Consider the following 72,089-nt stretch of genomic DNA (forward strand, 5'->3'; position numbering starts at 1 on the left):
CATTTATTTTATTGAAATACTTTACAACCATTCAGATAAGCTGGACAGTATTCAACTTGTGGATATGACATATTTTTAAAATTTTCTTTTATTTTTATTTATAATAGAGCACAAATTTCATGTATTTCATGTATTTCAAACAGTTTCAAGACCACCATGAGGCTTCCCCGTGCTGCTCCCTGCCCCCTCACTCCCCACTCCTTCCTTTCTTATTGTCAGTTTGTAATCTCAAGCTTGATCCTCCACTAAATACAGAATTCAACAAGCGTTATAAGCAACAATTAACTCCCACAATGTCAATTTTGCTCACAGACATTACACTTTTTGAGGGAATCTGTATTAATTATTATAAATCAGTGAAAATATGTAATGTTTGTGTTTTGGGAACTGAATTTTTTTCCTAAGCATAGTCTTCTCCAATTGTGTCCATGTTGTTGTTAAAGACAGTATTTCATTATTTTTATCGTGAGTAGTATTGCATCACTGTATATATATATATATATATATATATATATATATATATATGTACATATATGTATTTTTAAAGATTTTTTATTGGAAAGTCAGATATACACAGTGTAGGAGAGACAGAGAGGAAAATCTTCCATTCAATGATTAACTCCGAGACAAGTGACCACAACAGCCAGAGCTGTGTCTCCATGCAAGGCCATGAGCCAAGAGCCTCTTCTGGGTCTCCTACACGGGTGCAGGGTTCCAAGGGTTTGGGCCATCCTCGACTGCTTTCCCAAGCCACAAGCAAGGAGCTGGATGGGAAGCAGGACCACCGGCATTAGAACCTGTGCCCATATGGGATCCCTGCACAGGCAAGATGAAGAGTTTAGAGGCTAGGCTACAGCTCTGTGCCCTGTATTTTATATACATATTTCTTCACTCATTTGTTAGTTAATTGATGTCTGGGTCGATAATTTATCTCAGCAATTGTGAATTGAGCTAGTATCAATATTGGGGCATAAATAACAGTTCCATGCTGGTTTCATCTCCCTTTGGTAAATTCCCAGGAGTGGAGTCACTTGGAGTCACTTTCAGATTTCTGAGGCATCCCCACCTGGTCTTCTCTGACGGCTGCACTAGTTGATATTCCCACCCACAGTGGATTAGGGTACCTTTCCTTCCGCATCCTCACCAGCTTTTGTTATTTTTGGATCTGAGAATAATAATCATTCTAGCTGGGGTGAAGTGAAACCTCATTTTGTTTTTGATTTGTTTTTCCCTTCAACTCTCCCTGATTTGAACTCCCTGATATCTACCAATCACATGACTCTTCTCGGGCAGTGGTGATTTTTTTTTTTCTTTTTCCTTTCTGTTTCTTCTCAGACGATTTTCTTGAGCATCAAAGTATAAATATATTTAAGACTCTAAATGCTCTAACAAAATTGCTTCCTGGAAGGTGGCGTTGACTACTTTGCATCACTGATGTACAAGAATGTTTGTTTCTTTGAACCCCGCCATTCTACTCATTAATTTCATAGGCTTAAAATAGTTGCTCATTGTTTAAATTTCTACCTTATTGCTGGTGAATGAATGCGATCTTTCATTCCCCCATCACTTAGTGGTTACCCAGTTGTATTTAATCTCATGTATAAGGTTCTGCCTACCTAATCTTTCCTATTTGAGGTAATCCATATTCAAATCCTAGCTTTTACACTTACTATCAACTTGATATTAGAAGTCATTTAAGCCCTCTGATTTCCATTTTTCTCATCTGTTAAATGGAGAAACATGCTTTAAATGGGAAGTCTGGTTCTTACTTTTGTTGGGTAGTCTCATTATCCAGAGTGTGGCAGTTCCCATTTGGTCCAGCTGGAGTAGCCCTTATTTGAAATGCTTGCAGAAAGACGTGTTTCAGATTTTGGAGTTTTTTCCTTTTGAAGGGTGGGGGATTATTATGCATATACATAATAAGATATTGTGGGGATGAAATTAAGTCCGAGCCTGAGATCCAGGGGTGCACCTTACATCATGTGCACGCAGCATGAGGGTCATTCTGAGCAGTGTTTCTAGGGCCTTTGGGTTATGACTGCGACATGTCTCATGAGCTCAGGACTTACGGGGTTTGGTCAATTCCCAGAAAGTTTCAGATCTGGAGTAATTCTGATTTTGAATTCTGAGTTGGGGGATGCTCAGCCTGTGTGAGATAGAACATCCTTGCTAAGCCAGTTACCTTGCATCCCCAGAGTCTCTGGAAGCTGCCGTCCTGCTCCACTGGTGGTCTACGCCCAGGCCTCAGGCCTCAGAAGAGGTGGGGTTGCCATCTCATCCCCCACAGTCCTCACACGTGATGTTCCCTACATCTCAGAAACGTCCTTCTGTGCTCTCCATTCCCTGCTTGTCTTCTTTTCTTAAAATTAGAGTGAGGACCCCAGTCCTCTTCTTTGACACTCTAGCATCTTCTGTTCTAGATGGGTGCCTGTCTGCTGTCTTTCAAACAGCACTTTCCAAAACCACATGTCCCTAGACTCGGGCGACGCTGCACCTGCCACCATGAGGGGCCTTGGGGGAGGGAGGGGACTGCCTGTGTCTCTCAGTCTTGTGTCTCTCAAAGGGATACTCCACATACTTTGTAGTAAATAAACAGATTAGTGGGTCTCTTGTGAACCTATTCAGAGAAGATTATGAAGTACAAGAGGAAATCCAGGTTTGGAATCCCTGATAAGCTGGAGATTACCACATCGCGGAACAGTTTTGCCCCTGAAGGATCAAACCCATCTGCCACCCATGGGTCCTCTCCCCTCCCCAGCCTGGCAAACTCGTGTGAGCCAGGCCTCCTGGAGCGCCCTGCTCATCAAGGCAAGCTGAAGGCTGCCAGGAGGAGGCCAGCACAGAAGCTGGGACACAGGTCCTGGCAGCAGAACTGATTGTGCAGCCACATTCTTTGGCAACTCCACAAAGGCCGACAGAGTCGGCAAAGGGATGGACAGAGAGACTCTACCTACGTGCTCTCTGGGAGTGGATGTGCATCCCCTGGGGATGCCAGCAGGCATGGAGCTGGCAGGAGGCACCTGCGCCTTGTTTTACCCGGTGCACTCCTCAATTGTGTCTGTGCACAAAGACTTCCCCAGGCACTGCTCCTCGGCTGCAAAGGAAAGTTTGAGGAACCACCCAAGAGCTGTTCCTTAGGGGCACATTCCTTGCATCAGCTTGAGCTTGGACCTTGCAGCATGAGAAATGTGCTCTGTTGGGAAGAGCAAAGCCTTTCAGACTCTGCTTCCAAGCTCTTGGGGTTTCCAACCTGGAAAAGAGCCTGCAGGTGGGATTTAGGAGGGGGGACTCTCAAGAAGATTCACTGGAGAGACCCAGGGTGGGGATCTGTGGTTCCCACCTGGAGAGACCCAGAGTGGGGATCTGTGGTTCTTGCCTGGAGAGACCCAGAGTGGGGATCTGTGGGGATCTGTGGTTCCCGCCTGGAGAGACCCTGGGGTGGAGATCTGTGATTTCACCCTCCCTCCCCCCATCTCCCCAATCCACCCAGGATCCACCCTGGGTGTTAATCCCAAGCAGTCTGGAAATGAGAACTCCAGGGCTTTTTCCTGTACCTATTCCACATAAAACTAAGCTTTTCCCTGCCACACTGTGTGCCTGTAGCAGCCCGTCTGCTGGCACCTTCCAGGTCATTATTGAAACAGGTACCACATGGCTGCAGCTGTGGCAGAGTGAGTTCAGCTATGGCTGGTGTTGGCGTATTAGAGTGCCCGGGCTGAGGCACGCAGGTCAATCCCAGCTGCTTCATAAGCTCCCCCTGCAGCCTGTGATGGCTCCAGCCTACTGTCACCCACATAGCAGAGCTGGGTGGAGTGCCTGGATCCTGGCTTTGTCCTGGCTCAGTCATGGCTGATATGGCCATTTAGGGGATGAACAAGTGCATGTTAAATTAAATATAAGTATTTATTTTTATTGGAAAGTCAGATATATAGAGAGGAGAAGAGACAGAGAGGAAGATCTTCTGCCTTGATTCACTCCTCATGCAGCCACAACGGTCGGAGCTACGCCAATCGATCCAAAACCAGGAGCCAGGAACTCTTCCAGGTCTCCCACGCAGGTACAGGGTCCCAAGGCTTTTGAGCCATCCTCCACTGCTTTCTCAGGCCACAGGCAGGGAGCTGGATGGAAAGTGGAGCTGCCAGGATTAGAACTGCACCCATATGGGATCCTGGCATGTGCAAGGTGAAAATTTTAGCCACTCAGTTGCCATGCCTGGTCCCTGACTCTTTTAAGTAAATAAACCTTTTATAAAAGGTGTATTCTGAGATTGAATAAAGGATAGCCATTTATATTCCTAATAAATGTTTGATTTCATTCAGATCCTGAATGCAGGGAGGTGGGTGTGGAGAGTGCAGGGGTTGATCCTGGGTCCACAGATGCCCAAGTTCCTTCCTTGTAATGGTGTGTCTGCTTGGAGCCCCACTACATCTCCACACATACCTTAACTCATCTCCACATGACTTATCATCTCTAACACCACATAGATGCTACTGAGAGCTGTTATCCTCTATCATCTAGGGAATGACGAGAGGGAAGATGAAATCTGTAGTGTGTTCAGAGCAGATGCAGCGACTTACAAATATGTTGCACCCATAGTTGGTTGGATCCGCAGCCAAGAGGGTCAACAGTGGGTTCCTTGGAGCTCATTCCCTCCAGCTGGTCGGGCTCCTCCTGGAGAAGCTCGGCCATCTCACTGCCCCTGCTGAGCCCAGCCTGATCAGGCAAACTCATGCCAATCTGCAGATCTGTGAGAACAAGTTCTTAGTGTTCGCGCCAAGAGACTGATACTAAGAATGATAATACGAATTCAATGCATGAACTTTGTTTTACTCCGAATTCAAACAAGCCCACTGTACCAAGTGTATTTTTGAGACGGTGGAGAAAATGGAACGTGGATTAGACACTGCAATACTTAACTGGTCAATGGTATTGTGCACTCGTTAATTGTATTCAAGGTGATACGAGCGTGTGGTGTCCTTACTTGATGAGAACACACATACTGCTATGAGATGACATGGTTTCTTACAGTTGCCAGAGAATTCTCCAACCGTTCTGCCTGCACAGTAGGGCCAGTGCCTGGGGGTGGCGGTGCTGTTGAACAACTGCCGTGCTGGTCTGCTGTGTGACCATAGCACTGGGCGAGACTGTGTCCAGAGCTTAGATTTCACCTTCCCTTTCACTTTCCTTCACTTTTCCTTCCTTCACTTTCAAGGGCACAGGCTTTTTGAGAGCTATTGAATCCTTTGTCCCTTTCTCAGAACAGAAACACGGAGAGGTGCCCTCTTGTGCTGCTTGGTGGGGAGGCAGCAGGGACCTCACATCAGTTCTCCTTTCTGGGAGAAATGCATCCTGTGCCCACTTGGAAGGTGTTGGCACTTTTTGTTTAAAGACAAGGAAAACTTGGTACTACATTATATCCATTAAATGAAGCTGAAAGTCCATCTGCTTCCCAAGAAATCCCAAGAGTTCCAAGCAGGAACTATCACATGCAATTAAGGAGATAGAATCAAACAAGATATTTACTACTGATTTTTTCCTTGCACACACAGGCATAATGAATTAAAAACTCTGAACAATAGGAACGCCAGAGGAGTTATCTGCAGATCTGTCTAGAGAACTCAAAGTACAAGCAACGCAATTTAATACTAAGTGCTTTTTTATTAATGAAATGAAGCACACTGAAAATATTCATGTACATTAGATTCTTCATAATTAAAAGACTGACATATGTTTAAAATAACAATATTCAAAAGAAGTGAGTAGAATCTTCATGCCAGTGCAAAATGATTATGCTCTCATCCCTGGCTTACACTAGACAGACAATCTGAGTGCAAATTGCAATTTTTAAAATATATATGTATAAAGGCTTTGCAAGTTGGTTTAATTCTATTGAACCAATATGTTCAGTGCCTTGTTTGTGCCAAGCCATACCAGGGTTAAGAAATCACTTCACTGGCATTGAAAACTCAAGTCAGTGATGTCTTTCAATGAAATAAACTCTCCTAATGGTTAACTCCAAGAATCCACATAAATGTAGCACGGTCGACAGCACAATTGAGTAAAGTGGTAGAAAGCATGGCTTGTGCCTGATCTTACAAGATGAGCAAGGGTTTACCAATGGAAGGCTAGCCTTGACAGGAAAGCCTAATGTCAGTTTCATAAATTACAGGAGTTGGAATAAACGACATAGGTTTACATCCCAAGGGAGAGAGTCTGGCATCAGAACTAGAAGCTCCCTGATTCTAACATCTGTGACCTTCCTGCTGTAGCTAGCTACTGCCTTTCTTCCAGGCAGTGGGTGGGATGTTTTGAGAACTTCCTATGTGTACACATGCAAGGCAGCTTCTCGGTCAACAGTGACATGTAGTTTACCATCCAACCTTGGGTCTCAAACTTACCCGGTGTCTTGAGGGTCCACACCCTTGCATGCAAATGTTTTAAGTCTGGATGAATTTTCTCTCATCCATGGGACTGCCACCTTTGGCTCTGAACTATCCCAGCAGAACTACATTGGGACTCAGATGTGACAGTAACTGTTGGCCAGTGGGTTCTTAATTTGTCACTTGCAGTGAGTCTTTGGCTTCTTCTGACACAGTGATTTCTATCATGTCAGAGCCTGGGCATATTCTCTGTTTGGGCTCAGTATGCAGTCCTGCCCTCTTCCCAGCACTGTCTTTGGATGGCTGCCTGGGGTCACCCCGTGAAGCTCTTGCTGGTACCTGTCTCCATACTTCGCATGAGCCCTGCCACTCTCCATCCCCACCCCACAAACAGCATGTCCTCCCAGCTGTGATTGGAAGCTGATTTCCAGGCTGGTTGACTTTCTTTGCAGGCTTGTGAATGTGTTTGCAAGCTAACTTCTGTGTGTGGAACTTGCCTTGCTTTTACTGTTTCTCTGAAGTCTGGGACTAATGTGGACACATTGAGTCTTTGATAAATATTAATCCAATCAAACAAAAAGAGGATGAGGTGAGGCATACACACACCTTGGGGTTGGGCCTGAACACTTGCTCTACTCTTCCTAAATGATAATCCCCTTGAGGAGGATGCAAAGTTTTCCTATCACCAACTCTAGAGCATCAAAATGTAGTCCAGTCAGTTTTGCACTCAAAGACATAATTATGCCTTAAATGGTGCATTTCCCTTCAAAATGCTCTTTATTTGGAAGCTAGAGATGAATTCTATACTTGCCAATAGAATAATCACTATTGTCCCAATGATTCTTTGAATAAATGAGTGTTTCATGTGCCCCTGACCTTGTCCTTGGAGAGCTGATAAGATTTTATACTAGCATTTGCTTTATAGAGCACTTCGAGTGTCGTCTCTGACTTCCACCCCGTTTTCAACCCTTGGTGCTGAACGCACTACCGGCAACCCCCACGCCAGGTAAGAAGCAGTCTTTTCCAGTTCACTTCATTCCCGAGGAGCACCAGCCTGTGTTTCCAGGTCTTCCTGCTTATTTTTCACAGCCAGAATCTTGTACAGCACAGAAAGCAACAGGAAGTGGCACCATCATCGCCCCCTAGGAATGCATAGCCAGATCCTAACTTGAGTGTCCTTTGGGACACACTCAATTTATATTTAATCAAAACCAAAGAGGAAGTGGTAAGATAACAGAACACTGAATTGTCACTGGCTATGGCTCTGTGAGTTTCCAAAATCACAAAGTGAGGAGAAAGAACAGTAAGTGATTGAAGGACTTCAGGAAGAGCACAAGCAATATGGCGATCTGGAGATCATGTGACTGGAATCCAACCAGGACTCACTCATTACAGGGAGATCATGTGCCTGTGGGCATTACAGCCTCAAAAGCACACATAGAATATTCTGAACATTTTTGCTCTGTGCTGTTACAAACGCCTTGGGCAATTCATTTGGCCAGAGTGGAATGGTAGGAGAGCATCATCTTTCTTTGTGTGTGTGTGTGTGTGTGTGTGTGTGTGTGTGTGTGTGTGTGTGCAGGAGGTCACTGCAGAGTTCCTGTCCCTCTGTGCTCCTTCGGAGGAAACACCTGACTGCCTTGCATCAGATTAATAGTGAAGATGTAGAATAAGATAAAGATAGGGGGGCAAGGCAAGGCAAGGCATAAGAACATGAGGAGAAAATGATGGGTGTGGCATGTACAAGATGCTAACAGGAAAATGGGCACGGTAACATTCAGCCATTCCCCTTCCCACCCCATGGAATTAATCAGTGAGTGTTCTGGGAATGCACTGTGAGCATCTGGAACACGAACCAGTTACCATAACGGCTTGGCAAAAAAAAAAAAAAGGAAGAAACCAACAAGAGAGACACAACTCATTGTGCTTTGTGAAGTCTGTATGGACGAGGGCAAGAAGCTTTGGGGCAGTTGGTGCTTAGTGCATGTTCTTTCTAGATTTACAGAACCCGGAGATGGATGTACATCTCTGTCCTGTGACATCATGCATCACCATGTAGAAACTTCATCAAGCAGACCAATACAAAGGACATAAACTTACAAGATCTGTGGGAAGGAGGACAACCTGCTTCTTGGAGGTCAGTTGATTCATCACGTACCTCAAGTGCCAAACACACACTCCATCTGATCTCATTCACAAGTTGCAAAACATCATATAAAAATTCTTTTAATGCATATTACTGAAAATCTCTATTATAGTCTTCCAACTTAGTAAATTTGATTAAATTTCCATAATAGAAAATAAGACATAGGCACTCAGATTGTGAGGGCCTTATTGTAAGATAGGCTCGTGGGCTGTATTATGTTAAAGATGAATAGCCCCTGGAAAATGATTTAGTGAGAAATGAACTTAGAAGAACTAAAAACGTTTAGCACTAGGCAAATTACCAAGTGAAATTGCTTTGCTACCAAACTTGAGGCTCTTTGTCACAGGTATTTAGTCTGCTCTGAATGTTTGCTTGAGGAAATTGCCCAAGTCTCCACTGTGGAGGCTGGCAAGGAACAGGGTACAAGGCATTGTCCCACAGCAGGACTGTCCTAGGGCTCTCAGCACCACGTTTTGGTGTCAGGTGAGTCTAGTGACATCTCCACACATGCTGCCCACTTGCCCCAGAGAGGAACGTATACCTTAAAGCAAGCTGACCCATGCAAGGACGTGCAGGATGAACAGGGCTTCTGCCTGCTGGCTTCTAGCATCATGCCCTGTATGAGCCTTAAGAAACCAGAGACTCCAGGAATAGCCATAAACCTGATCCATGTGGCATAAAAAAAAGCATGTACTCTTGACTGGCCACAGATGATCAAAGAATTTCATGTCTCCTATCCTGGGGAACGGTGATTTCTTCAAGGAACAAAAGCCATGGGTTCTCAGACTACCTTAGGAAGCACCAGTGACTTGAGGAGTCCCTGATGGCCTCGGCCAAGGCTCAGTGTTCAGACAGGAGAGGCTTGGAGAAGCGAGACAGCACACAAGTTGTGACCATAGCCTTACTCTGTGTTGCATTATTTTGACCACAACAGAGGGGCTTGCACACTCAGGACTCCACAACATTTCCCTGTTTCCACTCCCACAAGGCAGACAGAGAAGGAATTCCCAACTCCTGCTTATAGATAGGGAGGTGGAGACTGCCCAAGGCAACAGACAGCAAGAAACATCTTTTGGCTCTTTTACTGTGGGGCTAATTCTATGTGAACTCTCTGCATATAAACACTTGCAGCCGTACAGGTGAGTCTAGTTAACCTGAATGTGCCCATCCTGTGGCAGCTTTTGCACCTAAAATGGCTAAAGCTACCTCTACACTGGGTTTTCCACTGGATTTTATTGGGCCTTGTAGTATGTAATAACATTGGAAAAGTGAAACTAATACCAGGAGCCTTAACAAGCTGCTCAAGTGTAGGTGCACTTCTGCAGTCCTGGAGGTTTGCTTGAAGGTTTCCAAGCATCCTCGTGGCTTACACTGACCTGAGCTTGAGTCAGAATCTTGTGGAATTGTAAACAACCTGGATGAGAGGAACATGTTCAACTGGGACTCTCCTGAAAGTCAAGACGCGGTGGAATTTCAGTGGTCTTGAACCATGGGGTGGCAATGGGGCAGCTTACACCCTATCCACCAGATGTGACCAGCAGAATCTGTCTTTAGGGGGAAAGAGTGGATGTTATGGCACAGTGGATTAAGCTGTCATGGAAAGACCTGTATGCCATTTCAGATCGCTAGGGTTTGAATTGTGGCCCCTCACTTCTAATCCAGCTCCCTGTTAATGCATGCTGGGTCGCAGCAGCTGATGGTTTGTCTGTTCCAATGGAGTCCTCAGCTCTTAACTGTGACCTGATTCTATTCCTTGTTGCTGCAAGCATTTGAAAAGCAAACCAGTAGATGTAAGACCTCTCTCCCTCTTGCTGAAATCTTCAGTAAAATGAAAGTAAACATACACGGATTTTTAAAAAATAAGTAAATAAAACCTGAAAGGCATTTGTCTGGGAAACTCCTTGTAAAGGCTTTTCCCCCATGCCCCAGGGCTGAAGTTGGTGCTGTCACCCTGGGGACTGTCACATTACCTCGATGCGTGGCTGTGTTTTTCATCTCTCGGTGGACGGTGGACGCTGAGCAGCTCTGGGCGGAGACAGTGTCAGCTTCACGGGTCTCTCCACCTCTTTGATGGAGACTCAGGCCTCTGCACGTGTTTGTGAAGGGCAGGAATGGAAACAGGGTGCACTACCATTTTGTCTCAGTAAATATTGACGGACTTGAGCTTTCTACTTGCAGTCTGTGTCACTGTGTCTGCTGTTGCTGTGCAAATGTGTGTGAGGCTGGCAGAAGTTCATTTGCTGCTATTGTGTGTATGTTTAGCTGTAGAGAACCAAGTGTCTCCATAAATCTCCATACTGCTCATGTACCAAAAAATCTGAGCTCCTGTCCACATTCTGTAGGGCGTGTGTGCAATGAATCATGGTGTGGAAGGAATGTGAGAAACAATCCAGGCCATCCCTGCCTTCTACAGATGAAGACGAGAAAACCCAGAAAAGTACAGGGTCTCACTGGAAATCTGCTGGCTAACTAGAAGCAGAGTTGTGACCCTAACCCCAACATCCTTGATCCCTTGTCTATCATTCACCACTAGGAGCTCTCAGACTAATAGATTTGTCACTGAGATGTCAAACTTCACATGGAACCAGCAACTGAGATGGGCTCTGTCCACAACAAGGAAGAATAATTAGCAATTCACATGTGGTGACTTTTTAATACCTTGAACTTCAAGGCTAGTTACGGTATGGAGTAAAAGCATAAGGCAGAAGAAAGAGTTGGGAAACTTCTCCAGGATGGGACAAGATCGAATCTCTAATTTTTCTTGGAGATCTTCTGGTTAGATTATGCTGGAGGAGATGCCTTGGCTTCCACAACCCTTGACCTGCTCCATTTTCATTGCCTTGTCCTTTCTTTATATGAATTCACTAGTCAATATGGCACAAAATGTGTCTCCCATGCCTTCTTTGGTTATTAACCATCGCATCCTATTTTCTGCACTGGAATGTTGATGTATTGGCATATGCCAAATCACATTCTGCTTAGGAAGTATCTGCAAGTCCCAAAACACATCTGCTCATGAGCGAGACCTGACAGGGACACACCACGAGCTCTCCTTTGGCTGTGTGACCATCACCCCTTTATAATCCAGCACTCGATGTATCAGCCCATTTTATTTTATTTAAATAGACACTGTGGAGAAACGTACAATGCTGTCAGATGGGTTATTGTAAAGGCAAAACTTATCAGCAAAATTATGGCTTTGGTAACAGATGCAAGGATAAAGATCTTATTGCCCTTTTCCACCAAGGAAACACTGCTATAGTTGTATGTTGCAATGATGCTACTGCTCTGGGTTTATGCACATGTGTTTTTTTAGTGTTTCTTCGTAGTGGCAAGATGGCTGCACAAGAACATGCCTCAGACTCTTACACACTATATTCAAAGTCAGGAATAATCATTGATATGAAGCTTCTCCTTTCGCACCTCTTCATGATGAGGTAAGAAGCACATTTTCTCCAGCTGTCCAGTCATCTCTCTACATGTCATTGATGGGAACTCAGTGCCGTGGTCCCCTCTAGCTTGGAGAGAATGCCTGAGTTTCTAAGTCTGTACATTGAGTTAGACAAGGGAACAGGCAGCCAGCCAGCTCCTGGCCTCACCACCAATGAGGAGTGATCACGAGGGCTACTCTTCTGACACCAGTGTAACCACGATGGCATAATGGAAGAGCAGGAGGAGCAAAGGGGAATTTCCAGCTGCCTTTTTGTTCAGTTACCCATTGATCTGCAGCCAAAAGACGCTGGACTAAGTTGAAGGATGAGCCCTGCTGCTAGCTGTGTCAAGTCGGGTCAGCTACTGCCTCACCTGGGCTGAGTCCGTGATCCTTGCAACGGGAGTTCAAAACCAGATTTACTGCTGCTTCCTTCTCCGCTTTCACGTCTGTGAGTCATCGTTTTGTTCACTTAGCAAAACTCACTGTTTTTCCTTGAACAGATGTCTTTGGAGCGTTTGTCCAGGGTCAGATTCTATGCCGGGAACATCCAGTTGCCTGCGTCTGTGTGGTGAATAGGACTTTTAATTCTTCAGTGTGCAGATGTATGAATCAAGGCTAAATTATCAGCCAGAGCGTGCTCAATAGCGGAAAGATGACTGAATAGAACTGTGTGGACAATGAGCGCTGCTTTTGCCTTGAAACTGATTAGATCACCCTTCAACTTGATGTACCTTGAAGGACCTAAATGGAGAGACTCCGTGTTCTTGAACTCCGATGCAAGAAAAGACATGCTTCCCCTGATCGCAGAGTGTTTGTTGTTTTTTGTGAATCAAAGTATGAATTGTTCAGCGGATTTGGCATTTCAGTTTTAGTATCTTTTAAAAATAGAGATACATTCAGAAAGAAAAAGAATCAGCGCCTCGATGGGTGCGGTTGGCTGTACGTTGACCTAAGTAATGAACATAGCCTGGTCAGGTCTGATTTCTGCTCCAGACCAGAGGAAGAAGTTCTTCTCCACAGATCTTTGTCCCTTCTTGCAGTTCCAGGTAGAGGTGTCTTGTGCAAGAGGGAAGGTCGGCTTGGTGTGGGATTTGGGTTCCGAGCTTTATGCCGATTCTCCGCATTCCAGAAGAATGAAATAAGTATATGGGTGGAGGCAGTGCTGTCACAAACCATTTCGAATGCATTCTGCATTAGGAAGCAGAGGTTTCCTAATGGCATCAGATCAGTGTGCCAGAGGCTCTTTCCAAGAGCACACTGCTGGGCAGTGGAAGTGGAGACACTGATGGCGACAGCCATAAGCGCCACAGGAGCCTGGGCTTTCTTGTTGGGCACTCGTAGGCAATTGTGTAGGTCTGAAGAGAGACAGCAGGGAAATCCTAAGGTTTCTGTTAATCCAAGGATTGTCCTTTATTTCATTTCCCTTTCACCTTCTTTCATCAGGGTTTTGCATGCTTGCACTTGACTGGGGATTAATTAGACTGTTCGTGTGAGCCAAGCTGGGTAGGCAGAGGAAGAGCCATAGCTTGCTGGCACCTCTGAAACCAGGGAGTTCTCTTGGGTCAGGATTTGAGAAGAAGCAATACCCCCCAGGACAGGCCATTGATTCATTTGTTTTCCAAATCCTGAGTCCTAAGCTCCCCCTCTCCCCTCTCTGCCCCACCAACACGCTGGTGTTCCTCAGCTGTCGCCCACAGGGATTTGGCCTCCAGTCTTTGGGCACACTGCTTTGCCGATCATAATTTTGGATTAGAGTGCTAAGTCAATTTTAGAACTGACTGCGTTTCAGTTTGAATTAACTAATGGGCATCTTTAAACATTTTTAAACGTTTTTCTGTCCTTTGTTTTCCATTTGCTAACAGATCTGATTGCCTCATCATATTGCTGTGTATGACCAAAATGATGGTTGTGACTAGGGTTGTATTAAAAAAAAAGTGGTTGAAGATTTTGTGAGGTTTCTGAATCGTGCCATTATGGCATGGACAGCCGCTTTTTTTCCTGTTAATACTGTTACTGTTAGTCTCATTGTTACCACTGTTACAAACTGCCAGTACCACGTTACTCTCGCTACTGTGGAAGCCTCACTGTTACTATCCCTTCTACTAAGTATCACCATGGCTATCCCTCCTACTAGTGTCATGCCACTATTTCTACCACTCCTGCTAATGCTCGGTGATAAATGAGGTAATCCCTCTCCGACTTACCCTAGTGATTCGTTGTCTGGATACAGTTTAGAGACTAAAACAGCTTAACACTTCAGCCAGTGAACGTTGATCCAGTTACTTCTAATACCATCGGCTATGCTTTTTAATGATGCTCCTGTATTATTTTTCATGATGTCACTCCACTGCGGTTTAGAGGGAGTAGAACAGAACAGCTGGGTCCTGCTCAAGCCTATAAACCAACCCATAAACTCAGTGATTACTTTCCTCACTCTTATGTTAATTAGTGGATAGCTATTCATGAAGTGGCATCCTGTGCCAGGCTCTGGGCTGCAGCTACAAGATGATGAGACATGGCCTGCCAGCCTGATGTGCTAGAGCCAAAGGGGCAGAAAGATGTACTGCCACGGTCCTCGCTGGGGTATCCTCTCTATATTCTTGCATGCATACTCTGACTCGCAAAATAATTGGCAGGTGTTTGCTTGCATTTAGATGAGATCATGAGGGTAGAGGCCTTGGGCTCCAATTTTGACCCTTCTCCCTGTCTTAGGAGGAGGCAGGAGACAGATATCACTCTCTCTGCCACCTGAGAGTACAGGAAGAAGTCAGGAAGAGGGCGCTCCACAGAAACCTTACCATCTAGTGCCTATGTCCTGGACTTGCCAGCCCTTGGAACTGCGAGTAATGAGTCTCTGTTTTATAAGCCACATGATCCAGGGTATCTTGCCATGGCAGACAACCCAGGCTGCTCGAGACTCATGATAACAGCCCAAGGTTGGGACAGGTGCTGTTCTAGAGTTGGCTCATGTGAGGTGGGGGAACAGACAGAGCTCCAGTGCTCCCAGTTGGCTATGGGAAGACAGGCCATGTGCAAGACACATCACAGGAGACAGGTGACAAAACAGGTCCAGGACACGTGGCTGAGGCTTATGTTAATGTTAGGAGTTCCTGCAAGGGCATCAGAGAGCTCAGAGGAAGAGGGTAGAGGCGAGTAGAGCTCTAGAAGCTTTTTGAAGGTCAGAGCAATGGATATTCCCGGCTCCAGGCTTTTGGAGAGTGAAGTTGGACAGCCCAGGCATAAGACCCTGTTCTCGACTGCTCTTCTCTTCCAAGCTCAGAAGACCACTGAGCAGCTCCGCGGGCACTGGGCTCATGCTCAGGGTCTTCCACCCCACTTCTGATGTGGGTCTCTCTAACTCTCTTGTTTCTCCTGTGGCAGCTGGATCTTCTGTGCATCAGCAAGCCAGGAACACACATCAAATCTTGATCCATGTCTCATTCCATCCCTGAAGCTAGCACACTGTATGGGCTTGAGCTGTGACTGGGCTGTAGATGTTATAGGGACATTAAGGAGACCTGTAGTAGGTTTGATCCCATTCTTCATTCTCACTTAGTGTTTGAAGGTGCACAGTGGGGTTGCTGGTGATTTTCTCTGACTGCACCAAAAGCAGCATGCAAGAAAAGTGGCTGGAAATTCTGTAGTGTAATTATTATTGCTGCTGATTTCCCCAACCGTGGCACTCCACATGTCTATTTGTAAGCAGGAAGTCAGTGTCTGAACACGTGACCCCTCCTCCACTGGGTCTTCCAGCAGGTGTAACGCTCCATATGTAGTGGCACAGGTTATGCTTTCCCAGAGTAGGTGGAACTGTGCCTTCTCTGAGTTCAGAGTCTTCCGTTGCAGCAAGAGCGGGTGGCACTCCACTGCGGTGGGCAATCTACCTTGTGCCTCCAAAGAGCTGAGTCTTCCCTCTGCCATCAGAAATGTCATTTCTGCCTTGAAGCTCAGCACTGGTGCTCTTCAGCATGGCTGGATCCAGTGTGGGGTTGCTCCAGGGGAGTAGGTGTGCACTGGGAGCAGTGTTGGAAGGAGGGAATTCACACTGCTGGTTTTTGTTGCCTGGTACTCAGAGCCCCCTCTCGCCAACCTCTCCTGCTGCCACTTTCTTTTTAAGCTATGTATAGTATTACCCCTTCTCCTGTTTGCTTTTATCACAGTGGTGGCTACAAAGCCTGGAGACAGATTAACAAAAGCAAAGAGACAGTGGGTAACATGGTGATAAATTTTATGCATTTCTTCCCCACTTTGTTGTTTCTTTTTTGGGGTGAAGGAAAGAAGGGGTGGGTGTTTGCTCCCACTTGCTGGTGTGAGGTTTCAAAGATACAGTGGCAGGTCTAAAGATGAAGTCACTCCTCACAACAAATAGTAGTGTGTTCGTGTTTTCAGAAAGTTTGCAAGGTTTTTCATGCGTGTTTAGCTAGTGTTGATTGTGTGCTTACTCTGCTAGTGCTCCTGGAGCAATCACCAGGCAGTCTACAGACCTGTCAGTGCCATTCCAACCCACACAGAGCAAAGTCCAGGCACAGTAGGCAGTGCACCACAGTGCACTCCAAAATGACAACAGCTCAGGGAATCTCAGTGCCTGAGGGCCCTGGGATGTATGACCTGTACCTGCATGGATATAATCAAGCCTACTGACACAAATATGCCTGTCTGACCACAAGGCCACGGAGGGCAGAGGCATTTGATGTGGGACACAGGTGTCGTAGCGGTTAGGGCCACCACCTGTCCTTGGAGGGGTCTTTTGAATCAGGCCGTCCACAGAGCAACACTTCCTTCACTCCCCTGCCCTGCCCTTAGGTCTTATGTGAGTCGCCAGTCTAGTAGCATGGAAGTTTCTGGCATATTCTTGACTGTTCCTTGCTCCCCCAAAACTGGTGTGTGACACAATGGCTAGAATGTGATAGATCCTTGATAAATATATGCTGAGAAAACAGTTACTTTTTTTTCCTCCAAGGAAGTGCTCACCAGTAGTTTGGCATAACAGTATCAAGTAGTATGGAACTCAGTAAGAATTGCATTTGTACCTTTGAGACCTATTTCTTAAAGAAATATTTGGGGTAGGGGGAGAAGGGGGAGATAAATAGTGATTTTGTTAAATTTTTTTTCTTTTAAATTTCATGGGTGTTGAGCAATTCTAATTAGTCACCTCATATTAATCACTCTTACGAAGCACTTACTTTTAATTAGGGGCTCAATTTTTAGAAGAGTCTGCTCAGTACATGGCTAATGCATTGCTCTCTGCTGTGGCTCCTTTTAGTCTGGCCAGGTGAGTTAGCACTGCACCATGCTTGTTCCCATGGCCCATTCTTGTAATTTTTTCTGTTGATCAGCCTTTCTTAGACTCTGTCCTATGTGTTATAGACACTTGAGGAATTCTTGTACTGGGTAAGACCTGTGAGCTGTTGGTGAATTTTCAGTAGGGGGATTATTTGCCCTTAGTTTCCTAAATTGACATTAGGAAATTGACACACTTTCTAATTTTTTTCAAACATTTATGTACTTTTTCGAAAGGGAAGATGAAAGAGAAGAAGAGACTTTCCATCTGGTGGTTCACTCCCCACGTGAGCACAATGGCCAAGGATGAGCCAAGTTCATACCAGAACATTCAACCAGGTCTCCCACATAGGTCGCACTTCAGCCATCTTGTGCTACGTTCCCCAGGCCAATAGTAAGGAGTTGGATCAGAAATGGAGCAACCAGGCTTCCAATTGGCACCTGTATGGGATGATAATATCACAGGTGGTGGCTTGACCCACTGTATCACAGTGCTGGTCCCTGTCAAAGCCTTGCTGGTCCCCCCGTGTCGGACAGGAGATATCTCAGGCTCTGTCAGATGCACTGATTCAGAATGCTCTGACCAGCGACATCACTGAGTGATCCAAACGTACATTAAAGTCCTAGCAGCACTGCCTTAAACAGGGAGATGCTAGCCTGCTTGGTTTTTCCAAGAACACTTTGGGTAATTGCCCTATGGAAAGGGTTGGTGAGCTGCTGATGTCTAATGAGGGATGGACATCTGAGAAGAAGAGCATGCGTCCCCATCTCCATGGAACACTGCACAGTAACATCTGATTGGAACAAAGCAGCAACACACCGTCCAGGTCTCAACTTCCAAAATGAAATTTTCAACCCGAACCAGAACTGTGGCAAAGGATGAGACACAAGGGCTGGGAGATGTGAGCTGTCTTGAGAAGAAAGAAGACTGGGGTTATAGTTGTATTTCCCCAGCACAGTGTCTGCTGGGTCATCTCTGCTGCTCCCACACATCTTGTTCTCCAACACATGGAGGTCCAGGGTGGTTCCTGCTCCCTGGTCCTTCTAGACCAGCTTCGGCAACACCCTTTGAGGAGTTGGAATTATCTGCCTATGCTCGCCCATGTCATGTATGGTAAGCAGTATCCTTGTGTTTTGAGCTTTGCACTAGTGCATGAGCCATTTCTTTGTCTGCTCACAACCCTGCTTCCTCTTCTTTCCAGGACTGGACTTCACAACAGATGGCTTTCAGATGTGTATGTTCTAAACCATCACACTCCCTTGGATGTTGTGGAGCTTTTCTTTCCAAGTGCTCAGGATGTTGTGTGGCCTTCTTGCTAAATTTTTGGTCTGATATTTCTCTTTATGATTTTGGTTTGTTCAATTATTTTCTTTTTCTTCTAAGATCATTGCTTTATTCTGGTGTGCAATTTGTTTTTGAAAGACCTTTTTGATTCCTTTGTCACAACAGATCTACGTCAAAAAATTGATGGAAAAATGGAATTGAAAGATAAATATATTTAGTGCAGTGTTCTTATGAAATGTATGCATAGATTTCTCATAATAGTCTTTTTTCATGAAATCCTTAAAACCCTTCATATGCATGAGTTTTGAAAACTTTTTTGCACAAAACTATACTTGTCTATAATTCCCTTTCCATGAACCTTTCCAAGCTCATTTCTTAATTTAAAAAAATTCTGTGTATTTTTTAGAGGATTGAATTTTTTTTCCTTCAGAAATGCTTTATTTTCTTCTGTAAGAAGAGTGTTAGCTATATTACATTCTTTCTTCATCGGGGCAGGCATTTCCCTGATGGCACACATGAAGTGCTCATTGCTCCCCTGTATGTATTAATCGGACACTCAGCGCTCTCTATTGAAGCCATCTTGTTCCTCCTTGATTTACACAACCCAGAACAGGCCAGTCTGTTGTCCAGCATGGCCCTCCTCTATGGAGGTCACCGACATCTGGATCTTTGCTCTTGGTCTTCCTCTGTCTTGGAGAACTTCAAAATGCAGCACAAAGAAAAAGTTGTCAACCTGGACATTTTAGGGACCAGAGCTAGAAATGTCAGAAATGCCAACGTGACTCCCTGCTCTACTCTGGCCACTCACTTCCTGGCACAGGAAGCGTGGCAATGTGGCCTCCACACCAGGCCATGAGAACACCCGCAGGATCTGGCCACTGTCTGGCAGTGTCTTTGCCACATAGGCCGAGTTCCCCCATGTTCAAAAGCCTATGATCTGGTAATTGCCACGCTCTGCCATTCTGACTTCTGTAGCACAGTGTACAACTTGATATCTGGCAGAGAAAAATCACCCATTTTAAGTATTTTTGCGTGTTTGTTCACTCCTGTAAAATCTTAGAATAATTAGTCATAGAGTCCAAAGAATGCTACTGCGATTTCGATTGTATTACATTAAATTGTTAATTCAGAGATTAAATGGCAATGATTAGTGTTTCCTAAAGACTGAATCTCTTCAGTTTACCGTCCTCATCTTGGCGGGGCTCTGTCACTGTGCATGTTCCTACTTCCCCATGTCGACTATACTAACTACACTGTGACTACTATGCTGTGCTAACTGCACTTCAGTAACTGTATTATCCTACTCATCTTAGCTACCCTCCACTAACTATACTATTTGTACTAACTATGCTACATTAGCTGTTCCATATTATCCTATTATTCTAGCTATCCAATACTAACTATGCCATCCTATACTTACACTGTTAGCCTATTGTAATGCTATTAAATATGCTATCTATTCTGTGTAAAATATGCTATCTATAATAAGTCATACTACTATATTATAGTAACTGTATTATGCTATACTAACCTTATTATATTAACTATACTATACTAAATGCAGTATATTGTACTAACTTCTTTATGCTAACTATGCTATGCTTAATGTAGTATACTATGCTAGCTCTACTATGTTATACTAAATGTGCTGTACTTACTGTACTATATATTTACTATACTAAAAGCATGTTTTACTAACTACTATACCAATTACATTGTACTATGCTGCCTGCACGGCACTAACATTAGTACATTAAATTAATTATATTAGACTGTATTAACTGTACCATGCTAACTATACTGCATTATACTAGGTATATTCACTATTCTGTACTATCCTAACTATGCAATACTCTACTCTGCTGCATGTTTGGCCATGTTATGCTATACTCACCTCTACCACACTATGCTGTGCCAGCTACCATCTACTGTACTCTCAATTGATACATTTAATGATGCTCACCGCAAAAGCTAGGAGAGTGAACACTGAGTTCATTTATTTTCAGTGCTTTTTTTTTTCTCTAATGAGAGCTTTACAACCATGGAATTTCTTCTGAATATCACTTTAGATGAATCACTCAAGATTTTTTATTAATTAAAACATTCAAATAGACCAAAAGCAGGTGATATTACGAGAACTTCTATGTCCACATCATCTAGATTCAGCAATTTCATAATTTTACTCGTTTGATCTCATCTATTGCTTTTGTTTATCTTAATCAAAATAAGGTAAATCAAATCTCAGATAATCATTTTACTGCTGCATAATTAAGTGGATATTTCTCAAAAGCATGGGTAGTTTGTTATATAGCCACAAGACCATTATAATGCACCACTGTGAATACAGTGGGATTAAACTAAAATTGAATCTTACTGTATCTTTTTAAATAAGAAGGGTAGTAGGTATTCAGTAGGCATCTGTAAAGATATCTGCAATTGATAGTGGAGTGCTGAGTCCCGGCTCACGTGGCTGAGTCCTAGTGGAGTGCCGAGTCCTGGCTCACAGTGGAGTTGGTGCGAGTGCTTGGGTTCTGACTGTCTGTGTGGGAGACATGAATTGGGTTACTGGCTTATGACTTTGGTCTCTCTTATTTGCAGCACCGAAGGTTTAGGGAGTGAACCAGTCAACAGGAGCTCTCTCTGAATCTCTGTGTTTTGGATAAATAAAAGAAGTATCTTAAAAAAAAATGAGTTTAACCTGTCCTCGTCTACTATACTTAATATATATGTGTGTGTGTGTGTGTGTGTGTGTGTGCGTGTGTGTACAAATCATACTGTTGGTTTTGTTGTGTTATGATCTAGATATAAGGTTTTTGCTTTGTGTGGTGAAGGTGTGTAGAAGCGCTGGTGCCTTCCTTGTGGGCTTACACAAGACTGCGCGTCCAGCTTCTGTGTTCTTTCCTAGTCTTCTGTCTTCCATTTCTCATGCTCTCTTCCTGAAGTTCAGAGCCAGATCGTTATCAGACACAGGAAGGAGTAATGATAGTGAACGGTTGCCATGCCGTTGCTACCCCAGGATGGCAATGCTGCTCGTGGACCGACCTCGGGCTGCTTTCTAGATCACTCCATGGTCCCTCCCTCTCGGTGAACCCACGGCTCAAGCACTGCAGCGTGTGCACCAGTCCACGCACTCCCTCCGAGTGCACTGAATGGGCAGCAAGTGTTGGCTCTGTTGTCCTCAGATCTGCTTATATGAGGTGGGAATTATGCACTTTAATTACATTTCACACAAACCAGTGGGACATATGCAAAGGGAAAGAGAGCTGTTTCCATGAAAACCAAATTGAATGACTTAGGAAAGGTGAACTACATAAAAATACTGTCTAATTAAATATAGGGAAGACAAACATGAAGAATGAAAACATTTGTAAAATATTAGGAAGCTCCCACACTCAGATAATCTTGTGAAATGAGTTTCTGACTCTAACTAAAATCAATTAACGGAAAAAAAAAAAAAAACAACCAACCAACCAAACACGGGCACAAGGTAGGTATGACGCAGAGAAAGCAAAGAACTCCATGCATTTCCCCAATTAGCGAACCTGAGTCCTGCCTCAAACATGTTGATGAATGACTCATTTTAAGCTAAAAATCTTAAGGAAACAGAAATTCCTTATATGAAAGTGAAAATCTCCTGATACGGATTCATTATTGTTCCCCCCTTTTCCGACCAGTTTTAAATTTATAGAAGTGAGAGTTTACACTGTACTAATGATTTCTTATTATGCATTATTATTAGCTATGAGTTCCCTTTTTCCCAATATTTTTTTTTCACTACATGCCATTTTTTTAAACTGTCATACTATACTCATTTCTCTTCTTCTTGATTGGTATTGCCAAGATTTTTTGAAAAAAAAAAACCCACATATTTTGTTTTTATGTATTTGAAAGGCAGAGAGACAAAGGAAAACATAGAGAAAGAGAAATCTTCCATACGCTAGTTCACTCTCCAAATGTGCACGATAGCCTGGGCTGTGCTTGGTTGATGCCAGCAGCACAGAGGTACCAGCAGGTGGCAGGGGCCCTAAGTGCGTGAGCTGTCACAGTGTGCCTCCTGCATGTACATCGGCAGGAAGCCAGATAGGATGTAGAGCAGAGACTTGAACCCAAGCCTTCTGACATGGCATGCAGGTTTCCTGAGAGCTGCTTCCCAAAATGGTTGCTTTAGAGTGAAAGTCCAGAGGTCACAAAGTTTCATGCAGCCCCTCCCTAAGGCTGCATAAGTCAGTGTTCTCTTAATTTCCAGCACTCAGTACTGTAACCTGGTCTTAACTAGACCTTTGTGGCTTGCCAAGTGGTTGGACCTTCCTAACTTGTCGTCTTTACAAGTTGTTCTTCCTTGGTGGTGTGAGGCTTCTCCACACGTGACTGTCTTAAATTCCTCCTGTCTCCTTACCTGTTGCTGCTTATCTAGTTAGCTTTCTACTTTGAGGTCATCTTATTTATCATCCATCAGAATGTAACTCTCCACTGTTCTCTGCACATTCTGTTCAGAGTTTCTTTTGGAGGATATTTACAATGCCTGGATCTATATTTTTGAGAATATTTGAGTAGTGGTTTAGAAAGTGACTTCCACCAATTTCCTCTGCAGCTTCCTGCAACAGCCATGGCTGGGCCGGGGCAAAGCCAAGAGCCAGGAACACAGCCCAGGCTGTTCATGGGTTTCACAGATTTAAATGCTTGAGACGTTACTGTAGCTTCCCAGAGTACATCTTGGAAGGAAGCTTGAATCAGAAGCAAAACTTGAATTTGAACCCAGACCCTCCAGTATGGCATATGGTTATCTGAGGAAGAATCTGTACCACTGGTTTACAACACCCATCCTAAAGACTGGGTAGGTTGCAAGGAAAAGAGGTTAACTGTGGCTTGCAGTTCTGGTACAAGATCAAAGACTTTAGGTGTCTGTTGCTTTCATGCCATGGAGTTTCAGGGTAGTGCTGAATCCCATTTGACAGAAGATTGCAAAAGTGTGTGCCCTCTGGTCTCCCTCTGTCACACTTGTGAGATCCAACCATATGGTCTCCACTTTGATGGCCTTCCCTGATTATCACCCCCCAAGGCCTGGCCCTGACTGCTGCAGCCAGTCAAGGCTTCACTTCTTTCTACGATATGAAAAGATCTGGAGGGGAGAAAACCCAAGCAATGGGCAATCCAATGACAATCCTACATGGCATGAAGTCTTACCTTCCCATCATGCTCTATCCTACCTGGGCGAAGACTTCTTCTAAAATGGTCAGATCTGGAATTTATGATTTAGTTCCAAGAACGTTGCTGAATTGGATTTCATCCTGCTGTGGGTAAGCTGGAGCAGACACATACAATGGGTTTGCCATTCACATTTAGTGAAAAATTATAGCAATAGAGCCATCTATCTTCTCACTTCCTCTGTATTTGAGTGTGTTTGTGTGTGTGACTATGTGTGTACAGCCTGCTGGAGAGAAACACATTTGTTTAAATAATCGTAGTAACTTTAAAAAAATGAAAAAAAATTTTAAAAGATTTATTTATTTTGTTGGAAAGTCAGATTTACAGAGAAGGAGAGACAGAGATTTATATTGTTGCCAAATGGGTATAATACCGTATAGTGCTTGAAATGAATATTGTTAAAATGAGATAACACAGTTTAATTTTAATATGTGCTTAAAACTGCACTTTAGAATGTTCCTGAAAATTATGTATCATGACACTGTATGCAGGGATTTCAAAATATTTGCACCTAATAGCATGCCTTAAAAAAAGATTTATTTATTTATTTTTATTGGAAAGGCAGATTTACAGAGAGAAGGAGAGAGAGAGAGGAAGATCTTCCATCCACTGTTTTTTTCCCAAGTGGCCACAACAGCCAGAGCTGAGTTAATCAGAAGCCAGGAGCCAGGAACTTCCTCCATGTCTCCCACGCAGGTGCAGACTCCCAACGCTTTGGGTCATCCTCTATTGCTTTCCCAAGCCACAAGCAGGGAGCTAGAAGGGAAGTGATATGAACCTTTGTCCATATAGGGTCCTGGGTCATGCAAGGCGAGGACCTTAGCCACTAGGTTACCAGGCTGGGCCCAATAGCATGCCTTTTGATGCTACTGCCATGAACTTTCTGAAGTACCCTTATATTTGCCTAAAATGTTAACTGACTTAAAGTAGTCTGGGTTATTACTCTGCTGCATTCCTTTCAAACACCCTAAAACACTTCTCTGAATCACAGGAAAGAAAAGTGTTGTATTTTCTTTTGCTAAATTGCTTTAGAAGAGGAAAAGCATTTCACATGAAACAACCACAAGGACTTATCAAAATACTGCAAGAAGGTAATTGTTTTCAGACGTAAAGACCATGTACACATGTACACAGACGCATGAAAGCAAACCACAAATATCAAAAAGATCCTAATTATTCAATGAATGTGGGGATTTTTTCCAAAGGAAAGCAGTCCTTTAAAACGACATAAAAGTTAACTTCAAAAATACAAGAGATGCGTAAGGAAAAGAAATAAGAAGATAAAATCCATAATTGTATTTTGATCTTCAATGTAAGTAGAAGGTGGGCTATTCCTGGAGCGTCCACAATATCTATATCTTTGAAAAAAACACATTTGTTTCGTCAGGCTTGTCATGTAGCTATGGGTGTCTGCTTTCCGGAGCCTTGATATCAAAGGAAGGAAGACAGGAAAGGATACAGACAATTTAGGGACAAAAGGAACAAGAAGAAATCTGAAATACTGACTAGATGAGGTAGGGATAAGGCCAGTGCATAGTTCACTGCTGAAAAGGCCATCGCAACTGCACATCTGCCCTGTTGAATACAAGAAACTGCCTCTCTGAGCGCTGCAAGCTGTGCCTTCACAGAGTCTCCTGTTGACCACTTGCTGCTGCAGAGGCCAAACAAAGGCCCCATGCTTGGCCTTGTCCCAATTCCCTTTGCTGATGTGATAAGTCTTATCTGCTCTTCCTTTTCCTCTCCCTTAAGTGCCCCAGGAAACCTTCCCAGGACCAAGGTCAAGGTTATTCCTCTCTGCTCCTTAGACCTCTACACCTCGCTGCAGAACTTGCTTCTCTTCTTCATTACACTCTGCTGTTTCAAAGTGGGGGTTCCCCAGCCCAACAGCAGTCCCACCAGGTGGTTCTCTTCAAAGTGGGGTCCCCCATCCCAACAGCCGTCCCACCAGGTGGTTCTCTTCAAAGTGGGATCCCCCATCCCAACAGCAGTCCCACCAGGTGGTTCTCTTCAAAGTGGGGTCCCCCATCCCAACAGCCGTCCCACCAGGTGGTTCTCTTCAAAGTGGGGTCCCCCATCCCAACAGCAGTCCCACCAGGTGGTTCTCTTCAAAGTGGGGTCCCCCATCCCAACAGCCGTCCCACCAGGTGGTTCTCAGCAGTGTTCTCTATGAAGATTTCACCTTCAGAAGGAGATTGGTGGTGATCTCCAGTGGCCCCCATTGTAACCCTCTTTGGGATCCTGATGTCCCTTGACTTCGAGAGCCACTGGACTGGAGGAAGGATACTGTTTGTTTGTTTATCTGGGATAGCCCAGCCCTAGTCTATGACTATTGAGTGTTTGTGGTCTACTTGCGATAGTATTGAAATTTTGCATGAAACCCATCAATTCTGGCAAGCAATGTTGTAGGAAGTCTTATTATACTGGTACATGAATGACAGTCAGGCTCAGACAGATTTGCCTGATGCTCCACCTTTATTGTAAACAGCAATGATACTGGCCACTTTTTATGAGTAGGTGAAGCCAAACCCAGATCTGGTGGCTCTCCTCAGGCCTGCTCCTCACCGTATCACTCTACCTCCAGTCTCATTTGGTGACTTTCAGAACTACCCGGAGAACTTAAACTCAGTGCCTGGAATAATTAAACTGGGCTGAGCCTGCGACTTGCATGTTATCCAACAGTGTCTTCCACTTGGCAGCTAAGGTGCAAAGCCACTGCCAGATGGGGCCTTCCTGCCATTGCCCAGTCCAGGCAGCTGAAAGAGAATCATGGTGTCTGTGCAGTGGTATAGTCACGTCCACAGTGAGTTCTGATCACCACCTGGCTTCTTGTCACGCAGCTTCCTGTTATTCTACTTTAGGTTGGCATCTGGCCCCATTTCCCTGGATTATGTCATTCAGTCTGTTCTCCTGGTGGACAACGAATCTGGTTCTCCTCTTTTGTCAAAACTTTGGGATTCCTTTGTGAAGCCTGCAACTTGTTGTTCATGTGCACACAGTGTGACTGCAGGGAAAAGATTTTATCTTCATTACCAGATTAGCCTGGAGCGAGGGAGAGCTGGCAGATATGAGCTCTGAAGTGCCTCCCAGAAGTTCTCCACTTCGCTCTTGAGCCTGCACCGGTCACAAGTGTCCACCGAGAGCTCATGGTCGTCAGGTTTGAAATGCAAGCTCAATCTCGCATGTAACAGAGACTAGATTTCGACGCATTTGTGGTGGTCAAAGTTGAATCCTCACATTCCATTAATGTCTCTTACAAATTACTTTTCTAATTAAGTGCTTGCTTATTAAAGATGCAATCTGTCACTGCACGGGTGATGCCCAACTTCATTTCTGTCTCTCTTTTGCTTCTTCCAGCTGTTGTTTACCAAGATGTGCTTCCTGAAAATTCAACTCTGCCATCCTATCCCTGAAGTCCTCCAGCCATGAGCAGCCCAGCCAGCTGATGGCCACTCAGTAAATGACTGAGTGCAGAGGAATCTTTGGGGAGCTGGTGTTGGAATGGAATTGTTTGTTTTTCCAGGTTGAATGAGCCAATTGCTATTAATCCGTAGCCCTGGAAGGATTTCTCTTTCCATCAGTTGTGCTGTATTTGGACAAAAGACAAATGAGAAATTGCTGGCCTTTGAGGTACGGAGTCTTCCATCCCTGGGCACAAAAGCCAGGATATACAATAATTGTTACCAGAAGTGTTCGAGCCATGAAGATGATGGGTAATAACTATAGTCTTTATTTGGAACGGGCCCACATGGTTCATGCATGGAGTCTTATTATGCCCAAGAAGTCTAAAAACCCTAAGAAATTAAAAAGGAGCTCCATTCTTGACTCAGTTTTCTTGTACTCTCTGAAAGGGCTTGAGATTAGAGTCCACAAAAGAATGTTTTCCCGCAAGCCCTGGTCTCCTATTTCCCCATCCCGTTTGTCTTGCCTGTCGTTCAGTGCTAGGCTCATCTCCGTGTAATCAGCTAGCACAAACATCTTGTCTCCTGTCCACTGTCCATGTGGTGCTTTTTTGTCTTGTCCCCAGTGGCAGCTATCTTGGACCTTAAAACATAGACTTCTCCCTCCTTTCTTTGTAGCTGGAGAGCGGAGACAAGAATAGGCATGGGTACTAATGGAATTCCTTATGTATAATCAGAAACAAGTGAAATACATGCAGAAATTTTAAATAATATGTACCCTATAAAATATAGTTGATATCACTTAATTGAATTTTCATAATAGCAAGCGCTTAAAAAAAAGTATTTCCAGTAAATATCTCTCTATATCCAGTGCTTGGGAAGGCCACAAAAGAAGGTCAAAATGCACGGTTCCCTGTCCCCCATGTGGGACATCTGGATGGAGATCCTGGGCCTGGGCTTTGTCCTGGTTCAGTCCTGGTTCTTGAGGCCTTTTACGAAGTAAATCAATGAATGGCAAATCTTGTTCTCTCTCTGTGTTTCTGCTTGTTTCTCTGTCACTCTGCCTTTCAAAGAACAGGCAACAACAAAATTCTAAACGTATCTTAAAAGGAGAAAGAACTGCAAAAAGGAGGGCTGGAGGAGGAAGAAATTCAGGAGAGTAGCCGCCATGCAGAAGGTGGGGCTGCAGTTAGGACAGAAGTTGGCTGCCAGGAATCTCAGAGTGGCAAGTGGCAGCAGCCCCTGCAGCAGCAGCCCCTGCAGCAGCCAACGACACAGGCTGTTGGCTCTCCCCACCCCTGCCTTGTACCAGGTGCATTCTTCTCTCTGCTCTCCCCTGGGCTGCTGGGCCTTCGCTATGGCGGTCTCCTCTGCACCGGAGGCCCAGTGATACTGACGGGTCATGCCCAAGTCCTGCCCATGGCAATGGATTCGGCTTCCTTCTAGACTGTGCTCAGGCAGGGAGCCAAGGCAGGGAGCCAAGGCAGGGGCCTGGGGGAAGCTTTCCAAACCATGGCCTCCCATCGCCTATGCCTCTGACCCTGCCTGGAAGGACTGATGAAGGCTTGATTGCCTTTTGTTCTTGCTTCATTTTCATCTTTACCACCCTCAAGGCCAAGAGGCAGACAGCAGTGGCAGATGGAGACATGTGAAAATGTGATTTCTTGGGGCTCTGAGTGCAGCACACCTCTGGAATCACAGCTTCTACGGGGGAGGTCTTGTGACCCTTGCAGCCAAGAAACTACAGCTAGTATTCAGTGCTTACAGCTGGACGGTCCCAAGGTTCAAGAGATGGGTGGTTCCACCTGTATTCAGAACAACCTGCCAAACTGTCTTCATCTTATTATCCTGAAAAAAAAAAATCTATAGCTCAAATTTTCATTTGTGTTCCCTGAAAATGTTTCACTGCAGTTGTTGAGGGTGGTACTGCTCCTCTCAACCCTGCCCCTGCCCGTCAGAGGGAAAAACACAACCGTGAAGTCAGCACTTGAAATAAGTGGATATGGTCAGACATGAGCAAATACACACCCTGCTCCAGGATAACACATGGAGATGCACTTCCTCTTGAAAAGGAGTTGTAGCAAACAGAGGAGGAGAATGCAAGAGCAGGTCCCAGACTCCTCCTGGACACCGGTGTGCACAAAGGGCTCATCTGGGGAGCCTTTGCTCTCAGCAGAGAGCATTGCATCTCTGCTGAGTCGCTGAGCAGGGGCTGAAGCTTTCCAGGCTCAAGACAATGAAAGCACCCAAGGAGGCAGCCCAGGGTGGGCAGGTTGGGACATGTAAAACAAGAGGGTGAGCTTGACCTTGGGTTGGGCCTAAGTGTGGGATCACCTGCTCCCTTCTCTGTTAGAGACCCAGACACACACCTTTTCCTTAACCGAAGCATCCTAAATAAGAGTGACAGAAGCTAGCCATGGGTGTCCTGAGGACCAGGGGCCAAATCCAACAAACCTGAGAACTGCTTGGAGCCTGGTTCTAGCCTCAACTTCTAAAAGTAAAGCCTGTCACTCCATTGTGTTTTCCTCTCAGCTTGTTGCATTCTTGCATTTTAATATCTTAAATGTTACCTCTTTATTGACTGGAGAGAGACAGACAGGAAGAGACTGAGAAGGAGATCTTTGATAGCCTGGTTCACTCTCCGAATGCCTTCAATAGCTATGGCTGGGCCAGGTTGAAAGCAAGGCCTGGAACACCATCCAGGAGTCCCACTTGCCTGGCAAGGACCTAGGCACTTAAGCTGCACTACTCCCTGGATGCATTAGCAGGAAGTTGGATCAGAAATGGAGTATCTATGGTTCAAATTAGGTCTCCGATGTGGGTATCCTGAAAGGTGGGCTAGCCCACTGCCCCACAGTGCTCATCACTGTTTATATATTTGAATCAAACATCCTAAACTCCAGAGTCTTGATGTAAGAGATGAAAAATTTGGATTTTTGTAAGGCAAAACTACCTCTGATATTTTAAAAAGAAAAATGTCTCCTACTCAATAACTTCACTCAAGGTAAACTTCCAATTTGGCATGGTTTCTTTCTTTTTTCAAGTCAATTAAAACTCCAGTTCCTTTTTCTTGTCCCTCATCCTTGCAACAGGATTGTCGCTGAGCGTCCTTCTTCTCACTAGATTCCTGCAGAAGCAGAGACACCAAGCGTGGTCCAACCCGTGACTGAGCAGCAAGGTGAGGAATAGGTGAGGGGTCTGTTGCTCTCCTTCGTCCTGAGTGGTGACCACGGTCCTGCTGAGGTTTTCAAACAGCTGGCCCCTAAAACGACTAAGCAGAAGCCCACCAGCATCTCCATCGCAGGCTCCCCTACCTGCCTCTCTGGCCCCGAAAGGACCACCAACTCCTGTCCAGTGTGATTTGTGGGCTCAGAACCCTCATCCATCTCTGTCACCACCAAGGGCAGAGGCTGTCGGAAGGCTGGCTAGCTGGTGACCACAGAAATCGAACACGTCCAGACATGGGCTGATGCCGAGTTCCTGAAGGATGAGTCATCCAGGAAAAATTCATAATGAAAATGGCTAATTTATAATGGGGTACACACAAGAGAAGGGGGTGTGTGTGTGTGTGTGTGAGCAACGATTGGCTCTCACTCATGGTTCTCATTAACGTGCAGCCCACGCTCAGTGATTCATTACAGCAAAGGAGCTGTCTGGGGGATTTGCAAGCTACGGTCGTAGACAGTGGAGCCGGATCTGCGGCCACCTTTACCTGGGTCCCAGCCCAGGTTGTTCTCCGTACTCCCCTCTGCCTGCAGGTCAGAAAGGCCCAGGGTCCACACACTCTCCAGCGTGGCTCCTGAGCACCTGGGCCTGGAGCAAGTGTTGCCTTCCGTCCATTTTGGCTCTCTTCCCTCACCTCTGCTTGTCATTCCAAGCCTTCCTTACCCTTTGACCTCTGGCTCTGGCTCTCTCTTCACTCTGAGCTTTCCTTTTCTGCTTTTCCCACCATCCCCCTTTCCCTCCGTTTTTTGTCCTGCGTAGCCTATGCTGGTACTTTGGGTGTGAACGGGGTCCTCAGTGCTCCAACAACGCGAGCGCCTTCAGTGCCAAGCTTCTCAAACCTGAGCAGTGCGTGAACGGAATGGAATGGCAGGATGTTGTGCATTCCGGATGGGGCTTCCCACGGTGGGAGTCGCGGGTGAGAAGGAGCACCACCAGCCCTCTTGCAAGCTGGCTGCTCGTGGGTGTGTGCTCACAGCTGTATTTGAGGGGAAAGCCTGTCCTCCGCATTCAAAGAGAGCTTTGTAGCTGGCACTTTGGACTCGGGTGGTTCTGAGTGCCAGTTCTGGTGCTGACACACATCATTTCTTTGGAGTTGGGCTCCTTTGGACATTATTCCACACGTTTTAAAAAAACTGATGGGTGTTTAACCCTCTCCCTCCTTTTAAGGACCAGTCCCATGGGGGCATGCCGCTCACCCCTTGTGCTTCAGTGAGTAGCACACATCCCAGGCCAGCCAGACTCCTTCCTGTGATGGGCAGAGGAGGAGTGTGTGGTCCACAGCATGTAGGTGCCCTTCCCAGGCTCCATCTGGTAGATACAGCAGGTTGTACTAGCATGGAGGTTCCCAACTTCCCATTTTTCCCAGGCAGTATCTTGTGACTGTGGCTTTCTGACTTCCAACACAAATCAGCTTCTAATTGTGGTTTCTTATCATCTTTGCTCAGTATGGAGATAAAGTCACCATATCCTGAGCCTCTCACACCCAGTGCAGCCACACAGTTCAAAGATCAATGGAAACTTCACATGTGAGTGTTACGGGGCACAGCGAAGGGCATCTGGAGTGAGACTCCAGTCTTGGCTCCGAGTTTTGCTGTTGCTCTAAACGTCTTGCCCTTGTGCTGTGTTGCAGCCTGTTCTGCTCCTTTCGCCCAGCCCCTGCTTGCTTCTCTTCATCTCTCCAGAATAGACCTTGTGCGCTTTAGTCAAGCTCCTGCACCAGCCGTTCAGGAAACTTGGGGCAGGGGAGGAGTGTCAGTCCTTCTGACAACTCTAGCGGGGACCTTGGTAGCTGGTGGATGCTGATTTTTGGGTCAAAGGCACTCCGCATCTGTTTCCTGTTAGCTGCTCTGTGTGTGGATTCTCATTGCCCTAGAGGATTTGTTTTCTCTTGGAAGCTTGAAGTGTCAGCTGAGGGAGCAGGTGAGCCTGCGTGGCTTTGTTCTGGGTATTCAGGGCTTTGTGACCATGCAGATGCCTAGCATGGTGCCCAGAGAGAGGGGCTTAATCCACATGTGCGCTTTCTCCTAGCCCCGCATTTGCTGCCCCCGCTCCGATCTCCTGTCCGCAGGACAGATTTGGGGAGCTTGCGGAGGTCAGGAGGAGACATCTGACCCTGTTCTATGAGTCACAGCAGCAGAGCTCATGAGCCAGATAATTTTTTGTGGCTTTATTTATTTATTTATTTTGTTTCGTTGTTTCATTTTTCTGACATCCACCACAAAGCGATGTTTACATTCTGATTTCAGAAAGCAGGGAAGGTAAGATGTTCACTTAAATTTAATTATAGACCATGGAGTATGATTAAAACAGATGGTTTTAGAAAAATATGTTGTTGTTGTTTTTTTAATTTCTATCCTTTTGCTTTCTTCTTTTTTTAAAAAAAAGAAAAATCAACAATGTGATTTTGCTGGCTCTTATTCCTGGGCTTTTTGTTTCCACTTGGGTTTCTTTTTCTTTCCTCTTCTCTGCTCTTAATTCCCTTTCTGCCTTTCTTATTTTCTCAAAATCCCTGGATTTCTGCCAGTTATTATTACAAGCTGAATGCCTTGGCTTTCAGCCAAGATGCCGATAGTTAAGCGTGACGCCGATCGGTCCTCTCCGGCTCCCATCCATCCCAGCAAGTGCTGCCCCTTTCAAAAGCCATGGAAGAAATGGGGCAGATAACTCTGTTGTCCAGATTTTGCAAATTTGCTGAGATTGTGAGGAGCAGCGGACAGTGCTAGGGGAGAAAAGATAGTTAACATGGAGGATTTGGGGGGGGGGTCTTCTCATAGCTGTTGGTGATGTTGAGAATCAACTTGGGGAGCCCAGTCCAGGTCTGAACTCTGGCCTGGGGTGTCCTCTTTTCAAGCTGGCGTTCTCCAGCAGGTGGTGATGTCCAAGGGAGATGGAGACGCATGGCTTGAAAATCCACCGATGCCACAGGGAGAAGGGGATGCTGAGGAAGAAGGCAACTGTCTTCCGTCAGTGGCGGGTTTTCAGACACGAACCTCAGGGTGACAGTCCTAGGAAGGGTGTGTGAGTTTCCTGCTGTCCCGCAGCGAAATATTACTAACTCAGTGGCATAAAACAATAAGAGCTTGTGTTCCTTCAGTTCAGGAGGACGGAGATCCTTGGGTCACGGTGCTGGAGGGCTTGTGGGAAATGTCCCAGCCTTCCCAGGAAATGCTCAGATCACTTGACTTGTAACTGTCCAGGAATGTTATCATTTGGTCCTTCTCCCAGCCTGTGCACCTACATTCACCACTGATCTGTTTCTACCAGTGTCATTGTTTTGTTCAAAGAGCAGAGAGACAGAGAGACAGAGAGATGGATACAGGTCTTCACCTAGTCCTGTACTTCCCTCAAAAAAGGACAAGTCAGGTCAAAGTCAAGAGTCTGGAATTCTTGGTAAGAGATCCATGTACTTGAACCATCACCTGCTGTTTTCAGGGCTCACATTAGCAGGAAGCAGAAATCCGAAGGAAACAGGACTCCTAGCCTGTGACATGGAATACGAGCATCCTGGTTGATGCCTTCAGCGCTGCCCCAAGTGCCCACCCCAGCGCCCCTTTTGTCTATTGTGAGCAAATTAACATATCAGCAATTCAAAAAACAGAATTGAATCAGGGATTAAAAAAAAGAAACAATAAGTCTTGGAGACAGAGTTATTTAGATGTGGGGTGCCAAGGCAGAGAGAACACAGGGAAGCGTGGTTGTTTCATATATAAGCTGATATTATGCCATCGCAATAACCTTTGCTTGACACAGATATGAAAACTTCATGGTTTGAACATGTTTTTGTACAACTGAATAAACAAAGGAATATTATTTACGGACTCCCTAGAGGAAAGGCTTAGCATTTCTTCATTATTAGAGATGCAGGGATGTGTAATTTAAATTACGTTTCAGGTCTCTACATGATGATGCTTGCGGGTCTTTGCGAGATGGCTGAAGGTTAGACTACAATACTACCCTGCTTTCTGAGCAGCTATTGATGGCCCACAGACTAAAGCAGTATTGTTTTCTCCTAAACCTTGCTTTTGTGGTGGGGGTATTTTGGATCACTTTATGACATCCTTATATCCTTCATTTGTGTTTGCTGCTGAAGTCATGAACAGAATGCAGATAGCATCGGACATTCTCCTGAGGGTCGCAGGGGGTGGGTAGCTGCTCTCTCTGCAGCCTTTCTCCTTTGGAGAAAGGAGAAACAGAATTTGGGCATGGGGGTAGAATGAGTTACAGAATGCAAAGCACGAACGTGGGGTTCATCCTTGGAAAGTCGCAAGATGAAGCTTACTTACTCATTTTGTTTCCCATGACTGGCTCCCCCCACGCACTAGCACAGCCCACTGATCTGTCAGGGACCTGGGAGCTGTGTGGGAGACAGGTGTCACTCTTTGATCCCTTCCAACATGGCCAGAGATGAAAGACAAGAGTTCACCCCCTTGAGAGAGGTTTAAGAGTCTGAACTGAAGCAGGTGAAGAACACTACCTTTTGATAGACACACATGATCTTCACAAAGTGTGCTTCCCTGGGCGTTCTGAGGAGACACTGCAGTGTGCCCATTGAAGAAATGGAGTGTATTAGGAATCCTGAACAGCACTTAGGACCTTTTCAATATACTGCACTGACCTGACCATTTGGGCATTATTAACTCACAATTCAGCTCTTAGATCAAGAACTGGAAGTCTAGATTAAAGCTTCATAATTTGTCAATTGCTCATGATTGATCTAAGACAATTCAGTGTAATCAGTTACAGAGGCATATACTTTATCCCTAACATGAATAATCTGTATCTTTGATACGTTTAATTCTTAGATGGAGAGAAATATTCCAACTTGGTCTTCAAAATGATACATTCCAGGCTCATTGTTGAATGTACATTTGCTCCCTCCCCTCACTCAGCACTCGTCTTCACCACATACATAGCCTATTTTATGAAACCTTCATCTCAAATCTGCCAAATGTGGTAGGGGCTTTCTCTGCAGTTCTAAATGCTGTTGTTTCTTTTAATTCATCTGATGTCATTTTCTTATCTAATATAAAGTTTCATCAGCCTTTGGTCGTCATCCAAAATTGCCTTCTATTCCAAAGGGTGGGGAATTGGAAAGGGACGTTAAAGCTGGGCTAAGCCGGTGCAAGTGTTAAGTACAACTTGGCTCTCTCCTGCTGATACCTGCAGAATTGCCTCTCTCTATCTGAGAAAGACCTTCCTATCTGCCCAAAGACGATCACATCAGGATGCTGTTCTGCACCAAGATCACCAGCTTTTCCACCCAGAGGCTCTCAGGGTCAGACGCTAGCTTCGTTCACAGGTTTGCTGTCTGAGCTTTCCAACAGTTGAAAGTTTTAGGACACTCCTTTGACAGAAAGACACTTTGCACTGTGTTAGGATGGTAACTGGTGAGAGAGGCCAGAGTGTCAGTAGAGCATATTGGAGATCTTCATTTGTTCCCTCCTTTAGATTCTTTATGAACCTTAAGGTTTGATCTTTCTCTTCTCAAACAGGAAAAAGATTGCTTTTCCAGGCGAATTTTGAGGAGCTCTAAAAGGACGAACATGTGTGCAAATGAACGTAAGTAACGGTGGCTGTTGCTAGTTTATTTCTGTAATGTGTTTGGTCTTTGGCTACAAGACCAAATGCGTTTGGTTGGCAGAAGTCACTAACTGGAAGATGCTGCTTCCTTCTGAATGGGCTGGAGGCTTCTTCCCTTTCCCGCCCAGTCAGCAAGTGGCTTATTCCTTCCTACAGAGTGTCTTTGTTACTCTTGGCATGTTTCAATGGCCTTGGTAGACTTTATTCTGCCTGAAAAAGATCCCCTCTCCACCTTTCCTATATGCCTAGATTTTTCCTTTCTTCAAGCAACATATCATATAAGAAGGGCTCTTCCATCATATTTTAATTCAAGCAACACCAGGAAACTGTTAGAAACATAGTGACAGTCTCCTGGTCCGCATTGCAGAAGTCATTCCCTTCAGTTCCCAGTGTGAGAATTCTAACTTGGCAATGCAGTGCTTTGCGTAGTTTCTTACAAAGCCCTGAATATGCATGCCACCATAAGATAGTGTGTGCTGTCCTTCATATCCACCCCTCTTTGTCTCTCTCTCTCTCTCTGTCTCTCTCTGTCTCTCTCTCTGTCTCTCTTTCTCTCTCTCTCTCTCTCTCTCTCACACACACACACAGAGTCATATATGTGCATCTTTCGCAACTTGGTGTTCCCACCACATATAGGATCAGAATCTCCTTCCTAGGATTTCCAACTCCAAATGGTCTATAACTAAATTTCTTTTCCATCAGTTTTATGCAGCAAAATCTAAACCCAAGCTGAACCCAAGGAGACCAAGTAGGCCATTCATAGAAGTGAGATTGTTCATGGCTTTGATTTATTCTGCTTCGGTAGATCGTCATTGCTTTTTTATTTTTAACTATGGAAAGATTAATATGTTTGGTTTTATAGAGCTGGCTTGGCTTCCGCTGGGGTTACCACCAAAATGTATGTACAGACCTCACTGAAGCTGAAAACGAAGATGAATTCTGAGACACACACTTGAACCCCAGATGTTTTGGAAAGGAAACTGGGACCAAAATGCTTTTGGGATCAGTACATTCTGACTCAAATCATTTGGCTGTTTTAATTCTTAACAACTTTAGAGTCTTGATAATATTTCAATGCATGCCAGCCTTATGTTGATGGGCAATTAGGGTATTTCCACTTTTTCACAATTCAAAAATTGTTGCAATAGGAATGTGGTATCTGACTACTTGTGCAATGGGCAGGGATTTTCTACAAGTGCAGGTGCCCAGGTCATTCACCTTTTTTTTAAGCTGTTACCAAGTGGCACTCTGCCGTAGCTGGATTATCACGGCAACTGTTAGCGCATGAAGACTCCTTTGCTTCACACTCTGGAAAACACTGCGGAACCAGGAAATGGCCAACGTTTATACATAATCTCTATGCATGTGCAAAAGGAACGTCTAATCTTTTACTTTTCGAGATACTGGTTCTATATATTTCATTATTTTCAAATAATTATACTGTTCTAATAGTCTACATCTTTATTATGTTGTTCTTAACACATCGATTACTTAAAAAGATGTATTAATGTCTCCCGCTCTGAGGCTGGAATCTTCTGATCATTATTAGATTTATTGCTTCTTCTATAGAACTTGAAAATATGTGGTCAGATACACAGAACCTCCGAAGTGCAGGATGTTCTTGATGGAGTTTGGTTTCATCTGGTCTTTTAGACTTCATGTATTTCCCCCAGAATTGAAATAGTTTCTCTACCATTCTTTAGTTAGTTTATTTAATATACTGCTTTATTTCAAGGTTTAATGAGTGATTTTATTTCTTACTTGCTATCATACAATTGGACAAATTATCTTTTTACTTGGTGAATTATACTATTTACATTTATTGTGACTTCTGATACATTTGGATTTATTTACAGCTTATCGAGTCATTTCAGCCAATATGTTTTTTCCATTTTTTCTTTCTATTGAGTTGAACTACTTTTATATTTATTACTTTTCCCCATATGGTGTGGTACACTTTAATCATGCTATAGCTGTACATACAGTGATTTTCAAAATTTCATACCTCATTTGACACAATGAAGAATGGGACATCTATCCTTTGTAACTCTCGACAAGCGGCACAGTCATTGTTTCTGATGTATGCTTTTTTTCTGACATACATCTTTTAATCGTTGTTTCAGCAAGATTTTATTTCTGATAGATTTTCATTGTCTTAAACTGTTTGGAATTCCACATTTTCTTCCTTATATGTGGGAGCTAAAATTTAAAATAAAAGAGAGAGAAGAAGAAATGTCCATGTGTATCAGTGATTTGATACATGTTCTTCCAAGTCTTTGTGAGACACATTGACAGGAATTGTTACACAGGACGGTTTTCCTAACGTTGTGATGCTTCTAGAATTTACAACATGCAAGTGAATTTGAACATCGTTCCACTTGATTGTTGTTTACGGTTCTGGCTTATTTGCTGTTGGACTTTCTGCTTTCCATTTGTTGAGCATTTTATTTAGGAGAGCTGTTTTAACCTTTGGTATAATGTAAATGAAAAAGTCTCAAAAAAATCTCCGTGTTTTTACTTTCTTCCTCAAGTGACAGTTTAGCTGGTTATAGGGTTCTCAGAGGACACATCTTCTTCTTCAGAAATTTGAAAATGTATCTCTGCTCCGGCCTGACTTCCTGAATGCTGGCTGCGGTGTTACTGCGTGGATCACATAACTTCTTCCATTTCTTCAATGCCTTTCGTCTGATTTAAACTTCTGTTTCAATGAATCCATTTTAACAAGTATATGATTTACTTTTATGATGAGAACAGTATGAGATACTTGGGGCTACAAGTATTTCTAATTTTCTCTTAAAATTTGAAATATTTAGTGAGCTACTTTGGGCAAGGAACTTCACCCTAAAGACGAAGTTTGGGGCAGGCGTCTGGTACCTTGTTCCAATGCCATATGAGACACTGACTTTACATGTCAGAACGTCAGGTGGATTCAAATTCCTGCTGTGCTTCCAAAGCTGTGTCTCTCCAAGCACACTTCTGGAGGAGATGGCTCACTAAGAGGGCTCCTTATGTATATTCCTGGGAGACCCGGACTCCGTCTCAGCATTGGTTCTGAATTAGCACATTTGTGGCTGTTGTGAGTGAAATGCAAATGGAAAAGATCTCTCTGAATCTGTCTCTAAATCGTTGTGTCTTTATCTCTGTCTTTTGGATTAAAAAAAAATCAAAATTTAAACATGAAAGTTAATGATGTAGATCATCCCAGTGATGATTTTACATGAGCATTCAAGTTTCAGGCTTGGAGTATCTCAGATTTTCTGTTTTTGGATTATGGATGATCAATTTATACTTGATTCCATATTAGATGTTATCTTTTAAAGAGAATACACTTTGGTTTTTGAATTTCTATTCTTAGAGCTGAACTATAAAGGTAGTTCAAACAGTTCATGGAAAATTCCAGGTTTCCACTAACTGAAGTGCGCTGTGTTTATTTTTTGGTGTTGATTAGATTGTCTTTGCTGGCCCTTTGATCTGTCATCTGTCCTACGACAAAGATGGCATTGCCCAGTGGCACTAACACTGTCATTTGTTTGACCTCACATTACGCATACATGACTCTTTCAGAATAATAAATCATGCTCTGTCACCAACAACGCAGTTACCAGCAATTTGAGATTTTACCCATAACCCCATTTAACCTGCTACGTTCAGCACGTCAGCTTACAACTGCTGCAGGATTACATCCTTGTACTTCAGAAGCATCCAGGAATGCAAGAGTTCCACCTTTGATGTAACTTACACGGTTAGGAATATAGTATGAGGCATAACCAGTTGCCATTTCTGTTGTCCTTCTTTATGTCTGTGGTTCCAAGTTTCCCTCCAACATCATTTTCATTTGCTCTGGGCAACTTTCTTAAGGAATTCTTTAAAAACACATAGATAGGCGATGAATTGTTTTTGCTAACCTTTATATTAGAATGTTACTATTTCGTCTTTATACCTAGTGGGCATTTGTTAAATATGAAGCTTAGTTAGATAAGCACTTCTTTTTTCTTTTTTTTTTCCTGTGATTAAAAAATGTTGTTGCTCTGCTTTCTGGGTTCCATGATTTCTGATCAAAACAAAACAGAATAAAACTGAAAGCAGTCATGTGAATCATACTCTTGTGTGTAAATTTCCTTGGTTTTATTTCTAAAGATTTCTTAAATGTTTCTTGGGTGTTCAGTGATTTTCATATCCTATTTCAGGACGTAGTTTTCTATAAATGATTTCTTCAAACCTTTTCCCTTTCCTATTTGTTTCAGAAGCATTTTCCTCGACTCTTTCTACGTCGTGTGTTTTTCTTTCACGTGTTATGGCGTCTGCTCACCTGAATTCCATTCCCATTCTTTTGCTGAGTCTGTTTAGTGACCTGCTTTGTTTTCTGGATTGAACTTGTTGGTTGTACAGTTCCTTTAGAAAAGTTTCTGTTTCTCTGCTGAAAATGTGCGTATTTACACTCACATTAAGAATCTCACTTTTGTTTTGTGGATAATTGTAATAGCTGCCTTGCAGGCTCTGTGGAGCGGTCCCAGCCTTGAGTTCTCTTCAGGATTGGCCTGTTTTACTTACCATTAATACTCATCAGTTTTTTCCCCATTTATTCTTTTTTTTTTCATTTTATTTATTGGAAATGGAGAATTACAAAGAGGGCAGGAGAGACAGAAAAATTTTGCATCTGTGTTTTGCTCCTCAAAGACCTGTAACTTGAGTGTCAGGGACCGAGTGCTTGGGCCATGGTCTGCCACCTCACACGTGCATTGGAAGGAAACTACATCAGAAACAGAGTCACTGAGCCTTGACTCAAGCTCCCCAGTGTGGAACACTGCCCTCCCAAGTGGTGGCTTAAGTTGCTGCATCACCAAGTTCACCCCTCCTAACTTTTTCTTGAGTATGATTTTGCATCTCAAGCAGTTTCTGATTTTATCTTAATTTTTCAAGACCTTAAAATCTTTTTTAAATTAATTTATTTTTATTGAAAAGGCAGAAATACAGAGCAAAAGAGAGACAAAGATCTTTTATTCGCTGATTCACACCGCAAGTGGCTGCAATGACAGTAGCTAAGCCATCCGAAGCCAGGAGCCAGTAGCCAGTAGCCTCCTCTAAGTTTCTCATGCAGGTGCAGAGAAGCAGAGGAGAGAAGGAGACACATATATTTCCCACGCACTGGTTCACTCCCCAAATGATTACAGTGGGCATGGCTGGGCCAGACTGAAGCTAGGAGCCAAGATCTCCCATGTACATGGTAGAGACCCAAGTACTTGAGCCATTTTTTGCTGGTTTTTCAGGTCATTAGCAGGGAGCTGGAACAGAAACGAACAGCAGGGGCTTAACCAGGCGCCTGTACTGGAGCCCAATCCTGCAGGCAGTGGAAGGCAATGGCTTACTCTCACTGTGCCACAACACCAGCTCCACACTCCTGCTGCTGAAGTTCCCTGGTCTGCACTTAGCATGATGGCAGCCCTAGGAAACCACTGCAAAGAGCTGGCCCTTGTTGATTTCCTTCCCTCCTGTTAACCTGTCTGTTGGCTTAGCAACTACTAGTTCCTTTTCAGTATGCCATCATCATCTACCAGTTTCTCTCTTTATTTGCAAGAAACTTGTAATTTCTATTTTTTATCTCTTTTTAGAGACAGAAAAACTGTGGCAACAGGTGAACAGGATAGTTGGACTACAGACTGAATATTTATGTCCCTTTAACCCCCAGTATGATATTAAGAGATGGAGTCTTCCAAGGGGAATGATGAGTCCCTAAGTGGGGGATTAGTGTTTTTTCCTATATAGAAGACCGGCTGCTGTACACTGTTCTGTTACAACTGCCCAGACAGGGCCCGGCCCATGTCTTCACAGCCCAAAAGTTCCCTGATGCCTCGCACAGCTAAGTCAGGCTCCCGTGCAAATACGGGAGACGATAATGTGCAGGTACAAGATTTCTCTATGTTCTCATTTGATGGCAGCTCAAAAGTGGAAAGGAATGAGAGAAAAAAAGTCCTGGCAAATCATGAATTTTCTTTCTCTCTTTTTTTTTCTCCCGAAACTATTGTGCGTGCAGTCAGGGTGGTGCAGATTCCTCCTTGAAACATTTTGACAAACTCCGAGCACCATTCAGAAACACGAAGGGCTCTCAGTAAGACCTCCTTCCTCTCAGCTTTAACACAAAGCCACTTTGCACAATACAATACAACTTGATTTTGTATGGGGCCCCATTTGAGGGGGGACCCCAATGGAAAACTCACGCATCCTGTTTTTAATCATATTTCAGTGATTTAATTTCAAACACACAACCACTTTGCCTCATGCAACCTACATTTGAAGGAAGGCGTCTCCCTGACAAGGGTGACAAGGCCTTTATTCTGACTTTGAGTCAATAGGCCACCTTTTGCCTCTGATGAGAGTCTGTACGTGCCACCTGGGGGCGGGTGAATGACAGGCGGCAGGGGACTTTCCATTTTCACTTCTGTGTGAAGTGCTTCTGTGCTGAAATTACAGTATTGAATAACAACAAAAACTACAAAACTGCCTTCTTCTCCCCCTACCTCCTGCCTTTCCTTGAAAATAAAGAATTCTGTTTATCTAGCGATGATGGAAAGTGGCTTGGTAAAGCAGACTGAGCAAGGAGTTGAGATTTTTTTTTTGCTCCCAGCTCCGCCAACTCACTGATCAGCCTGTCGACCACGGACAAGTCTTTTCCATTCCCTGGCTTTTGACATCCACACGGTGGACAAATAAGACTTCTGTCTTACGGCACACCTCCTCAAGCCTGTTTGTTGGCGTAGAGTCCTGCCGTGCCTCTTCTGCTCCGCATTGGTCTTGGAGTACTTGGAGATCACTTGCTCCAAGTGATGAGAAAGCACTGAGAGAGAGGCTGCCGTCTGAGCCGTCCGTTACGACTTGCAATGTGTTGAGGGCTGGGGAGACGGAGCCACTAGACGAAAGGCAGGAGATGGCAGAGGTGAAGAGACTTTACCTTAGTGTCTGGCTCTGTGGATCGGCGAACAGCCAGGCTTAGTGTGCCCTCTGCACGGGCAGAGGTTCCTGTCCAGGAGAGTGTGAGTTGCAGAAGCAGAAAGCGTCAATGCAGCACCGACCTTCATTGGCCCTGCCCTAGTGCTCCAACACCACTGTGCTGTGCCAAGGCTTTCTGTCTCCGGATCTTCTTTTTCCACAAGGTGACCATGTCCCAGGACGTGAGGGGCTACAGATCATCGCCCAGGTGGTGTGCCCTCATGCGCTCACAATTGCTGTGCTTGGAGGTAGCCTGCATACACTGCCTGCACTTTTGAGTTGCCTTATTCAGGAAAGGAAAACTGTTGTCTTGATTGATCTTATGGAAAAGCTGTGACTGCTGATCCCCTGCCTACTTGGTCTGCTTCCTCCAGTCCCAATTCTCTCCACTTGAGCAACTCACTTTGCAGGAAGACGTCAACTGACATGCCTCGTGACACCGTTTCCTTTGGTGAATCTACCCATCAATTGTCTTGATGAACATCCACGGTAGAAAAGACTCACCAAGCTCTGACCTCGTCCAGCCCTCACCCACTCTGCAGCTGGGATACCGGCAGGAGTCTGGGCAAAACTCTAATCTCGGAAGATCTCCACAGGAGGCAACCACTGACAGCCATGTGGCCACACATGTTGGTCCTTCTTTCCACAGGCTGGCCTTTGTCACTTTCTAAGGCCTTTGGCACTGTCTCCTTTGGACTCATTTGTCATCCAACTGCACTCAGCCTATTCCCAACACTCCCAGCCAGGTCCGGCTTCTAGAAATCCAATCCTGGCCACTAACCCACTTAGCTCTGTCTCAGTTCCCAGGAGATACAATTTGCTTAGATAACACATCTCTTTTGTCTTCCTAGTAAATGTCCAAAAATTAGTCCCATCATCGTAGACTGGGGAAAAACCAGAACATTGCAGAGGCAATCGCTCTCCTAGCATGAGGGTCCACCCTCTCCTTGTGGCTGGGACTTCGGGCCTGTGGGTTCCAACCTGCAGCTCTCTAGTGCCTCCCCCATTGTCCGTGAGTCATCTCATTGGCATACGAAGCACACTCGTCACTCAGCATATTCCAAAACTTTAGACAGCTTTGTACCAGAAGCTAAGGACAAAGACTGATTTGTAAGCCACAGGAATCTAAGAAAAATTTGAACTCATGGGGAATCTGTTGGACCAACATTCTGAAAAGAGTGTTGTCACTGGTCAGAAGAGAAACCCTGCTCCAGCTCTCAGGATGCTGGGATTCTGAGCACAGAGGCAGCCATCACCAGCCGCTCCTGAGTCCTTCTGTGTGCTTATTGTCAGCTGGAGCTGTGAGGTTACTCTTGGAACAAGATAAGGTGTCCGTGGGCACAGTTTGGACCTGCCTCCTGCTCATCCAACCCTTTCCACTTATCCCAGGAGACTCCTTTCCGCTGCCAAGCCAGACATCCTAGAAGAAAAGAGTGGGGTGAGGGAGGAACAGCAGCCATAGTGAGTGCCAGGACACTGGCAAGGACAAAGCTGTTCATGTATCAGAGGGTCTGCTGGGAAGAACTTGGATGCGGGAACTCGGCAGGCAGTTAGTACAGTAACAGGTGTTGAAAGGTATTCCCACAGTCCTGCATTTTCGTCCTGTCCCTTGTGCCTTACAAACTCCATTTTGTCCATGTATTCAATCAGGGCATCACCGTCCGACCCATAAAGGGGACCGTCAGATACGAGCGTGACCTTCTGGCCCTTTCCAAATTCCTTGCTTTAAATAAGCAGTATTGCCATTGTGGCACAGCAGGTTACCCTGTGGTCTGTGCCTGTGTGCTGAGGTGCTGGCATCCCACACTGGTTGGATCTCCAGCTGCTCCATGTCTGATTCAGCTCCCTGCCTCTGGGAAGGCAGCAGAGCATGGCTGTGGTGCCTGTGCACCTGCCACCCACATGGGAGACTTGGATGGAGCTCCAGGATGCTCACTTCGGCCTTGTTAGGACTTGCGAGGCCTTTGGGATCTAAATAGTTAATTTCAAATCCCTTGTGAAATGGGGTACAACTATTTCATCGCAGAACTGACAGTTTTAATAAATCCTTAACATGTGGACAGTTTGGAAGCCAAGAGTTCTCTGCCCATTCGCAGCTGCCTCAGCTCCAGGGTCATGGCTGTCTGCATGCCCACATGACGCTGGCACACACAGGCTGCTGCCTACTGCCTACTGCCTACTGCCTACTGCTTGGGGATGGAATTCCTTCTCAGATGCCCTGGGTACTGTCCAGGTGGGCAGGACCATGTCCTGTCTGCAAAACTCTCACCTACTTTAGCTGGCATCCTACTCACCTTCTTCTGTGAACTCTAAAAAATCCTAAAGCTAAGCAGATCTGGCCCAGTCCCAGCTGTTGCAACCTTTTGAGGAGTGAATAGTGGATTAAAGGTCTTTCTTTATCTCTCTCTGTCTCTAACTCTGACTTTCAAACACATGCATCTTTTAAAAATCATAATAAATGAAGCCTACTCACATTTCTCTTGCTCTGTGCTGTGAACGTGTGTCACAAAAGGGCAAGGACTGAGAAGGAACATTTGGGAGCACATTTTCATAACATGGGGCCATAATATTTTGAAATACGATGGATATGGGAAACTTGGAAATCTGAGCTGTGAGTCACAGGTTGCTCTGAGGGACAGCGCAGGCCCCGGGAAGTCCTTCAGCCCTAAACTGCTCTGAGGAAGCATCTTCTTAGAGCACCATCTCCATCGTTTGTGTTGTCTTCCTCCTCTCTGCTCTCTGTCATGGACACCCTGGCCTGGGATGTTCTTTCTTTTTATAAGATTTATTTAATTTTTATTGAAAAGGCAGATTTCAGAGAGGAGAGACAGAGAGAAAGAGAGCTTTCATCTGTTGCCTCACTCTCCATGTGGCTGCAAAGGCTAAGCTGAACTGATCCGAAGCCAGAAGCCAGGAGCTTCTTCAGGGTCTCTCATATGGGTGAACCGAGCCTGTGGCTTTGGGTCATTCCCCACTGCTCTCCCAGGCCACAAGCAGGGAGCTGAAAGTGAAGTGGAGCAGCTAGGACATGAACTAGTTAGTGCCCATATGCAATGCGTGCCTAAAACCTTAAGAATTTTGTCTAACTGGAATCAGGCATTTCCAGATCTTTTCCTTTTTGAATTGGGGAGAAACATGCAGAGCCAGGATCAGTTGGCTATGGGCAGAGCCAGGATCAGTTGGCTATGGGCAGAGCCAGGATTAGTTGGCTATGGGCAGTATTTGCACAAAGATGATGAGAAAGTCTCTGAGAGAATGAAGCATGGGAAGGCCCCGCCTTTGGAAAAGCGCTACGCCCTGATGGCCAACAATACAATGGCTTCTCTTTTCTCTGCTGCTTTAAAAACCCTCTGCTGACAAGCACCCAAAATACTAGGTCTCCTCTTATAAAGGTGGGTTCTTACATCAACACCCCCATGCCAGCAGAAAAGGGAGAGCTTTTCTGTTTCTAAGAAACCAAGAATTCCTAACAGCACCTCCATATTTTGTCAGTTTAGGGTGTCTGCTGATGTCAGGGTATGTTTGGGTGACAGAGAGAAGAAGAGGAAAAGATAGAAAATAGAGTAAAACCGAGTGAGCAAGAGGGAAAGAAATTCATGAAACTCCTTGGAAAACTGTGGGAGTGTTAATTATGTTGGATTTTCACATTTCTGCAGTCAGTATATACATGGATACTAGAAAAATCCAACTCTGCAAAACAGCTTACAAAGTAAATAAAGGAATTTGATATGTGTTTATTTCCCAGACGCAGAGGTACAGGTCTGGCATGCGAGCATGACCAAATGGAAGCTCCACGTCTCTCCTTTTGTCTCTTTTGGGTGTGGCAGCTTCATCGCCATGACTACATGATGGATTTCTGTAGTTACAGGTGGCTTCCTCTGCCATCACATGGAGGATTCCAGAAGCCCTGAGACAATGGGCTTCTCAAGCAGCCCTGTGAGCAAGTGGGTGGGGAGTGACAGAAATGTGGAATGTCTCACTTTCATAGATGAGAAAACCGAGCATCCGCAAGGTTAAAATCCTATTCAGCCAGTGAAAACTGACCACACATTCCTAGCACCGGTTGGGATTCATCCCCCATCTTTTCAAAGCCTGTATCTGTTTCATCGTGGTTGAGGGGGGCCACAGGCAGTAGAGGAAATGGAATAACAAGTGAGGGGAATATAGGAAAGCAGGGAAAGGCAGGCAGCAGAAACATCCCAGGCTTCTTTCCCAGCTAGTCTTGCTAATACACAAGGCCCAAGTTAAAAACCAACTGTCACCATGTGGCTTTCCAGTTCATTTCTCCCTGGCACAGGCAAATTCTCATTTGTGAGAAGCAAACAATGACTTTAAAAGGTTCATAAAGTTTCTTGGACTTCAACAGAGTCTTCCCCAAACATAAATTCATTACTGAAAAAGTGGCTGCATTTGGTGCAACCATCTTTCTCCTGGCTATCTTAATTGACTAATGAACAGCAAGCAAGTGTCCTGCAGTGGGCTGAGCCCCAGACACGGGGGGAAGAAAGCAGCTGAGGCCATTCAATCACGGTCCTGCTTGCAAAGAAGCTGCCTTCTAAAGCTGGACCACTCAGTAAGAGAACAAGCTAATATTTTAAGAGCATTTTCTTTTTTGCTGCAGGACAAGCTTGTCAGTTCCATCCTGCTGTGATATGGTCACTACCTTAATGCCTCAAGCTGGCGTTGAGTGGGTACAGAGATGGGGCTTTCAGGCCGCAGAACCAGAATCAGAGGGAAGTGCTCCACTGAATGAGGGAGGGCAACCAAGGATTGTCACATTGGCCCCACCAGGCAGGGAGGTTGGGCACATCAGGTTCTGGATCAAAGGCCTTCCCCAACCCTTGGAGGAAAGCATCCATGTGCTCTGTTTCTGGAAGAGTTCCCACCTACACTTAGGGTTGCAGAGACTCATGCCTCCCAGGTAGAGAGCTTAAAGGTGTTTGGGGGATATTCAGAGTCCTAGGAACAAGGTTCCTGGGGAGTCTTCTATGGGGCAACCACGATCCCATTAGGAAGTCTGTTTCCTAAACCAGCCGCTCCCTAGGGGCCATGCATCAGCTCTAGCACACTAATTTGGCCCATATCAGTGCACTGTGCAATGGGTAGCCAGAATTCCTCCTGGAGTCACCCACAGTGATCCAGTTCAGCATGGTCGCAGCCCTCTGACCCTCAAGGTGACCGGCAATCATCTGAACTTTACTGGGACATGCAACATCCTGAAGAAGCTAGGTGCTCTCGGGGCAACATTCTGGCGTGGCAGCTAAGTTGCTGTCTGTAGTGCCAGCATCCCACACGGGGGTGTCAGTTTGAGTACCAGCTTCTCCGCTCCTGATCCAGTTTGCTCCTGACCCCTTCTAGTTTGTCTGAGGTTGCAGTGAAAGATGGACCAAGTGTTTGGCCACATGCTACCCACATGCAAGCCCCTGGCTCCTGGCTTCAACCTGACCCACCCTGGCTATTGTGGCGAGTGGATAGAAGTGAATCAGTGGGTGGAAGCTATTTTTCTTTATTTCACTTTTCAAAAGATTTATTTATTTTAGTTGAAAGAGTTACAAAGAAAGAGACAGGGAGATCTCCTCCATTTACTGGTTCAGTTCCCAAACAGCTGCCACAGTTGGAGCTGAGCTGGTACAAAGCTGGGAGCCAGAGATTTTTTCTGAGTTTCCTATAGAGGTGCAGGGCCCAAGAGAGCCAGATGAGAAGAGGAGCAGCCACAACTGGAACTAGTAGGATCCCAACATCACAGATGTGGATCAGCCTGTTAGCTCATCACACCGGCTCCAATGATTCAATCTGAAGAGAAACTAGATGTTCTCGTATGATGCCTAGAATGTTAGTGTTCCTTACAAAAGTCAAGTGCATTGCATTTAGGCATAAGCCACTTTGTTTACACAGCCTTTCCGTGTGCCTCGGGGCATGGGCATCCCTCTGTCTTGTACCCACCCACTGTAGGCTTCTGTCTGTTAAATCCCTAATGAATGTCATCCTATGTACACCAGGATTTGTCCACATCTTTCTTCAATCTCAGCTCCTTTGGACTCCGATGGCTGGTGTGTAATATTAGATTTCCCTGAAACAACTTAATAAGCATAACCACCTCTGACCACCTCTGTGCCTTCTGCTGTAAAATGAGGACCACATGATTGCACTGCCACCAGGTCACGTCTACCACTCACCCAGGGCTACGCTATGTGGTTGATTTGATGCCCTGGGCATCCAGCAAGGGCTCGAGAAGGCTCGCTGTGGCTGCTCCTTGGCTTCGGACTCCACATTAAGAGGCCCCTCCACCTCCTATCATGGAAGCTGGTGTAAGCAGCCGGCAGACATGGGAGCAGGTGCCTTAAGGGCTAGGTCTGGCACCAACTCTGCCACATCAAGTGGGAAACAGACTTCGTCTTTAGAAGGGAGGAGTAGCAGATGCGTATGGAGGGGAGGGAGTGTTGGCAGCTCCATGCAGGACACTTACCACAGCTGATTCTTGGTTACACGAGTGTACACATTTGTCACAACTCATTCAGTCTTTTTGTTAAGATGTGCACATCTCACTGTACATATGGTAAGCTGAAGCAAATGTGTGGTGGAGTTGGCTGTGATTACTTGGAGCTCTCATCTGTTTAGCTAAGCAGATGTAACAAAGGTGAGAGAGGAACAGCATTCTCATAAATGCACGTGGGCATCACTTCATGTCTTGATTTATAGTTGGATTCTCTTGCTAGACTTCATCGGATATGGGTCGGCAAACTGAACACCAAGAGGAAAACCAAAATCTGCGTAGGTTTTGAAGATGTGGCAGTGCCTAGAACAGGTGCTTGAAGGAACTTGTCAAAGGGGATGAGTTGTAGTTTTCCGTCTATGCTGAGAAGAAAACGGTTTGTACATCTTTGCTCTGATTCTCATCATTTTCAAGGATGTGAGAATGCAAGCAAGTCCACCGCTGGGAAACAGGGAATCTGGGAACAGGCTGCTTGGACTACCTGGGCTAGACCCCTGTATGTGTTGGCTGTGCGCATTTGAGTAAGGGGATTAACAATGCCTGGGCCCATTCTCCAGCCTGGGAAAGAGAGAGCATTGCCTAAGTGATGGAGTTGTTGTCAGAAACAGCGCAAGTCATGGCTAAGTGCTGTCCGTCCTGACAGTCGCGTACACACGGGCCAGCAGGAAGGTGTGCGACCATGAAGCATCAGAAAGCAACAAATTCCAAAACTCAGTAAAGATCATCTCCACTTCATCGAGCTCTGGCTTCCTCTCTCCCCGTCACAGCCCCACTCCACATCTTTTTGTCTTTGTCTCTCACACGTTCATACGTAACCTACCCACCTGCTGTCTCTTTTCAAGGCTGTTAGCTATAACTGGAATCAAACATCAGGATCTTCACTCTCACGGGCTCATGGGTGAAAATGCAAATTGTATCCATATGCAAATAAAAGCTATTTTGTAGTTATTAGATTTGCTGGTGAAAGAATGGCTTCTTTAGTGGAAAAAGACTGTTATGCTAGAGATAATAAATGGGGTGATTCCGCAACTGTCTTAGTGCTGCCTTTTGGTATTGCTAGAAGGAAGTGATAGGTCTGGCTTGCCATCTCCCTAATACACAGATAAAGACCACTCAAAGAATGACCAACAGGAATGGTGGTGGCAAATGCCAAGCCCCTGCCCAGACGGCTTGTGTGTTATCTCCACTGAATGACTCTTACAAACCCCTCACGCGGAGGTACTGCCAGAAAATGGGATTCAGATATAATGTATATTTCCCTGAACTTTATTTTTAAGAGATGTATTCATTTATTTGAAAAAGAATGTTAGAGATCTCTGCCCAGTTGATTCACTCCCCCCATGGCTACAATACCAAGGGTTGAGACAGACCAAAGTCAGGAACTTCATCTGGGTTTCCCACAGGGCTGGCAGGGGCTCACGGCTTGGGCCATCGACCACTTTGTTTTCCAGGCCATTAGCAGGTATCTGGGTAGCAAGGAAAGTGGCCGGGCCTAGAACTGAAGACCACGAAGGATGCTGGTACCACAGGCAGCCAAGTGTCAGTCCTCCATGAGCTTTGAACATGCTGTCTTGCCAGAATGCGTACTCCCCCGAGAAGGGGGACACCACAGTTACGATACAGAGGGAAGATAGATTTATGAGACATGAAAATGATTCTATAAGGACAGCAGGAGGAAAAAACCTACTTGGGGAACTATGAAGTGAAACGAAAGTTAAAAACAAATAAGGCTCAATTATATTCGATTATTTAATTTGAAGATTACACTGGTGTTTGGGAAGCACTTGAGTTGTTTATATTTGATTCAAGGGGAAATGCAGACTTGGGATACTAAGTCTGGTGAAGATTATTTTATATGGAAGAGAAAAGACTTTGAAATAAAAATGATTACAGGTTGAGCATCCATTGTAACTCTGTGTACCCTTGGATAATTAGCAATGCATGCTCTGTGTCCCAGACACAGAATCTGTTCATTGGGAATAGCATTTCCCCATTCACTGTGTTAGCTGTGAGTGTGGGTAGCATACTTCAAAAAACTTGTTGAAAAAAGCAGTTAAAAGGTCTTTAATGAGTTCATTAAAGAAAAAATTGAAATACGCACATCATCTTTGCATAATACGCATTCTTTGTATATTCTGAAAGCAATTTTGCACAAAAACAGCCCAATGCACCTAGTTTTATTTTCACTGACTCTTTGAAATTCGCCCAGGCAGTGTGACTGTGTTGGAGCAGGGCTGATCCAAGTCCTGGCAGGGCAGAGCTAGATGGTGTGAGATTTCTTTCCATTGCTCAGAATGATGTGCGATTGTAGTCTCAGGCATTTCTCTTTTTTTAGGATTTATTTTATTTTTATTGGAAAGTCAGATATACAGAGAGAAGGAGAGACAGGGAGATGTTCTGTCCATTGATTCACCCCCCAAGAGGCCACAGTGGTTGGAGCTGAGCCAATCCAAAGCCATGAGCCCGGAGCCTCTGCTGGGTCTCCCATGTGGGTGTAGGATCCCAAAGCTATGGGCTGCCCTCGACTGCTTTCCCAGGCCACAAGCAGGGAGCTGGATGGGAAGTAGGGCTGCCGGGATTAGAACGAGTGCCCATGTGCAAGGTGAGGACTTTAGCTGCTAGGCTACCATGCTGGGCATTGCTTTTCTATGGAATTTCCCATTTCCTGTTTTTGGACTGTAGGTGACTAAAGGTACCCAAAACCATAAAATACAAAACCGCAGGTGAAGAGAAGCTCCTGTGATGTGTCTGTAGCAGCTGCTGGCTCTTCTGAGCTTGGGACTCTTCTACCACTGAACATGATTGAGGAGTGTTGGCGTGGAAGTCACCTGTGGACAGTTAGTATAGCAGACATGAAAACTGCTGTCCCGATTCCTTACAGTCAAAGACAAGCCTACTTCATGCTAGTGGAAGGAACATTTTAATGAAAAACAACTGGCTTTCTAAATCAAAACATTATAGCGATCTTTTGATTAAAGCACAATCATGAGAAGTGGCTTTGCTTCTTATTCTTGCAGCTCTGTTCAGCATCTGGCTCAGCTGGACACAGCTGGATGCTCAGCCCAGCTTTAGCAAGTGAGCTGTGTAGGTAGGCAAGAGCCTGTCTACAGAGGCAGCTGTGAATAAACAAGTATATTGTAACATTTTCAGAAAATTCCTAACTACGTATTTCCTCTCCACCAGAACTTAACCAGAGCAGTTTCTTAAAGATTAGCTTGCACGTGGAATCTAAAATGTTGATAAACTTCTAGCAACCTGTTGTATCACGCGCTTGCGTTGTGCATAAGCGTCTTACTCATAGTCACAATGAAAGAACCATGCACTGGTTGGGTGGGAAGATTGCCTAACGAGGCAGGCAGAACTAACAAATATGGACACATTTCAATAGATAATAATTTTCTCATCATCCCAAATACATCTTTATTGGGAAGCAGTTTAAGTCAAGGTAGATGATACAAGTATTTTGAAAATGTAATTTTAAATATTTTGTGTCTATTTTTATTTTACAAGAATGGTGAGACACAGACAGACATTGAGAGAAGTTATAGCCACAGTTGCACTCCCTAAATGCATCAGATGAAGCAAGATACAACTCTGCCAATAGCCTAGGTTTGCGGCAGGGTCTCCCACATGGGAGGCAGAGCCCTAACACTTGGCTAACACCTGCTGCCCCCCAGGGAGCACATTCCACTAAGATGGCAACTGGTGTCAACTGTCACACCAAACGTTCACCCCCAGAATTTCCCATTATTTTTCTTTAAAGTCCAGAGTTTTCTCTGGAAGCATCACCAGATTTTTCTCTGCAGTCTGAGAACCACTTTGATCGTTTTTGCAAAATGGATCCGTGGACAAGCTCAGTGGCTGTACTTGGTCATCTTAAAATGGTGACCCCCTCGTTTGGCCTGAAAATGAAATGAGTCCCACTGGCTCTCTTGAAGGCACTAGGTTTGCATATCTCATTGTGTGACAAGGAAGGGGCTGAAGATGAGTCTTTGAGGGTGGATATCATTGCTGTTAACAGCTTTTGTTGCTTTATCATCAATATAAATAAAACGGATATATTCCTCTTTTGCTTCCTCTTTCATGATTCTCATTTCTTGCTGCAAGTGTGTGTCAGTGAATGTAGCCATGCAGGACACTTTGGTGCCACCACCCTAACACTTGTGACAGAGCCCCTAGTTGAGTGTAGCATGCCAGCCTTGCTGGCGCTAATCTCAACACACAGACAACGGGCTCTTATGTCTTGGATTCATCGTGGAAGCCGTTCTGCCATCTTGGATTCAGGAAGAGTCACGGAGCACTGTTGATCATTTCAACAGAGAAAGGTTTCGGTTCGGCCACCTCCTAACAGAGGAAACAAAACTTAAAACACATCTCATCTCTCCCTGCTTTTTATTAGCCTAAAGCTAGATATTTTTAAAAACAGCAATTTGCATTTTCACTCATCCAGAAGCTAGCTATGATTCTGTTGCCAAACTCTAGGGCTTCAAAGATATAAACATAAGGAAATGCTGCTGATCAACCTGCAGGTACCTTGTTCATATTTTAATGTGCTCATGAACATCTTTTTATCTTTCTGTGCATTTATACAATTTTATAACCTGCCTTTTGAAGTCTTAACATTGTCTCATGAACATTGTTTCACATCGTTAAAATATTCATGGGCGACATCACTCTAAATGACTCACTGGCCTTCTGAAGGGCCAGCACGTTGTGCCTGCCCTGCCACGGGTTGACTGGCCTGGGGACACCGGGTGAGGATCAAGGCTCAGCGTTTGAAGAATCTTCCTTGTGGCCATCGTGTTGGAGATGGGGCACCTGAGTCCTTGCAGGCTTTGAAGTCTGCAGTCCCCCCAGGCATCCCTCACGCCTGCTCTTGGTTTCCCCTTTTCCCTTGGTACATCACCTGCCAAGTCACACGGTGCCTCTTTGTGCCCTCACGGCTGCCCTCCTGGGCATGGCCTCCTCGTAGTCTCTATGCTATCTGTGTTTCTCCCTCAGTGCTGCCCCTCTTGCTGTGCTACGGATCACATTAACCGAAGGGCTTTTCTCCATCTTCAGGGTGCTGTGATGGTTTCGTTCCTAAACCCCCATGCTGCCCCGTAGGGCACGGCGGCTGCCTGCCACCTTCATGTCATAGACCTGGTGCCTGGACTCACAGCCACAGCCAAGCTCGTCTGCTAATGGACTACCGCACATTCTGTTGTATTGCGTTTTCCCAGGAGTGCTAGCCCAGCAGTCCAAGTTCTTCTGGAATCTTTCTATGTTCTTATCAAAAGGTGGAGCTGGTTTTCCTCCTTGGGAGAGCAGTTGGAATTTTGTGACTCTTAGTGAATGGACATGGCAGAAGCGATATTGCACAGCTTCCTCTGCTGGACTTGTTCCTTTGGAGGCTTGGGCTAGCATCAACGAGGCTGGCGGTCCCTGTGTTAATGAGGCTGAAGGGCGGTAGAGGGAAAAAGAGATGCTGATACAGCCCCAGCTGCCACAAGCCTTGGCTGGTTGGATCCTCCCGTGCAGACCAGGGACTTGGCAAAGCTTCCTCAGATTCCAGTGCTGGAACTTGGAACAGCAGCAGCCTCTGCGTGGAGTGGACGCCAGCTGTCCCTCCACAGAGGCTGCCTCAACTGCAGATGCACAAATGATACGAAGGCCAGAGCTTTCTAAACGACTCAGTTTTGGAATGTTTTTTAACATAATAAATGATAATCAGAGGGCCCTTCCTGCCCCTTTTGTCATTATTCAACGACAGATAAGTTTGCCCTTCTTTAAAGCGAGCCCAGCCCAGGCAACCGACCTGTAATGCTCAGACCACACACATACGCAAAAGCACCGATGACCTACTGTGAAAGCTTTGTACTTCCCAGGCGGTTGTAAACCCAATTTGCCTTCTATTCTTCCCCTCAGCTCCATTCTTTTCAATAATTTTTATTTCATATTTGATTCTCGCAAATGCCATATTTAATATATGCATATGAAGAAGCCTGGGAACAAGAAAATGAGCACTCTTGAAGCAATTCCTTCCCTGTATGTGAGGACTACCCACCCCACAGCTGCGTGTGAACACCGTGGTAGGAGAGCTGTGCTTTTAACATCCTCCTTTTAAAATTCCCTACATGTGAGGACTACCCACCCCACAGCTGCGTGTGAACACCGTGGTAGGAGAGCTGTGCTTTTAACATCCTCCTTTTAAAATTGCACGTGGCACACTTGCAGGGATACGCAGTGTGCAGGAGGTGTTTTTGTTATTACTTGGGGGTTTGTAACCATAGAGTCACTCTGCTATCCTGACGCCTGTCATTGCTCAGCCCTGTGTGGGTCTGTGTCCATGACCACAGGACTTCGTATTCAAGGCTGTGTCCTAAGCATGATTTACTTGTTTATTTATTTACTAAGATTCATATTTATTGGAAAGTCAAATATACAGAGAGGAGGAGAGACAGAGAGAAAGATCTTTCGTCCTCTGATTCACTCCCCAAGTGGCCACAACAACTGGAGCTGAGCTGATCAGAAGCCAGGAGCCTGGTGCCTCTTTTAAATCTCCCACGTGGGTACAGGGTCTTGAAGCTCTGGGCTGTCCTCAACTGCTTTCCCATGACACAAGCAAGGAGCTGGATAGGAAGCAGGGCTGCCGGGACACGAGTGGGTGCCCATATGGGATCCTGGCACGTACCACTAGACTTCTGTGTTGGGCCCAGTATAATTTGCTTATTCCCTGGTTGATGGGTGTTTGTTGGAATTTGGTACAGTTTTTATCCTCTGCATAGTGAGCATTCTTGTTCCTGTGGCCTGGAGTGCCAGCGCGCACGCCTGAGAATGGGAAGTGGCATCACTTCCTTTGGGTGTGATGATGGCTGAAATTTCCCCAAGAACTGGCAATACTTTCCTCTCTGGTCAACAAGGTGCCCGTGAGCCACCCACATGCGGCCTTGCTGTGTATCTTAACCCTCACCTGTCTTGTGGCTGTCAATGGTCTTGATGTACATGCCAGGGATTATCGTTTACTCATCTTTGTATTTGCATGCTATTTTTAGGGCACTTCAAAACTTGTCATGGATCAATGAGATTAGAAGTGAAGTTGATGCTGCAACAAAGACATTTTGAGGTCTGCACATATGAAGTGAAATCAAAGCACTCACAGAACATTATGAAAACTTATTAGGAAATAATTGTGTGGCTTTCAAAAGGGTTCACACGAAAATAATCTCTTTTAATTCCATTTCTCACAAATATTCTGATGTTTCAGCTCATAGACGCGTGTTTCATTTTATACTCCCCCAAGAATGGGGCTGTTCCCTATACTTCCACACATTTGATTTTGTGTTTTTCTTACTAGTTAACATTAAACATACATTTTGATAAGAATTTTTAATTTGCTTTGCTTATTATAACTCTCACCATTTGCAGCTTTTCATAACCTACATACAATCTATAGACAAGTAGAAAGTTTAAAAAATATTTATTTATCTAGGAGTTGGCGAATGACAGAGCTAGTTCGTATCTACAGACTCACTCTCCCAATGCCACCAACAGCTAGGTGATCCAGACCCAACTCAGGCTCTGGAAATTCTGATCAGATCTCCAATTCATGGGCCAGCCCTGCTGCATTAGCAGGACCTGTGTCAACAGGAGCCAGAGATGGGACTGAAGCCCAGGTTTTCCATTGTGGTACACAGGTGTGCTCATTTGGATCTTCACTGCTAGACCAAACTTCCACCCATGTTGCGGTTTTAAGTAACTGACCTATCGTTCACATCATGTGTGGTTTTCTTAGGGAATATTAGGGGAGGGGTGTTGGCTGGCATGCTGGTGCTTGATTCCTCATGCAGCCTCTTGCCAATGCACCTGTGAATGTGGCAGAAAATGACCAAAGTACTGGAGGCCCTGCCACACGTGTGGAAGACCAGGTTGGAGTTCTGGCTTCACAGCTGTAGCCTGTCCAGCCCAACCTCAGCGCCAGCCTCAGCCCCAGCCTCAGCCCCAGCCTCAGCCCCAGCCCCAGCCTCTTGCCAATGCACCTGTGAATGTGGCAGAAAATGACCCAAGTACTGGAGGCCCTGCCACACGTGTGGAAGACCAGGTTGGAGTTCTGGCTTCACAGCTGTAGCCTGTCCAGCCCAGCCTCAGCCCCAGCCTCAGCCCCAGCCCCAGCCCCAGCCTCAGTCCCAGCCCCAGCCTCAGCCCTAGCCTCAGCCCTAGCCCCAGCCTTAGCCCCAGCCTCAGTCCCAGCCCCAGCCTCAGCCCCAGCCTCAGCTCCAGCCTCAGCCCCAGCCCAGTCCTCAGCCCAACCCCAGCCCAGCCCAGCTCCAACCCCAGCCCAGCCCAAGCCCCAGCCCCAGCCCAACCCCAGCACAGCCCAGCCCAGCCCAGCCCAGCCCAGCCCCAGCCCAACCCCAGCCCAGCCCCAGCACAGCCCCAGCACAGTCCAGCCCAGCCCAGCCCCAGCACAGCCCAGCCCCAGCCCCAGGACAGCCTCAGCCCCAGCCCCAGGCCACCCCAGCACAACCCCAGCCACAGCTGTTGCAGGCATCTGAAGAGTAAACCAGCAGAGGAAATTTACATTCTCCATCTTCTCTCTTTATCTTTTTCTATTACTCTGCTTTTCAAACAAATCTTAACAAAGAAGTTCATCCTTCTTTAACACTATAAAAATTGCTTCACATTCTTGCTCTTTTATGTTTCCATCCTTAACTTGTGCGTGATTCGTGTCAGATGGAGGTGCATTTTCAGTTTTCTCTAGGTAAATAACCAATGCTCAAGACCACTTTTATGCTGGTCATTCCCCGCTCTGTCCATTCCCTCCAAATCATACATGCTTAACTTCAGGATTAGGAGTCTTCCAGGGTGAGCCTCTCTGGCCTGGTTCCCTTCCCCAGGGGTGTCCCATGAGTTCTCAGGCCTTTGTACTCAGACATAGATTTTATCATTGGCATCTCAAGTCATCAACCCACCTTGTGGGAGTTAGATTAGACTTCTATCGACAGTGGATCACTTTGAAGAGACTTAACATCTTGATTTTAATATTGGCTCTTTGTATTGCTAATTACAGTGTATCCTTTATCACACTCTTTTGAGAAGTTTTGAAAAGTTATTGTTTTAATACAGAGTGCATAGCCTTTAACAGAGCCATTAATACACATTTTATGCTTGTATTGTTTTTGAAAATACTGTATATTTTGCTTGAACATGGAAATTAAATTTAAAACATGTTGCTATTGTGAGTGGGAATTTATCCCAGTGGTCAAGGACACACGCATCCCAGCTTGGGGATGCCTGGCTTTGGTTCCTGGCTCCTGGACCCAACTTCTTGCTCATGTGGAGCCTGCGAAAAAGCAGCAAGTGGCAGCTCAAGCAAGTGGGTTTCTGCCACTCACACAGGAGGCTCACACTGCGTGCTTGCCTCCAACTTGGACTCCGCAGCCCCGGCTCTTCATCTCTGATTGATGCAGATCGCAGGTTGTGAAGTGGTGTTCCTTTCTCTGTCTTTTCATAAATTCTGGTGGCTAGGGCAGTGTGGGTGAGCACTCTTGTTTCTAATTGTATATGTGTTATGTTCACCATGAAGAATGTCTATTTTTTGTTTATGTGTAGTAGGCATGCTGTGTTCCATTTAGGAGCTCCAACCAGATTTCCCAGGTGGGTGGCAAGAACCCGAGCAATGGAGGATTCTCTGCTGCCACCCAGGCTGTGTGGTAGAGGAGTCAGGGCTTGAACCAGCTGCCCATGTGCTATGCAGGTGTCCTACATGGGCACTTAACCCACAATGCTTGTTTCTGTGATGTGTATCTCTAAAAATTAAAGATGTATGTTTAAATTTATTGTTATGCCTGAAATATCTATTGTATAAGCTTGTGAGCCTGTGTTCACTCAGCATGATGACTCAGATCTATCTGTACTGTGTGTGCCATTTCAGCCTTTGTTCATTGTTGACTGGTATCCAGTGACATGTCTGCTTCTACCATGCTTTGTACATTCACACACTGCGGATGGTTTTCTGTTTTCGGGAAATTATGAATATATCTGTATAAACACTCACACATAGGTTTTTGTGGAAACAGAAACTTTCATTTCTTTGCAATGAATACTGTGGACTGAGATTGCTGGGACAGATGGTACTTGCATGTAAAACTTTATATAAAATTGTCAAAGTGTTTTCTAAGTATTTTGCATTCCCACAGGCGTTGTAGAAGAGTTCCAAAGCCAGAAGCTGGGAGCTCGATCCAGGTCTCCCACGTCGGAGGCAGGAACCCAAGTCCTTGAGCCATCATTGCTGCCTCCCACCATCTGTAGTAGCAGGGAGCTGAAGTCAGGGCCAGAGCTGGGAATTGAACACAGGCCGTCTGAGGTGGATCACACGAGCCTACCCGCCAGGCCAAAAACCCAGCCTCAACTTTGCCACTTGATAGTAAGTCTAGAGGGTCTTTTGATGATTCTATCAGATTTTTTTGCAGCTCTGGTCCTCAACATGTCAGGTTTCATGCTATGATCCTCTCGTTTTATTGCTTTCTCTCCTAAACGTGGACAGTGGTGATCTCCACAAAGTTGCGGAATAGAAGTGGTGTGCGGACTTCCTCGTCGTGAGCTCAATCTCTGGGAAAAGAATTAAACTGCTCAACACTTGGCATGATGTTGACCACGAATTTCTTGTTGACCACGAATTTCTTGTTTCATTGCGTTTTGCTTTTTAAGCATGAAAAGATGTTGAATTTTGTTATCTTCATTCTTCTATATGGACTGATATATTCATGTAATTTTTTTCATGCAGATTCACTTGGAGTGTGTTACGGTTTGCATATAATTCTGCATTTGACTTGCTAGAATATAATTCTGGATTTGACTTGCTAGAACTTTATTGAAGATTTTTGCTTCGGTATTCATGAAATACGTGTTTCTGTGGGTTACCTTTCCTTTGCCTGATTTTGGTGTGTGGGTAAATTGGTTCAACTGGTGAGTTGGGTAGTATTCTTTCTTTTCTGTTTTCTGAAGAAGATTGCAAAAAGGATTTTCTAGTTTTTTTCTTTAAATATTTGATGTAATAATGTACCAGTAAAACCATCTAAGCCTGAAAATCTTTGAAGGCTTCTAACTGTAAAATAGATTTCTGTAATACACACAGGACTATTCAGATTGTCCATTTCTTTTTTTAAAGATTTTTTTAAAATTTTTTTATGGAAAAGTCAGATATATAGAGAGAAGGAGAGATAGAAAGATCTTCCATCTGTTGATTCACTCCCCAGGTGGCCACAACGGTCAGAGCTGAGCTGATCTGAAGCCAGGAGCCAGGAGTTTCTTCTGGGTCTCTCATGTTGGTCAGGGTTCCAAGGCTTTGAGCTGTCCCCAACTGCTTTCCCAAGCCACAGGCAGGGAGCTGGATGGGAAGCAGACTTGCTGGGTCATGAATTGGCACCCATATGGGATCTCAGCATGTACAAGGCAAGGACTCTAGCCACTAGGCTACCGCATGGGGCCCAGATCATCCATTTCCTTTTGAAGGGCCTTGTCTGTTTCGTGACCCAGAAGGGATTGATTGTCCTCTTCTAGGTTGCTGAATGTCTGCATGTAAACTTATTAATAGTAATCTCTTATTGTTATATTAATACCTATGGAGTTTGTAGTGACATAGTCTTTTTAATTCCTGATATCAGCCACTCTGTGTTCTCTTTCTTAGTTGTGTAATTGATTTTAATAAGTCTACCATTTTATTATTTGCTACTTGTTCCCTTAAACACCACCTTGGTTTTCATTGTTTCCACTGCTGGGGGTTCTGTAAGTAATCATATTCCATCTTTGAAGCTTTCCTTGCCTTTCTTTTATAGTTTTTATTGTGGCTTTCCAGAAGTTTACAATATGCAAATTTGACATGTCATGCTCTATTTGACCATTTCCAGTGGATTGTAGAAGCCTCATCACTGCATATTCTTTTACACACACCCTTCTTGCTGCTTCTGGTTTGTTTTCAAAATACATATATGCAAATCTGTATGTATGCAAATTATTCTAAAAACATTGTGGTAATCATACAGGCTGCATCAATAACTGTTGCATTTAATGTCAAAAGCCAGAGTTTCAGAGAAGGTGAGACAGAGACAGGTCTCCCATCAGCTGGCCCACTGCCCAGATGGCTGCAACTGTCAGGGCTGAGCCGGGCCACAGGCAGCTCTCCCGTGTGTGGCAGACGTTTCCACTGCTTTTTGCCAGGCCATTAACAAGGAGCTGAATTTAGCCAAGTGGAGGAGCCAAGACACAAACCGGCATCCATATGAGATGTCAACTACATGGGTGATGGCTCTACCAGTTGTACCACAATGTTGGTATTTTCATTTTAAGATAGTTATTTTCATTTTAAGATAGTTAGATTATAAGATTATTTTCATTTGAAGATAGTTAGAATACGGATGACAGGGGCTAGTTTGTTGCATTAGAGTTATATGCAGTTGCATTAGCGCAACCACTAGTGATAGGGTTCAGTGAAAGTTTTGTGGGTGGCACAAAAGCTCAAATCTAGCACGTATTTTAAGAAATAAGGGTAATGGGACTTTCCAAAAGAGCAGATTTGTTGCATGGGGAGTACATGTTAGGGATAACTTTGATTTTCAGCTTGAGCAATTTAAAAACAGCCTTAGAGTAAAAAATTTTAGGGTCTTTTTGGCTTAGAGGAACGAATAAAGAAAACAAACAAGGAACGTACTGCACGTAGAGCCCCCCCATTTGTTTGTACGCTGAGAGGAGGGTTAAGGACAGAGCAGTTCCCTGAAGAACGCATACAAGTTTTATAAGAATGGCAGAAGGAAGTTAAGGTTAGCATGGTTATGGAAGGTGAGATCCTGGGGAGTGTGAACTGCATCCAAGGCTCGGCCCCTGGACTCACAGCTGAGCAGTGTGAACTGTATCCAAGGCAAGGCCCCCTGGACTCCTCACAGCTGAGTAGTGTGAACTGCATCCAAGGCTCAGCCCCTGGACTCACAGCTGAGCAGTGTGAACTGCATCCAAGGCTCGGCCCCTGGACTCACAGCTGGGGAGTGTGAACTCCATCCAAGGCACGGCCCCAGGACTCACAGCTGAGCAGTGTGAACTGCACCCAAGGCTCGGCCCCCTGGACTCCTCACAGCTGAGCAGTGTGAACTGCATCCAAGGCTCGGCCCCCTGGACTCCTCACAGCTGAGCAGTGTGAACTGCATCCAAGGCTCGGCCCCCTGGACTCACAGCTGAGCAGTGTGAACTGCATCCAAGGCTCGGCCCCCTGGACTCACAGCTGAGCAGTGTGAACTGCATCCAAGGCTCGGCCCCCTGGACTCACAGCTGAGCAGTGTGAACTCCATCCAAGGCACGGCCCCCTGGACTCACAGCTGAGCAGTGTGAACTGCATCCAAGGCTCGGCCCCCTGGACTCACAGCTGGGGAGTGTGAACTCCATCCAAGGCACGGCCCCTGGACTCACAGCTGGGGAGTGTGAACTCCATCCAAGGCACGGCCCCCTGGACTCACAGCTGAGCAGTGTGAACTGCATCCAAGGCACGGCCCCCTGGACTCACAGCTGAGCAGTGTGAACTGCATCCAAGGCTCGGCCCCCTGGACTCACAGCTGGGGAGTGTGAACTGCATCCAAGGCTCGGCCCCCTGGACTCACAGGGGCCCACAGGACAACCTCACATGCATGTGTGACATGAGACTCAGCGAAATGAACTCTAACGACAGAGGATTTCAGGAGAATGAATCCTTAGCAGTTCAGCTTGTTTAGACTTGAAAGAATCTTTAGAGATTTTCGTTCCAGCCCGTCTGCACGTGGGTAGGGAGATTGAGACCGCGTGCGGTTAGGAACTATAACTTCAACGTTACAAGGCAACTCTCAGGCCTGGTCTGATTGTCCTTCCCTTGCTCATTCTAGGGCAGTCCCCTCAGACACTATCTTTAAACACTTCAGGAAACGCTTATTTTACACACGCGCACACACACACGAAAATCCTGCATGTATTTCAGGGTTTTTTTTATTTGTCCTAAAATAAAATCTTTTTGTTTTGCTTTCAATGAAGTTTTGAAGCACCTCATCTTGTATCATGCATTCCATTCATGGGAAAATCTCTCAGAAATTAGCAGATGAGGACCAGGGTTCCAGGGGTTCTACACACGCGCGCCAACGTGAGCGCAGTCCTGAATCCTAAGGGATTTTCAAGACAGGAAAGAAGCATGCTATTCTCGGAGAGTCCTACCCTATCACTCCCCATTACCCGCCCATCCCCACCACAATGTTTCACCCAGCTTTGGACAGGAGAGTCTGAACCTTCCCCGTCTGATGTCCATGGTCAAGTCTGGCATGTTTGTAGTCCTTCTTATCTTTCATCAGTTCCATGAGTCTTTCCTGAATTATCAACAGCAGGAAGCTATTTTAGTCTACAGATCTGGAGAAATCATTGGCTCCTGCTTTGTATTAGTTAGACTGCTTTTCTATGGTTTTCATGTCCTCCCCATTAGCTAGCCTCGCTCTTGCCACAAACAAACCTTCAGACTCAGTAATGTTCTCAACAGTTGCTTCTCACTCGTGTCATACGTAGGCTGCTACTTGGCGTTGCTGCAGGTGGCGGCTCTGTGGGATGGAGCCCTGTCTGCCTTATCTCCTCTCCTGCATCTTCAGCAAAGACAGCTGCACCTCTCCCAGAGACAATGTCCCACAAAAGGGCAGAAGCAAAAACCATGGAATAAGCTTGAAATCCCTTTAATATAAAACTGATTTTAATCAGCTTTTTAAAAAACTCTATGCTCTTACCAAGTTTTTGGATAATCAGTAATGGTTGTACGTATTTATGGGGTTTGGTGGGGTTATTCCAGACCTTGATGCAAGGGATACTGATCAAATCACAGTAAGTACCATTTCCGATTCTCTGTCATTTCTCTAGGTTGGAAACTTCAGGTTCCTTGTTCCAGTTCCTGGTAGAATTCATAAAAGGTTGCTTGAGTTCCAGGCACCATTGTTGTAGTCTAGCAGAGTCAGGGCATGCCACATGCCTCTCACATCAATCAGTCAAGCTGGAAATTACCGAGGAGAGGACTTGACAGCATCCACCAGAGAAAGTTTGTCCCATGGCACTGAACAGAAGGGATGATGGCATTTGGGGGAAAATTAGGCAATCAACCATGTCTTCAGTGCCTGATGTTGAGTTCTTGGAAAGCAGAGTCCGTGAATACCCCTTGTAGGTAACAAGTAGGTGCTCGGCTAGAGTTTGAGTACTGAGTGAATAGTTTTCACAGGGAAACTACCAATTAAATTCCTGCCACAGGAGAAATCTCTCAGCTAACTGAGGTCTGGTCCCTGTGTTTTTCCTGCTTTTTATTACTTCGAGAAGAGGCTAAAGTTGACTTGATTCTAGTGCTTCTCCAACATTTGCACTTCCTTTCCCATGATGTGTGAATGTGAGTTTATCATTCTTGGTTAGAGAAACAGCACAGCGGGGATGGACTAGATTGGGCATCAGGCTTCCAGGTAGGGATGGGGTTGCGCCCTGGCCTGAGAGATGACAGCATTGATGACCACAGAGCGCCGTTTCACTTCTGCAAGTCCAGTTTGCCCATTACGAAATGGGATAAGAATGCCTAATCTGTGAATGGGCATGGAAAACATGTTTACTGTGCAGAGTTGCACAAACAATTGCTTTTATAAAATGATGGAACACAATGATAGTGCTCAGAATATGTACAATGGATCCAAATGTTTGAGGTACCATTCTATGATATATTGAGTCCAGACTCAGGACTTGGTATCTCATTTCTCCTGTGAAATTCATGTCTATTTCAGGTGGTCTTTTGATCTTTTCTGCCTATACCCTGACTTCTAAGCAGAGCCATTTCAACAGTTAAGATGCCATGGAACTTCACAAGCTATCAATGACCCCAGCAAACCACGGAACCCGGGTTATTTTGCCAACAATGGTCCCTGATTGGACATGTGATCCCACTCAAGACCCTCTCCATTCTGGGTCTCAGTGTCCACATGTGTAATATGACAATGTTGAATCAAATGCTCCCATTCCTGTTAGAGCTAATTTGTAGCAGGGACATAATTAGCACAGCTGCAGGTAGTTATTTTGCAAACACAAAGTGCAATGAAATTCATCGCTGCATTGTGCTTTATGGAGTTGGCCAAGGTGCTCTGTCTTAGCAGCATGACCCAGGGAAGGAATGAGCTGGGCTGCTAGGTGTCTGCCAATTTGTGCAGGCCAAAGACCAGTGGAATTCTCTTCTTTGTCCCCAGTTGCTTTTGAACTGATGGCTCCATCTTTGTTTTGCAAATACAGTTTTGTCTCTGCTACAAGCTGGCTGCTTTGGAGACTCACCAGCTGGGAGCTGGGGCTGCATTGTTCTTTTCCTCTGCTCATCCAGTAAGAAATGTTCTGATCTCAGCGGGGGCTCCCATGTCTCCAAGACAGAATGTTCTCATCCTCTGTCTATTGCTGCTAGCAATGGTGATTATTCCAAGTTCTGATCTCGGAGGGCACCTTTCTCCTCTTGGTATCGGCCGTGTGATAGTCCTACTCCAATAACACGCGAAGGAATGACCTAATGAAGTGAAGACTAATGAAGTGAAGGATAAAAGTGGGCGCCAATCAGAGCTCACCGTGCTCTACAATGAGCTTTGTTTAGGCACACCTGAGAAAGCATTGCTCTGGAAGATCCTCTCTGCTCACCTGAGTGTCCCCATGCCTGCAGCCCTGAGCACAGCCGAACGTGGGGCTGATGCTCTTGTTTGAAGGGATGTTATTGCCTAACAGGATGACCTGGAATCCCTGGAGAGCTGTATCAAAATATATGCTCCTGGTCGGTATCTCAGATTGTAGCACTGTAGGTCACTCAGGTAATCCAGTTCTTTGAAACTCCGGCTGCAAGAAATGTGGGTGTGGGCCCCAGTTTTTAGGACTCTCATGCATTGTGAGTTTTTCATAACTACAGAAAGACCTGAAAAGATTTCAGTACTTTGGTCTGTGGCTCTGTTTTGCACTCTTGCACCTCTTCTTACAAACACAGAACTAGGTATAGCCCTCATTGAGCGTCCTCAAGGGGAGAGCATGAAATCTGTGGTGGTGCCCAAAGAACTGCCCACCATGAGCGAGGCACGCTCCCTGGCTGTGCGTGCCACAAGTCCAGTAAGTCTCTGCTCCCTGGCTCTGCGTGCCATGAGTCTAGTAGGTCTCCATGCCCTGACTGTGCATGCCGTGAGTCCAGTAGGTCTCTGCTCCCTGGCTGTGCATGCCACAAGTCCAGTCGGTCTCCTGGGAATCTGCAAAGCAAAGGGAGGACTACTTTCCAGCCTACACACCAGGACCTGGGGCTCAGGAAATGAAGCCTCTGCTTTCCTAGCATTGCGGAGTTGGAAGGGGTGGAGCTGGGCCTGGACCGTCAACCTGTCTCCCCCCAGCATGGCCCTATGATGCTTGCAGATCCCTTGCGTTCTCTTCCCATATCTGACTGAGTCTGGTGGCTTGGGGGTATCAGGGAATCCTGGTGGGCATGGCTGTGATAAAAGCTGCTGAGGAAGGTTTAGTCCCCGGACCCTTGGCACTTAGTGGTGAAGCACTGGCTGGCACAGAAGGGGGAGAAGCCTCCTTGCCTGGGGTGGATTCTTCACAGATCTCGTAAGGCCCAAGCAAGTCCAGATCTGAATTATTCTAGGGTCAGCAATTTCTGACATGGGTCCCAAAGTCTCTCAACTCCTGGTAGGTAAATCCTTAGGAAACCCCACGGCCTCTTAGACCTACTGACTCCCAGCTAATGCATGGGGAAGGTAAGGCAGTTACTCTCTTGCGTGATCAGGTTACACAAGAGCCTTGTGACTTTCTACTCACTGGAGTTTCTGATTCTTCTCCAGTGTTTTCTCTGATAGAAAGAGTCAGGGTGGAGCTGGGGGTGAAGAGAGGGTAAAGGAAGCCTGTGGCCAACAGTCAATAATTGAGGCATCTCTCTAGTTGTCCCAGTGGAGCTGGAACCTGCCAGCTGCCATGAAAGTGGCTTTGGGAGAGTACTCTCCCCTTGTCCGAGAGTAGAGCTGTCAGAACTTTGGCCTACACCTTCACTGTGGCCAAGTGGGAGACCTGTGCTGGAGCCTTGTGCTCAGCCTCCTCAGAGACACTGAGGCAGACGAACCAGGTTGGTTGTGCTCTGATTCTTGACTCGGGGAAACGCAAGATAATAAACACTTACTCTTCCTTTGGGAGCTCTGTGCTCCTTGCTTACACAGCCATCAGCTAGTGCAGGCAGAAGAAGTAGTCTGTAGGCGGGGGCCCTCTGGGACTTCCACAGGCATGCCGAGGCACCTGGGTCAAGTGTCAATCATGTTCACCATCCAAAGTCTTGATGATATGCTGCCTGAGTGGGGAGCAGCAGGTAATGGCTTAAGTACTTGGGCCCCTGACACCCACAGAAATGACCTACATGGAATTTCCAGCTTCTGCCTTCTGCCTGGTCTAGCCCTGGCTTTTGTATGTTCTTCAGAAAAAGAAAAAAGTTTAGAAATAAATAATTAAAACATAATAGTGTGTGTGAGTATCTTGAGTTGCACATTGCTTGAAGTATGGGTGGAGCCCTCTATCATTCAGCCCCCATTTACACCCACTCTGTGAGGGCAAGTGGAGACTAAATAAACCACCCTTGTTCAGTTCAACTTTCTGCTGCCACATTACTTGTGCCAAATTCATGAATGAACATCTGGTTTTCAGAGCTCTCCAGATTTCAGGATTTCAGATAAATGATTGTGGACTGCTCATGTACCCCCAAGGATGTTCTTAGGATTGAGTGATGAAATAATGGGGTGTGTGGACCTGCAAGGTCCAGGAACTGCGGATTCCTGCAGTGACTGATGGCTCACCCTTACCTGAAGGCTCAGACGCTAAGCTTCCCTGGGCAGAACTGTCCGGGAATGTGGAGACCCATGTGGGTGTAATGGGACCCTGGATGCCGCTCGCCAAGCCGCTGGTGAGAAGTAACTTCCCTCTCCCGCCACATTTGCTCAGCACCTGTCTTTTGACCCAAAAGAAGGTCTAGATGACTCATCAGCACCAGGATCTGGGCCAGATGTATGGTGAACCTCTCCCTGTGCAAGGTCTGACTTCCAAGAGCAAGATTTAACACTGCAGGGGTATCCTCAGCAAGAGACCATCATGCTTCATGACCATACAGTCGGCAGGGAGGTGGGGCCAGCGTCAGGGCCTGTGTCACTATAGGGACAATAGCCCCACCCATCCAGGGATGAAATCCCACAATGAGTTCTTATCAACCCCAGGCTGAGTCCACATAGCATGGGTGGAGGTAGAGGGGGGCTTCTATCAGTTAAATCTTACGTTCTTGGACATGATGGGACCATGCCCTGACCCTGTCCAAACCAGGTCCCCTCAAACATTCCAAGCAAAGTGAAATTAAACTAAGTTTCTGTTGATTAAAAAATTCTTAAATCTGTGTATGAGTGATAAGCAAAAAGCTCACTAGTGATGCCTACAAAGAAAAAAATATTTGAAAGGATTTCATGTTTTGCAATAAAATAAGCTGATCTTTTCATCTCATGTCCATGAACTTGCTGGAGGCGCTCATACTAACGGTGTGACCAGGTGCTCCAAGGTCAGTGCCAGACACGGAGACGCCATGCCAGATGAGGGATTTTGTTTAACATAGATGTGCCTCAATGGTTTCATTCTGGAGAGATGGAGACTGCCCTCCACTTGTTTCCTTTCTTTTCCCAAACTCCAGGCTAAGTTTTGATATTTGTTGGTGTCTCAGAGACTCCAGAGGGCTTTAAAATCCTTTTTCTCCTACGTTTATGAGCCGGCACGGGAAAGGGTTCCACTTTGCCACTGTCACCCCCATAAGTCACACACCCACCCAAAGCTGTTTCAGTCTTGAAGCCCAGAATGGTGTATAAGAATTCCGAGGGCTGATTTTGGCAGTGGCTTAATTGTGATACTGCAACATCCCCTCAGGCAATTTTCTTTGATTTAATTAGATGAACTCTGGTATTTTTTTTTCTTTTTGCAAAAAGGCTTTATTATGTAGGAATGAAATATGTATAAATTTAATTTTTAATCTTGTCACTACAGCGTGGGAAGGAGCAAGTTGATTTTTTTAATTTGCCCTCTTTGTTTAAGAAAAAAATTAATTAATCGTATCCCTAGTGTTTGTGAGTAATTGATTTGAGCTTCGGCACTATTGTCAGAAGGAAGAGGGTAAGATGGCCTAACTTGTCCTTAGCCTGAAACCCCAATAGGCTTGTCTTTCCACACGCCAGTGCTGATTGCTGGGGAGTCAGTGCTACATCCACCTCACAAGGAGACCGGGGAGTTGGTGCCACACCCCCTCCTCAGGAGGAGACTGGGGAGTTGGTGCCACACCCCGCTTACAAAGTCACTGGTTTGGCTGTGCCATGGAATCCGTAGTGTATGGGAATGGGGATGGCCCTGTTTACCATAACTGCATTCGCAACCTTTTACAAATCTATTTACTTATTTGTGTTCATTTTCTTTGCAAGGGTGCGAGAACAAAAACAGAGAGACAGAGAGAGATGCCTTGTGTCCACTGGTTCACTACCAATTGCCCTCAGAAGCCAAGCCTGGGAGGCAGTGTTGGCTCATGGGTTTCCGCCTCCCTCTTGGGAGACCCAGACTGAATTTCCACCTTGGCCATCGCAGGCATTTGAGAAGTGAACCAGTAAATGGAGGATCTCTTTCTCTCTCTCTCTCTCTCTCTCTCTTCTCTCTCTCTTCCTCTTTTTCTCCTCTATCTTTATTTTTACCTCTAGATGTATCAATTTATACTCAAAACAACCTGCTTCAATATCAACCAGCTCAAAGTCTAAGCATTTGTTGTACCCTCCACAAAATCTATATTCACTACTGCAGCTTAGAAAGTGTGGCCTTGAACTAGTGGAAAAAAGAATCACACTGCTCATTATTAAGTTATAATCTATCTTTATTACTAGGGTATAAAATGATTTATGAAAGATGAATGATGTTGGAGATTTTTACTTTCGTATTTTGCAAAAATGATGATGATGATGATGATTTTGATTGAATAAAATCAGCTTATAAAACAGTATTCCCTCTATAATTTGTTTTGCCTTTGAAAGTCAAGGAATCAAAAGTTTAAAAGTGACTATATCTAGACAGTATGTTTACAACTGGCTTTAACCTTCTCTTGACTAATGTATGCATATATATATGTGTGTTTTTTAAATTTAAATTACAATGTATCCCTTTGTGAAAAATGCAATTTATGCAGACAAAACATTAACAATGGCAATAAGAACAATGGAATAAGTCTGCTTGTCAAAACTGGTATCATAATCAATATAGCCAAGAACTGGAGGGGGTGTGATTGTCACTGCCAGCATCACCCCCTCCATTGGTTCCCCACCCCAACACCAGCACTAACACCACCAAGACCCACCTTGTACCACCACCGCCACCAGCATGACCATGTCCCCCAACCTCAGCCCTGCAGCACTAGCACCCTCTCATGAGCAACAGTGATGCCATTGACGGAAGGAACAGCAGCAGGGGTGGGGAAAACACCACAGCTGTTCTCCAGGGGCTCAATGAGTCAGGGAGAATGGCCAACTCGGGTTATAAGATAGCCCCTTTCATCTTGGTGTCTCCAGGGATTCTGACGCTTCTCGGCACTATCTGCTGCCCAGTAAATGTTTACTAAAGACCAAAGCAAATAAAGAAGCATATGTGAGCCATAAGTGTCACTGAATTTCCAACTATGACTTCAGAACCAAAGGCTGTGCAGATAGATGGAGTTAATTTACAGCGCTATGGAGAGGCCCTTTCCTTTTCATTAAAGTCTGTGTTTGGTGCCTATGGAGCCTTTGTTAAGCACCACTTGTCATGCACTGGCCTGAGTAGGGCCCCTGGATGTTGCTTCTATTAAACATGCTCTGTCTCCCTCATGCCGTGGGATACCATGAGCACTAATTACAGCCAGAAGTGAGCTTCTCATTAATCTACTCTAAACCCTCATCTTGTGGCTGGGAAAACTAAGGCTGATAAGGTGAACATGACTTGGGTTTGGCCATGAGGACTCCTTCTTGTCCTGGTGCACACCACCTTTCTGCCTGCTCTCTTTCACTCCTGTGCAACACTCATGATTTCCATAGGGAGAACACAAAAGCTAACAGTCATGCATTTTTCATGTGGATACTGAGCTAGAAAACATAGTCTCATACTTTCTCAAGCAACTGAGAGAACTGAACTGATGCTTGTCTCCTGTACAAAAGAGCAAAGTGACACCAAGAGTAATTTCAGCATCTCTCATGGTCATGCAACTGCTAAGCAGTGGAACTCATGTTTCTCTGGCTCCTAGACCCCTGTCTTTATACTTCACTGTCTTTAAAAAAAGTATTATAATCTCTGAAAATCGAGAGTTGTGACAGCAATCTTAGTTGTGTTCTTAGGCCATCCACAGCTAAGGACTAGGAGACTCTCCTGTGTGGCTAGGATAGGAAAATCCAACCTCTTGAAGACAAAGTTCAAGGCCATTGACAACTGGTCCCAGTCAATTTCCCCCAGCCCCGGAAGTCCTCACCATTGCTTACAGAAGCATGACTGATGTGGTGGTCACTAAAAGCACTCTCTCATGCCCACTCCCCTGGCACCAATTCAGCCCACTTTCCCACCACCCCAGATCCTGGAAGAACCATTGCCATTTTT

Source organism: Ochotona princeps, chromosome 26 (genome assembly GCF_030435755.1).
Source record: "Ochotona princeps isolate mOchPri1 chromosome 26, mOchPri1.hap1, whole genome shotgun sequence".
NCBI classification, from domain to species: domain Eukaryota; kingdom Metazoa; phylum Chordata; class Mammalia; order Lagomorpha; family Ochotonidae; genus Ochotona; species Ochotona princeps.